Source organism: Nothoprocta perdicaria, unplaced genomic scaffold, assembly GCF_003342845.1.
Source record: "Nothoprocta perdicaria isolate Ctin4 unplaced genomic scaffold, notPer1 scaffold_51, whole genome shotgun sequence".
NCBI lineage: Eukaryota > Metazoa > Chordata > Aves > Tinamiformes > Tinamidae > Nothoprocta > Nothoprocta perdicaria.
In genome coordinates, this window is record NW_020455766.1 from 466,037 (window position 1) to 538,125 (window position 72,089).

A 72,089-nucleotide genomic window follows, 5' to 3' on the forward strand; every position below is an offset into this window, starting at 1 on the left:
GGGCAGCATTGGGCCTCCTGGAGACTTTCACCTCCTCTGGGCATGCAGAATGCTTCCTCAGCCAGCCAAGGGGACGCAGCTTCCCTCTGCATCTGTTCCTTTTCAGAAGCTAGAACTAAGGTATTACTCTTTTGTTTTGATAAAAAAATCCTCTACAAAACAATGAAAGGCAAAATATATTTTCCCCTGGCTACTTCAGTATTTGGTTTAAAAGCAGGCTCGGTAAGATATGGATTTGATTATGTATCTGTCTTCACGTGAGGGATTTGCACTCATAGGACATTCATGGGCACGCACAGAAAGAAAAACCTATTCCTTACGCATGCAAGTCTTTCAGGATYCACATTTGGCAGCACACAAACACAAGCAGCATTGCAGTTTGGCAGACACTTTGAACTACAAGTTGAGCATCTCTGCTACAGCCAAGGACTGGGAAGATGAAAATCCGCTTTCAAACCCTGCTGAGCTGTTCACGACATGATGTTTTTTCCTGCCCTGCAGCCCTGGGCTGGATTTACATTCCTCTGAACTTACAGCTACTTTCTTTGAAAACCAGACTCTTGATAGAAAGAAAACATAAGGTAGGAAAGATGGTCATGTGACTAAGCTGAGCACTTAAAACCTATAAGATATGACAGCTTATTGTGTGACTTCTGCTAAGTCATTTTTGGGTCCATTTCATAAAATTATGTGGTTAYTTGAAGTGCAAGTTCAGCTGGATTCGGGTACATGCCTAAGCAAGTAGTTTTTGCTTCGAGGCCTGTTCATCAACTTTAAATGTAATCACTCATTGCCTAAAATAGGTAAGCAACGTMTCCGCCAGCCCTTCCAGGACACGCTGTTCTTGCTGGTAATTGCTATTGTTTCAGACAGCACCAAAATATCTTCTCACTGTTGGGTTATCAAACTCTGAACAGAGCTGCACATGTGCACATCAACAGTCGTATCTTCCACTTAGCTTTTTATTTTTCAAATCAAAAGCAAATAGGGTTATTTGAATCTGTTCCAATGTTATGTCCCTATGTGCCTATCTATTATAAATGTGATTTCTTTCATATGGGAAAACTTTTTTTTTTCCCAAGCTGAATAGTAGAAAACTATATTCATAGAGAACTGAAAAATATTTATAAGCATTCGAAAGGTGGTTAATGGGTTTTCAAAAACTGCTTCACAGCAATCTCATGGCCTGTTGTTCAACCAATAACAGTTCCTACCGTCACATGGCTGTAACATATTTCACTGGTTAATGGCATCATTGCTGCTTTTCTCAAGAGGGTGATGATGAGGTTTGTTTGAAGGAAGGTGGCAGGTACTTCTGTTACTCATTTAACTGAATTAAAACAAATTAGAACATTCTATCTCTAACTCAAAATATTTGTAACTCATAGATAGTAGGGTTGCAAGGTACACCAAAAGGCTGCTAAGTTAATTACCTGTCAAAAAGCAAGATCAAGCATTCCCATATATTTCTTGACATAGGTTTGTGTAGACTGCTCTTAAATTATCCCATTTCCCAGGACTTCTGTGGGGAAATCTATTCCACTGCTTCCCTATCTTTGACAGTCAAAAATTCTTCCTTTTTTTTTCCTATTTAAGTCACTGTTTGTAAATGGAGGCTGCTGCATTTTGCTCTATCTGTAGCATTCAAAAGCAAGTTTATTCCAAAGCCACTCAGCCTGTTTACATGTTTGAAAACTGTTTTCATAMATCTCTTCAGAGCTTTCTTTGCATTAAAAGATCTCATTTCCTTCAGTCTTATCACAGAGGCCATGCATTTTACATCTGTAATGTCCTTTAGATCGTCTCCAAGTGATTCACATATTTTTTACAAGTGTAATGCCTCAAAATGCCATTGCTTCTTGTCTTCAGTACTACATTTTGGCTTGTACATCCCTGTAAGATGGGCTCTGTTTTCATGACAGATTGATATTATTGACTCATGTTCCGTTTGTGAGAAAACATGCAGATACTTTCCTGCAGACTGATTGTTCCCACTCTTAATTTGGAGTATTTTATTATTTCTAATTGAATGGACTACTTCTCATTTTCCTTTGCTGAGCTGCATATGCTTTTCAGACTGCTTCTTTAATCTGTCATGATTCTAAATTTGCATCCTACCTTTTAACAGGCGTACAACCCTTTGCAATTAAATGCTGAATGTTATTTAATGATAGTTTCTGTTGTGTTATCCAAAATATTAATGGAAGATTTGAATAGTGCGAGACCTGAGGTTGAATCCTCCAGAACCTCGTCTGCAAAATCCTTTCACTCGGCCAGTGCATCATGCACAGCTCTGCATTTCCCAGAGCAGCAGACCAGTCATGTAGGATGTCATCCAGACTCCGCTTCCTTAACCTGCATTTGAAAGGATCATATGAAAGTGTGAAAACTCAAGAATTAGGATATATGGCTTTAAATGTTTCTTTCTTTCTTCCAAGGCCTAAAAGAAATTGCCTGGCTTGCTRTAATTTGCCCTTGATTAATTATTGATCCGTGCCATTTAGTTTCCTTCTCACTTCTAGGTACCTGCTTAGCAATTAATTTAAATGAATAGAAAACAAAGAATAAATAATTGAACATGCCAAAATGTTTATCATTCCTTGGCTCAGTCTTTTTCCCTTCTCCGAAGATGATTATTACCTTTCCCAGTCTTCTGGAGCCTCATCTGTTTTTCAGGATTTCAAACATGTAGTTACTGTAAGATTACAGCATATTTCTCAATTCAAAGCACAGTGGAAATATCTGCCCAGTCTCCCTAGATAAACTGCTCTCCTGTGGAGACATTTCCTGGATATCTCAGGCTTACAGTGTGTGCTGGCATTCAATAAACATCATTATTGCTGTCAAAGAATGGCAGTAAAATATTAGTTAGCTGGGTAAAGTACATTTTCATGTACTTTTCATGTACATTTAGGCAGATAACAGAAATATTGAAGCAGAAGTCTCATTTAGGGAGCTGTATAGACAGAAGGATGAATATCTGCTGCCTGCCCCTGTGGATTTGACAGGCATCATTCAGATATGGAATGCTGTTGTGAACTGCTTTCACAACGGGATAAGGTGGCAAATTCAGATGCCTTAAACCGGGGGCTCCAGAACTGTGGGGTTGGGTATTTATGAACAGAAGACCCTGAATAAGATAATGGAAGAGGCTTTGTGTTTTAAAAAGATCTTAGAACAACAGTTCATCTGGTCTTGACCRAAATGCGTTGGGTGAGTTTTATTAATTTATCTGGAGACTCACTATAGTGTGGTTGTATACCTTGCCTAGGAATTCAAATAAGCTGAATATATCTTTATTTTGAAGCAGGGCTTGCTTAATATTTCTATGAGTTGAGTTTTCAAGCAGCAAGTTTCTTTTTAAAGATGCTGTCACTCTAGTGGAAAAAATTACAGGGGTCTCCAGGTTTTATGYGGTGTTGTAGGAAAGAGGCGACTTCTTTTTTTGGCTTTTGCGTCTTTCAAGTCAATGAGTTGATTTTGTTCATTTGCAATTGAAAGTGAGAATATGTTGCTCAACACAYGAGTAAACACGCTGTGCTCCACGCAGCCCTCAGCCGTCTGCGCCTCTTACGGAACGCTGTCGGATGGCATCTGCCGAAAACACATTGCTTCCCTGCAAGCACACGGCCGGGGCTTGGCAAGGCACGAAGTCTAAATGAAGCCCCACGTTTGTTAGCAAGGAAACTTGCTAAATGCAGTYGGAAAAAGGGGAAGGGCAGAATGAGGCTGTGGCTCTGCACAGATGGGGCTGCAGATGGGRCTGTGGGGCGGGCCGGCGATGGGCAGCGACAGCGGCTGCTCCCACCGCAGCCCTCGGTGCTGGTGTGGAGATACCATTTGCTGGAGGGAAGGAGTCAGCTCCAGGACACCTCCCCTATTTTCGGGTATTTTAACAGACGGGAGCCCACACTGGAGTGTGAGAATTCACAGCGCACTAACTCACGCTCCGTTCTTGCTGGGGATGCTTCMGTGCCAACGGCAAAATAGCCTGCCCTGCTCTCAGAGCAAGATTGCTTTCCCTCAGCAAGGCCCAAAGTGGCCACAGTGGGAATTAGCGCAGCCAAGCTGCAGCGCTTGGGAAATTACACTTTAATTATCACAAATTAACTTTTCCATCTGGGCCAGAACAAATATATGAAGAGTGCTTAGGGGGCTGTCTAGTCTGTTACGTGTTCCTGCACTATGATCCCCTTGCGACAGCTCTGCTTTGTCAGGTCTTTTTTTTCAGTGGAAAACACTTCCAACAGTCCAAATTAGCGGAAACGTGTTCTGATTTTTAATTATCTGGATATTTAAAGTACTTCTTGGAAGGCATATGTATATATGCAATATATATATATATATGTTAGTCATCAATTGATAGATTTTTAACAGTAGTTGTAAATGCCAGTGTAGCTAAAATACCRCCTGAGCTTCCATTTCAAGATGGAGCCAGTTAACTTCACTAGCTTTGCTTACCTGAATAGTTTTGCTTATGTCAAGTGTTCCAGTGGTTACAGAATTAAGCCCTTCATCTGAGAACTGGCAAATAGAAGAGACACTAAAAGCAGAAAGAAAAACATAGCAAATATAATTATACTGCCAATACAGTGTAAGTCTTGTGCTATTGCATCAAAATGTCTGAGCAAGCAGAACTTAATTTAAGAAAGTATTCTCCATGGCTCAGATTTATCTGTGAAAGGACTAGAGATGACTGTATTTCACGAGAACTCATCTTGATGTCTGCATATATTACTACTTTAAAATATCTGTCTTAAGCACTCATGGTCTAGTGAATTAGAGACCAGCTTTTCTCTTGGTGTATTTGTTTCCTCATGGTTGTTTTATGAAATATTTCTGCCAGTAAACTGGTACAGCAATTATCTGCAAAAYGTGAACATGAGAAAGGAACACTGATGGTCAGCTCAGGTTGTGGTACAGTGGTGCCTGTCACCCAAAGGTTCAGAAATCTGCCCCAGCTCTGGTGAATGCGTTTGAATTACAGAGCTCTGCAAATTACTATTAGAGATTTCATGCTCACATCCCACTGCCAAGGATTCATCAGTAACAAAATATTCTATCTGGTCACGAAAGTAAATACTTCAAAAACAAAACAGAGAAACACCTGAATTCTTACTGAAACATAATGTTTGGTGTATATGTGCTCTAAAGCAAGATAGCGCTGCAAAGGTCCACAAAGAAAAACTGCACGGAGTCACTTTGGTTTGGAGAGTTGCTTCAATTGCAATCCAAAGCAAACCCTGATGGCATTTACTAGGAAAAGAAGAGTCTGTTTCTTCTAGGCGCTCTTTCACTTCAGCATATAGCTCTRCAATTTATACGAACATACAGATGGCACCTACCAGCCTGAATCAATTCACTCAGCTGATGTCAGAGCAATTACATTCATGTAAAGAACAGAACTTTGTTTCCCTGTAGAARGCCTAAAAGCACTGAATTGAGGTTGTTTTTGTGTGCAGATCTTGTGAGTCACGGCAGTTTCTCACTGCTTCCCCAACTTTCTGAAGTGGGCATGAATCACCGCTCCCATCCCAGGTAGTGATTAGTTAACAACACATTTAGCTCTTCTCTTTCTCTGGTAATCTCTTCCACTTGTATTTCCTTGATCAACAAGTGCTTCAGCACTAGGAGTGACAAGTAGAAAGCCTCTGAGAAAAAACACAAGATAATTCTGCGTGGAGAGACTGGATGACTAGAGCAGCAACCTGCTACTGCTCAGCCCTCTTGTCTCAGGAATTCAAGTGAAACTGGTTTTCCAAAAGGAAGTGTGTCCTGTCCCTTCTGGTTAGTAACTGGTTAGTATTCTGGTTATTCTGGTTAGTATTCTGGTTAGAACTGTCCCTTCTGGTTAGTATCAGCGGGCAGGTACAAAATCCACAGAACTTGGAAAAATGTAACGCAGAATGACATAGATTTTATATTAACTTACAAAAAATAAGCACAGCAAAGGCAGATCTTTTTTTTTTTCCCTACATCACAGTCACTGCTAGATACTCCTACAGTTACATACAGTATTTTAGGTGGCATTCTGACTATTTAGTAAAGCTCTAGAGCCAAATATTCAGGGATCCAACCTTGCGGCTTAGGTGAATTTCTTCAGACTTTTTCAAGAGAACAGGTAGAAAAAGACACAACCCAAACAAAGAGAATAGTTTTGCATTATAATATGGTCTAGAAGCTCCAATGAGGATTTCAAACCTTTTGTGTCCATTTCCATGTTAGAGATTGGTAAATCTCAAAGAATCGTCTTGCTGGTTCTGCTGCAGACTAGAAATATTTTGCGTGACATTTAAAAACAAGATGGTTAATATAATTAAAGATCTGTATTTAAAACAGGAATGATCTTTCAGTGCTGCCATTCCCAGGAGATTTTTTATTAAACATGTTCCCACTCCTTCATTTCTATCTGCAGCCTCTTTTTCTGTTTTTTTTTTTTTTTTTTTTTTTTTTTTTTGTCCAAATCACAATAGCAGTTCTTCAGTTCTGAGAAGAACTGTCAATTATGCTATAGCTTTTATAAGGCATTTTGGCTGAACTGTATTGAAATCTTAAGCAGTACAGAGTGCTAGAGACAACCCTAACAATTACAAAAAAAAAAAAAAATGTTTTTTGGAGCCAACCCCAACAATCACACACACACAAAAAAATATATATATATATATTGTTTTGCTATATCATGTAGAGTATGTCTCATAGTTACAAAATCTTGGAGGGGCAATTTTTAAAAATATTCAGCTTTTGATGCATAGTAGTTATTAATATGTTACTTATACAATTCCTATTTCGGGGGCAAGGGATTTTTTTCTTCATCAAGCAGAGCTTGGTAAAAGTGGATGCTAATTTAGCGGAGGTGGAGGGCCAGGAGGCAGCAGGATGAGGGTTGTGAGGTGATGGCAGYGAGTCCCTTTGCAGGTCCCTGCAGCTCGAGCTCCTCTGTGTCCACCCAGCCTCTCCTTCCCTTCACATGTTGGATGTATTCACTCCTCACAGAACTGCCTCAAATGTAAAAACACATCTCTGAATAAATACAGCCATAATTTAATGTTTATGATTGATTAGTCAGCACTGTGATATATGCTGACCATATTGAAGCTTGTCATTTACGCTCGCCCGTTCAGGATGACTAAGGCCCTTAATTCGGTTAGAACACATATGTCACTTGGGTGGYGTACTGGAACTGCTCTAAACCCGAGCAAAGGCAGCGAGCCTTGCCTCGCTGCGCCAGATTGCTGTTTTCTGGACAGCAGGCACGAGCACGCAGAGCGAGAGCAGCCTCGGTACCGAGATAACGGAGGTAACGGAGATAAGAACATTTCCTTCAAAACCAGAGAACTGCATCTCCCCCKGCGGAGGGGAGCGTGGCGTTCGGCTTCCCTCTGGCTGCTCTCCTGAGGAAGATGAGCCATGAGGTGTGATCTGCAGTGGGAAGGTGTAACCTGTTCCTGTGGAGAACTGCTCCACAAACCTTGCAGAGAATGGAGAAAGTCCCAAATTCCCTGCTCTCAAATACTCTGCAATTTGTTAGCAAATTATTTCTGACCCCATCAGCGAAAATGTCAGAGCGTGGGACACAACGGTTGCTGAGACTGATCAGGTCAGGGAGCTGCGATCCGAGCTGCAAACCTGCAAGCCCAGTTTTGTTAGTGGCTGTTATGAGCTTGAGTGCAAGGCTGTGTAATCCTGGTGCTGGCTGGCAAGTGCCTGGTGGAAACAAGGTGGCACAGGGCCGTGTTCTTAATAGCTGCATGTTGCTCGTGCATAGAATAAGGAAGACTTCTGCATCTCACGTTAATGTATGCTTTTTGGAGGCACTTTTCAACAATTTCAAGACTTGATGGGTAAAGCCTAAGCAACCTAGGCTGAACTCCGAGCTGCCTCTGCAGGAACCTGGGCTAGAGACGTCCCGAGGTCCTTCCCAAGCTGAACTCTCCTATCATCCTAGGATGATTTCTTATCATAATAGAAATATAGGATAATAAAGKTAGAATTTATTCATCTGGCCCCAAACAAAAGAAGATGGGAACAGTATATTTGTTAACAGTTGGTGAAACACAGTATTTGATCAACTGGCAGTGACATGAGATTATCATCAGTAGGTTTGTGAACTATCATGTTCCCAGTTTCTGAAAATAAGATTTCATCAACTAAATGTCTCTTGCCTTTGTGGCTGCAAAGGTAACCTTTTGAAAATGAACTGATGATAGACTAATGCAGGTATTTCRCATGGAAATTGCAGATAATCTGAAATAATAATGCATAATGATACCAAATGCTTCTAGTCATCTCTGTGGGATATTGGCAGTAAAACCTAACGATGTCAATTTGTATATAAACATTGTTAATTATTTAATATTACTTAAAGTTCACAAAAAGGGAGTAAGTTGTATTATCAATATATTCAATCTAATGTGACAGCTCACTAGTCKGAGGMATGCAATGGCTTTTACTCTAACAASTGTTCAGGAGTATATTAATCTTAAACTATACATTATAGCTATAAGAAATTAATATTAAAATTGCAAATCAGCATGGATGGGGTTGTACAATCTTGTACAACATTTATGATRATTTTAATATAGCTACTGAATCTATTTCCATAACAGGTTTATAGGAACACTGTATGTCAACTGGCTTTGAGAGCTGCCTTTTGCTTGCCAGGTGTACTCCTTTATTATTATTAATCTAGTGACTGAATTTTTATAGTTTTATTTATTTTTTGGTCCCTTCATGGCTGTCCTCACAAGGTAAAAAGCTAAAGTAAAGCCCAGCAAATCCTCCTGTCTGTGCTCTGACCTATGAATATATTCACGGAGCGAAGACTTCAAAATCAGCCCCTCGGTGTGGGTTGTAGCAGCACCACCACATATCTGCTGGTGGTGACCGGGTGTGAAATTATGGTCAGCTGTAGCTTAAAACCTGTGTCTCTGAATCTCCAGCTCCATCAGGATTCGGAAATAGGAGCTTGTTAAGGATCAGAGAAGGAAAGTACATGAACCATTTGCKTTTTGTTTTGATCACTTGGATTTAGCAGACTTCTGTCTGGTCAGAAATTCATCTCCATGTTATTTCCCATTGTCTTTCAGTGATCCTGATGTGCGCAGGAGAGTGAGAACATAATCTGTTCAGGGGATGGATTGGGAATATCCAGTTCCTCAAAAACAACAGARTGACAGATGAGGTGCCAAATCTGAGACGGTGTCGAATGAAATAAGCTGCTAAACCTCAGTACCAAGGATTAGCATCTCGTGAGTTTAAACTGCTGAAACTGGAGCTTGAAGAAGGCTGAGAGCCACCAACAGAATAATGGGAATAAGTATGAGAAATAAGAGATATGTCTCCTTTACATTTCTCTGAATACAATATTGTCAGTTTAGTATCTGAGTATCTTTCGTGTAAAGGAACTTGATAGGAATGCACTTCCTAGTGGAGTGCTGCAGAATCTCTGAGCCTTTTATTTCCAATATAAGGGAAAAAAAAGTGCTTAGGTGTGTGGATACCATTTTGCTTATTATGAGGGAAAAAAAAGCATAAAAAATATGATTTTTAAGCATTTTCTACATGTGGCTGTGTTTGTATTTGCCCAGTGTGCTTACTGTCCATCCCTTTGGGCCACAAGGCAGCACCCGCAGCTCTGAGGCTGCTCSCTCTGGGGCTGCCCTCGGCTTCCTCGTGCAGCCAGAATCAGGGACATCGGCGGGTTTGAGGTTTAGCACCAAGACCTTGGAAGCACATGGGGAGCTAATAGACAGGCTGARGCTCCTGCTGTGTTCACGGAGGCTTAAACGGGTGAGAAAAGGGTCAGGCACATCCATATTATTTTCACCTTTTGCTGCTATTTGCAGTGATTTGGCTCGGTGAGGATAAAGGAATAGCTCCCTGCCAGGAGGTCCCCTACCACAGAAGGTCATAACGAGTGGGTAATGAGATGGAGATAAGGAGACATTTTTAGCAATTACTCTGTGGTCTAGACAAATCCCAGTGATGTGCTTAGCAGAAGGCTAAATCTTTGCACCACCAACCACAACGTAAATATCTCAGGGCACTGAGAACATGCTCAGAGTATAATACAGGCAGGTTGGTGGCAGGACAAATCGTCCTGAGCTCCTCTTGCATCGATTTTTTCCTTGCTGTGTGTCAGAAACTTCTGTTATTAGTCAGTCACTAACAATGATTAATTACTAGGGATACAGCTGATGTGCAATATATATTTGAGATCAATATCAGTAAAGACTATGTGATCTTGGAAGTGTTTGACTGTGGAACCGTCTCCCAGGAAAATGAGAAACCCAATTATTTTGCATGTGAGTTCACTGAAGAGCCCCAGATATTTAGCTGGAACGTAAATGAAGATGAGATGGTGAAGAGCAGGAGACTGTTTACCTTGGAATACACTCCTAAACTGAGCCTTAATGTTTTTTTCCACTTCTATCTTTTATGAAACCTACAGCATATATAGATTTTTATAGATAYACATATATATGTATGTGTGCACATAAATATACAAAACCTCCAGAAGAACAGGTTTTATTTCAGTTTGCCTTAAGGCATCAGCCGTTCTGTGATGCTAAGTGCTAAGGTAGGTAATACATATCCAGGTATTAGAGTAACTGTGACAAAAAATAAATAAAAAAAAAAACTCAAAGACTTAACTCACAGATCTTTTCAGAATGTGTGGCTATGAATAAACCATTTACATTCTCAAGTGTGTGCTCAGATACAAAAGAATTAAAAGGTCAAAAAATTATAATGCATTTGCTGCATCCCTGTGTGAGAGCAAAACTCATTATTATTTGCAGTGTCCTGTCCTTYTTAATTAAATCATCAGATCACAGGTACATTCTGGAGCATCTCAATTATAAAAGGTTACYTCCATCAATTTATTCCTGATTAGTTTATTAATTACAGTCCTTGACACTTGATTCAAGTCATTACTCTTTCCTCAAGATAAAAGTGCTTATTATTTTAATAAGCGCAGCAAATAGACCTTGATTTTAAATAAAAATATATTGTAAACATATATTTTTAAAAGCTTGTGCTAAACTTGGCTTTGATGGAATTATGCTCTCTTATAAAGAAGTCCAATTCCTTGCTGCTGACCATAGGCAAATTTCTGAAGAGTTTCATTAGTGCATCCCCATTCTACTCATAAAATGATAGAAGAAACACTACAAACTGTAATTCTTYTAAGTTTTGAAGCAATATTTTGAAAGTGGAGCTTCCATCCATGGTTTTTGAATATTTTAAAATGAGATCTCTRGTGGTTCTGTGGTATTTTCTCCTTAAAAAAATGTTTGTTGAGACATCTGAGAGACAGACAACTTGTGGTGACCTACCTAACACAGAGTCCCCGCAGCCTCAGTGGCTAAGCTGTGTTTGGGGAGCCAGTGTAAGCCCGGCTTTCTTTTCAGATACGTGTGCCCAGCATCCGGGTCGAGCATCTCCCTTCCCGAGAACTTTGCCAGCCGGGGCACTGGGGCCGTTCTGGGCAAGCGTCCCGTTCAACAGGGCTCCTTTCCACCCCGCACTAGCTCGAGACCTGATCCTAAATAATTAAAARCAAACAAAAACACTCGTGCGGGTGATTTTCATTGCAGGATTCGGCGCGGGCTCCTGTGGGCACCAGCCTCCCTCGGCGCCGCGGGGACATCGTGTCAGCCACGGAGCGGCCGGGGGGCGGCGGCTGCCGCCGTCAGGGGCCGGGCCCGGGCAGGACAGGGCGGCGCGGCGGGGCGGAGCGGGGCCTGCCGCCGCCTCCGGCTCCTCCTCCGCGAGCAGCAGGTGGAAGGAGCGCGGGCGGCCGTTGTGAGCGGAGCCGCTCCGTCCTGTCCCGTCCCGCTGCCGGCTGCGGGGCGTGAGGAGGGGGCGCCGCCTCCCGCCATGGCCTTCACCTTCGCCGCCTTCTGCTACATGCTGTCGCTGGTGCTCTGCGCCGCCCTCATCTTCTTCGCCATCTGGCATGTGAGTGCCCGCGGCGCCGCCGCGCAGCGGCTCGGGGCCGTTGGGAGCCGTTGGAGCCGCGAGGCGGCCGTTGGCGGCCGTTGGCGGCCGTTGGCGGCGGGGCGGGCAGGGCAGGGGTGGCGCCGTGCGCTGCGCCCCGGGGGGAGCCGGGCAGAGCTCGTCCCGGCTCCCCTCTGCTGTTGCTGTTGTGATTTTCTAAAGGAAATTCAGAATTTACAAACGCAAGGGCGGATGAAAACTGTGGCAGTTTATTATTTTACCAAAGTCTTGGCCTTGCGAGCTTCTGGCCTGTGCTGTCCCYCCGAATGCAGTCCCAGGGTTTAAACGCGGAGGGCTTTAAGCTGCTTATATCTTAGTATTAATGGTGCTAATTAACCTGTGAGAACTTAGAGTTGGGAGTAACGGGTTTTGTTGCCCTGGGACAGAGGATGGTGGTGGAAGAGCTGGTGTAGCGCGTGGTGAAGCCATGGGGCAGTTCTGCTTTCGATGTTCACTATGTGAATAACTTCTTAAAAGTCAAAGATTCGTGTGGAACTTTGTCGTCTCTGTCGTGCGTGAGTTAGGTGTTTGTTATCCATGAATTTCACTCAAAAAGTGGGATTGCTTGTTTCCTACCACATTAGGTGTGAGCAAGTAGCCTAAAATCTCAGTATGTTTCAGCAGTGGGACTGTGATCCTTATGTGTGATTGGAAATTCCTTCAAATGCATGAGTATTTGGGAGTTATTTATGGAGTAGGTACTCTGCTGAAATACTGTCATACTAAAAACATTTAGGAAGGAACAAAATAACTTGGAAAAGAGGAAGTATTATGAGCACTTTTGCAGCGCAAATATATCTGATGGAGTGGTATAAAAGAGCTCCTTTGACTAACTGGCAAACAGGGATGTTCYGAGGGGTTCTGCGCTGTTAATGATGGACTTACAAGTTTTTTCATGCTGATGAAACCACTAAAATATTATAGTAATATCCTAGTACTGCAAGGCTTAAAAGGGTTGCTAGCAGTCAACTAGGTACTCTTGTGCTCTGAAATAAAATAAAAAAAGGGGGGGAGGGAAATTCCTCATCTCTTCCCTCCTGATTCCCAGACCATAAGGACTCCAAAAAGCGAGGTTTCTACAACTTCCTTCAAGGGCTGAGAGAGRAAAAGTAAATCTCTCTTCTTAATCTCTTGCTATGTATTAAGGGGTTACTTCCACAGTTACTGTCATCATTTTAATATTTTTGACGTATTTAAAGTGTCTCAGCAGTGATGTTCTTCCTGGCTACATCGCTGTTGTCTGGAGACACAGAGYGCTTCCAGCAAGCGTGCCAAGTTATTCTTGTGTAGATCAGGGTAGTTGCTGCAAGTTTCTTCTTAGTGAAGCAGTTTTCATCTGTCAGTCTGCAAACCCATGGGGGGTGATCCCTTATTCCTAAATGTCTGAAGGAGACACCTGTGAGAGGAAACCTTTTGTCAGCGAGTTTAGGTTTTAATGCACRGTTCTTGTATCTGTTGGAAATTTGTTGCAAATTTAAAATCAAAAGTGACTGAAAACACCATCCTGTTATAATAGGGAACAATTATTTCCCTATTCCTAATTCTAATCTTAATTTAGAAATAGATGATAATTCTGTTAAAATATGTTTTGTGAAGATCATAAAATAACAGWTTTAATGCCCTGCCAAATCAAACATTTACACATAGCCCATATAAACAAAACACAAGAACTTTTATTACCCTCCCTCCTTTTTTTTTTTTTTTCCCCCCCAAGGAAGAAAACCCCTAGTCCTTTCCTGTGACCTGTTTTTTTCTTTTTCTTTTTTTTTTTTTACCCACTGCAATGTATTTTTAAGGGACRGTAGTATTTTAAATAGGCTTTTGGCATGGCAGTAGAGGATTTTATGAATTAAATATTCCTGTAAAACTGTTTTTGTTTTAAGAGCTTTTTTAAGAGCATTTTGGTTTGGTTACTGCTAAGAATAAATTGCTGATTAATCTGATCCCATCGCTTTGAAAAACTCATTAGGTTCAGAGACTGAACCTGCATGTTGTAAATTATTTTGAAGGGACAGAATAATTTCCAGCATTTGGACATCATATGGTTCCATAACTGACTGAGATTTGGGCAATTATCTGGAATTATTTGATAATGACTTAATAAAAATGGCTTAATAAAATCTCATTTTAGCCCTACTGGGATGTTAGGTGGTTTATATAAGAATAATAATTTTCGTTAATATCGATGTAACAGCTGCAATAAAACTATGAAGCYAAAACAACAACAAAAGAAGTGTAAGATGAGGTTTTCTGTTTTGGGAAACTGTATTCTTCTGATGCCTTTCCTGTATGTAATTAAACGTTCTCTAAACCATTATGCCCCATGCAAATTATGGGGGCAGGTAGAATGAAGCTAGAAAGAATTTTTAAAGGAATCATAAAGGAAAAAATGGAAATCTGTTCGAATATCTGGGGCACGTAACATACATTTTTCCTATCTCTGAGTGAAGTGCCGGTCTAGGTTTCTAGTGTTGGCTGGCATGAGAAGTGAACAAATTGGATGATATTAACACAAGCATTTAAGCTATGCACAAGATTAATCTTAATGTATTCTTGCTGGGATTTCACTCATGCATATTCAGTGAATGAAAAGTGCTTGAAAGTCTAATTCACGATGTTTTATATAATGTTAATACTGGTCTCTGAGGTGTRGAAATCTCTTAAGCATTTAGGTTGTTCAATGACCACATTACTGCTGTTTGGAAAGACACAATTCTGAAAGCGCTGTGTAGGAGTGGATGCCTTTGTGCTGTTGTTGTACAAAAGAACTGGAGAACTTAGCAGACAAGGGTGACCTTGGCCTTTCTACTTGGTTTCTTCTAAGGAGGCTGATGGAATTGAGTAAAACCTTGCATTCCCATTATAAAATTGCATAGGCTGTTTCAAAAAAAAAAMCMAAAAAAAACCACAAACAAAAAMTGGTTGCTGTTGAGAGTAAACTCTACAGATCACTGTGAATCAACTCTTTCAAAATTCAATAATGCTTTTTCATGCAAGAACTAAAATATTTCTGAGTTGATGAATTCCTAGCTATATACTTTAGAAAATGTGTCAACATTTGAAGCCACGTTAGCAGAGTTCACTAAATGAGCCTGTCTTGGAATGAAGTTAGCCAACAGCAAAATGTAAGCTAACTTTGACTGAATAGTGTGTGAAAAAACATATTATATAGAGGTAACTTAATACAGTTGTGTCGAGTGTATAGTCTATGTAACTGCAAGATGTGATTGCAGAAATCTGTTGCTTTAGTAGCTAACGGATCATTTAAATGCYTTTTGAGAAAGGGGTCCTCTCACAGCTGACCATGTTCTGGTAGGGTTGTGTGATGTTGCTAACAGCAGATTTTGGTTCATTGACTTCATAATTTTATATTCTGATCTGATTATGCCATGAGCTCGAGAACAATGTATGCACTTGTCCTTCCTGGATATTGCAGAGACATCGTCTCACCTTGCCCAGCTCTTATTGTTCCTTATAAACAACTTGCTAATGTCAGAAACCAGTTTTATTTATCTAAACTAAGGTTTAGCTGCCTAGTAGCGCTTAACTGAACAAGGTCGAATCACCTTGGACTCCCAACAAGATTTCATATGCCACATTACTGTCTGCTTGATTTCAATTAAACTRTGCCTGGATTGAAGTTAATTGAAGATGACCAAATTGTGGTTTATTTTTAGTCACTTAAAATGTGACTTGCCTGTATGAATCCCTGCCAACTTATTACACTCTTTAAAATACATTAGTTTGGGGCAATAAGGATATATATGAAGGAGAGGCTGTTTTTTTTTTGTTGAAAAATTTAAGATCAATTTATCTTCTTTGAGACTTGTTTTAAAGAAAGCTTTAAGAAAAGAGATTTGCGAATGTTCAAGTATATAATACCACTGTAACAACAACCCATAAATATTAAGAACACTACTGTTCTAAAATAACTTTATGCAGTAGACTGKGTCTCTTTGAACTTGCGTCATCACACCTCTGAGTGTATGTTAATGCTTAGTAACCAGCAGTACTAAACTGTTGTATKAGGGTATCATACCAGTGAAAAATTTAGTAGTATTGCACAAGAGTTTATACRAAATGAAGTAAACGCTTGGGGTGTTTTGCTGTAATTGTGAATACACGTGGGTATTGGACAGTTGCCTGGCATGGCAAGAGTACAATGTACTGAAATGGGTGAGTACTGACCCCAGCCTAAGAAAAGCAATGCATCAGTATGAAATTTATTTATGTTCTGTGGTCGTGGTGGTTGTTACTGTTTTTCTTGTTTGTTTTYGGATGTGGGAATAATACTGAACCTCATATACGGCCAGAGTTTGACTTTGCCCAGTACAGTTACAAATTTCCAATTAATATAGCATATAGTGGGAGGCAATGATTAGATACAGTACTGTAGACTAAAGTTGGCCTTTTTTTGGTGTAAATTTAAGGGTTTTTTTAAACACCAGGGTAGAAGTCTTGGGAATCTGTGTTCCGAGCTATTTTKGCATAGGCCTTGTGTATTGTGTTTATGGGACATCTTAAATTCCATATGGATTGCTTTTTCATTTATTAAGCAGAACTTAGCTCCAAGTGCTGTGTGTCATTTTATTCAACGTTTACCTCTAAAATGCCTTTAGCTTCCAACAGAAGCTGCTGTGCCCATACAAGAAGTATGCCAGTTTTGTTATTATTCACTTTTGCCCAGCTGATGTCAACTGTTTCTTATTAATACCCAATTTGTAGCAATTTGGGTAAAGAAATTGAAAGCTGTCCAGTACTTACATGTATGGAATTTGGTGAGTGTCCAGCATCTGATGCACTTAAGTTGGCTTGTGAAATCCCTAGCCTACTGTTTGATAAGTTAGGCTCATTTTTAAACATAAATGAAAAGTACAGGAGAGAGTCAATTAAAGCTTGGTTTGGTAGCGAATTCACGAGTTGCACGTGATCTACTGGAGTATCAGTGTTCTCTGTGTATCAGTGTCTCCCAGTGTCTGTAGCGTTGCTTGGAGCCTAGCTCGCTGTCCCGTCCCAAAATGAGTGCYGAGATTTGTGAGGTTCCTTCAGGAAGCCTTGCCTGAGTAAGGGCTGCCAGTCAGTTCAGTTTAACATCTTTGCCAYGCATTAGGGCCTGCCTTGAAATGAAAGTCATTTCCTTACAGACRTGCGGTTGAGCTTGCGTTTTCTTTCAGTTATTTAAGTGCAGTTCTGTCCTTTAATGAACTGTTAATTCAGTTCTTCGAGAATAATGGGTAATTATGTGATTAAAGATAAGATCAGATTAAGGTTTGAAGAGCAGGAGCACAAAGACTGTTACTATATGTGTTATACCCCTTTTTTGAAGACATTTTTCCCTCCTCTATTGCAGTGGCTGAGCACATTGTCCCCGAAGGTTTCCTAGTCATGACAGCTTAAAGAATGAGCCTGATATTTCCACTCTTTTTAAAGACAGAGCACAACCAAATCGGTCTGAGTGTAACATAGCTTGGCAGTTCCCTTAACTCTTCTGAAAGAAGTTGGTCACATTAATGCTGACAGACAATGCATCAGGCCAGGCAGCCTAGACTATGGGACAAAATATACTTTGTATCCTACTATATAAGTAATGAATAAAATGTATTTAAATTATTGTTTAAGCATGACAGTATTTGGGCGCTCTACTACAGGCTTAGAAATTGGTATTTTTTAATCGGATCTGTCTATATTCTTGAACTGTCATGCTTAAATTTATTTGGGGAAAAGTTTTAAATTATGAGGAGTTGCTGCTGGTTGTAGCTCCAGACGCTTGGAAATGACCGTGACCCGGAGCAGCCTCGTGCCTCCTGCAAAGATGTGCAGAAACTGCTTCAGCATCGCTTGAATGTCACATATACRGTATTTTTCTTTAGGTTAAAGATCTGAGTGCTGCCGAGATTTTTATCTGTACATTGATAAATCATATATTTCTGGGGCTTTTTTAAACTTTGATGGTCGCTAATAAGCGAGTCAATACAGTTTTCAGGTTTTACTSTACTGGTAACACAGCTCTCAGATGGAGTTGTAGGTATGAGTTTAGAGCGCTTGTGAAATATGTTTGTTTCTTCAGCCACTCATAAGACAATGTTTCATCACCCTTAAAACATTAATTTAACCCTTAGACCTCTGACTTTGATTTTATATATATATATATATAATATATATATATAAATATAAAATCATTTTTTTTTTCCCTGAAGACAAAAGTGGCCTTTTATCAAGATAGCTTCCAGAGAGAGGAAGAGTAAGAAGGTGCAGCAGAATTAATCTCTCTCCCTTACAGATATTGGGGCATCTCTTTGACCCAGTTCTCTTCCTCAGTGGCTCTTGCGCATGCAGTTCATTAGTAGCGAGTGTTGCTGCTGACAGCTGGAGTTGACTCTTTAGCAGGCAGTCCAGTGAGGTCTCCCTGAAATCATAACCTCAGGGTAATGAGAGGTTTAACTCCTCCTGAGGTCGATGTTTTTGAAAACGCTTCCACTTTCTGTGGAAGCAAAGTGCCTTTCCCATGTGAGACAGGTCAGCAATATTACTATTATTTCCACCCTGCATTTGTTTAAAGTCAAAGGATAGAGTCAATTGATAAGGTAAAGGCAGAATTAAAAATACTAGGTGATTAATTTGTGCTAGAGTTTCACAATTTCTGTTTAAAAATTGAATTTCCTGGCCGTGATGCTCAGCGAGCAGGTTGCAGTTTTATCAGCAGGCTGGTTCCTGTATTCCTTGGGTATGATAATTACTCCTTCAGAAATGGTGCATTTCTGCTGTGTAGAGTAAGTTGTGGCAACACTGCAAATACTCCTAGGGGCAGCACTAGCTGATTGGTGAGTCTGTCATCCGGGACTGTTACCTTACTGGCATGGAAAGAAATCTTCTCCTTTTACCTCATTATTCCTTTGTAGCAGGTTTTTTTTCTAGTTTATCTCATTTGGTGTATTTTCCCATATGTTTAATAGCTTTTCCCTGAAATTATTCTGCAGAGCATCTTGTTTACTCRAGCTTTGGTATTATCTGCTTTGTACTCCTAACTGATAGAAAAATGCCTCCATTCCTTTTGAGAATAATTTATGAAGATGGAGCTTTGTGGCTTTAATGTTTTTCTGTATTTTTTTTCTGCCATATCTCCTGTGCTGTGGATGTGATGAGAAGAAAAAGGAAAGTGAGGACACTGAACAAGAGCACATTGCATGTAGGAGAGAATAAGTTACAAATGACTTATAATTTGAGAAAAACAGAGGCAGAAGGATGCCTCCTTTCACAGCTATTGTTGGCSAATTGTATTGTCTCCAGCCAGAATTAACCTGCCATCAACGCACCTACTGCCCTTCCTTTTACCCTCCCAATCTGGCCAGTCTGCTGTATTGGCCCTTGCACTGGTTCAGGTCTGGTCTCTAGCAGTCTTSTGTTGGTAGGAAAAGCTAATGTAAAATTTGGTGTCCACAAGCAAAAGATGTGAAAATCTGTGGCTCAGAGATAATGAGCAATGCTTCTCAGTTGTGTCATACCTCAGCGTCCAGAAGCTTTTGGTTTTGTTACCTAAATGGAAAACCCATTTTGCTTTGGGAAGAATCCCTGTGAAACACCCCATTGCGTGTAGGAGGAGGAGAGCACATATCAGGCTCCTATATAAGCATATATAAGTGTTGGTGTCCACGCTTGCCTCCAAAGCCCAAGGAGCCGTGCTGGGGTGTGGGAAATGTCTATTCAGACCCCTTCCCTGCAGAGATTGGCTCTGTATTTCTCATGGGCCCCCAAAGGTGCCCTGGCTTCAGGGTTGTTGSGGAATGCTGAGGTGGGAAACATTCTCAAGCCTTAGTGATAGGGTTCTCTGCTGCGTGAGGGCTTCGTGGATTCRTCAGTGTTGTTCGTTACCTGCTCTTTGGTTTTTATTTTTCCCTCCAATACAGTGAAYAGCTGGTGTGTCCCTTCAGAGATGCTGAGTGTTTGCAGGGGGGTGTTTGGTTCGCAGGGCACTGCTTCCTTCCGAACTCTTTCCTTGGATGACTGGGGTCATGTATAGGTTTTAAAAAAAGAATTGTAACAACGACGTGATGAAATCCTTCAGAGGGAAGAAGATGCCCGGCAGTCTGGACTTACCTTAAAATTCACCTTGAAGACTGTTTTGAAATGTGTTCCAGCCTTTTTAGAAACAGACTCTGTACGGCTGCATTAGCATCAGCGCTTCTCTGCAGCTTGCTTGCTTGTCTTCCAGCTTGCAATAAATGGCAGTTTATCTGTGCACAGCTGATCTTTCCTGGCTGGATTTCAGCTGGTCTGCACTGAGAAACAGTGAGTGGATAACAAGCTGTGATGCAAGCAGAGGTAACTTCTGAACCTCGTATTTTGGGGATATGTGGYTTTCCCCCCTTCTTTATGAAGGAGCTGATTGTCATCTCGCAGTTCAGGAGGTAGCATGAACATATTTCAGTGACTGTGGTCACAAGGTGGAATCTCTGTCCAGAAACCTGCTGTTATCCAGTGAAACTGTCTTTTCTTTGCAGTTGGATGCAGGGATTTTAAACAGCCCCTTCCGTAACAGTTGTAGAAGTCTGTCAATAGAAGCKTTTCAGATCACCCTTCTGGGAACATGGTGTTCTCCACAACATTTTGCAGTGAGGTAGGTCTCGGTGGTCTTGTCAAAACTGGTAACAACGAGCGAATTCTTGCATTCTTCACATCTGATTACCTTTCTCAAATGGTCTGCAGTGTTGCAGTGATAATAACCAGTAGTGCTCTGAGATCCTAACTTTCCATTCAGGGCTGTTCTGGAGGCTCTRGGCAGTGCTGTTGTGCTCCTCAAGACAAATTTCTGTCTATTCATGGGCAATTGAGAAATTACTGCAAGATTTTCATGACTGTCAGTGAAGCTTAAGCTTCTAATTAAAGCTTAGAAAGTTGAAATCATGATCACCTATATGTAATACCCTGTTACAGATAAATAAAAGAATTTCGGTAAAAAGAAGAAAACGAGGTGCTAAGCTTTACATTCGTGCATCTCTGGATGGAGCCAACAAGAGCTTAGTCTGTTTGCATTAGCAATGTGTTTGGATTTCTATGTGGAGAGCTGTTTAATAGTGGCAGCATATGAAATTCATGTTAAGTGGAGCAAGGAAATGCCACACAATTATTAATGTGAAATCTGACAAATAGAACAATTTTCTACCCTTGAGTGATTTGAAACCGTTTGCAGCCTTAATCCAAAAAGGCACCGCTTAAAGCAATGCTCTCTTCTGTGGAGACAAACAACAGTACAGCAGTCGTCTAGAAATGCATAATTTCACATCTCCTATGCTATTAGCCAACTGACAGAATTCTTTGTTTYCCCTAGCATTTTATATGGCGCAGAAATATTTTTTTTTCTCCTGTCATTGATTCTGTAAATAAYTTAACTTCTAAACTTCATTTTCCTTCCGTATGTAAGATAGAAATGATACTCTCCATGAGCTGGTAAAGGATTTCTCTGCCTTGAAGGAAGATTTACAACTGCAAGACATTATTAGCTATTATTGTTTAATTTTGTTGTTATTGTTAATTTTGTTTGTAGTGAATTCATTTCTTTAAATATAGTCTTCAGAAAAGTAAATATACTGCAAAGAGGKAAGGGAAGAAAGGGATGCCTTTCATCTCCCTTCCCTCACCATGCTTTGCTTGGCGGTAATGTTAAGATATTCAGCAAACCCAGCATTTTGAATACACAGCTTTGGGAAGCTGCTTAGTTACATGTGTAGATAGGAGAAAAACTAATTTGGAGCTCTCTTTTTGTAAACAGAAGATATTTAACAAAAGGATATTGGCAAGAAGTAAAATATGGAAAAAAAAGGGTGAAATTCTCTGGCTTTTGAAGCAGGTTCCCCATCCTTTCATGCAATTTTGAATAACTGTTCTGAGGAATGTTGTTTGTTGCTCTCTAATAGAGAGAGAAGCTGCTCTTAATGACAGGAAATTGTGAGGGGTGATTTCCACTAAACTTAAACCTGATGATGCAAAGATGTCTCCACATTATTTTGCTTTATATCCTCTCTTTGCTTCATTGMTCATGTAACTGCGATTTCCAGAGGGATTTAAGACTAGCTTTTAAATATAATTAAGATGCAAATGTGCCTTGATGTGGCAACTTGAAATAYCGGGCAGATTTGTAGTTGAGATTCTAGGGAGACAGGCAGGGAACTGAGTCACATGAGATAATGCTGAGCCATTGACTGCCCGTGTGGCTAGCGGGGAATTGCTGTTCCACACAGCAGAGCTCTCACTGGGTTTGAGAGATAAGCACTTCCAGTCAGACAAAGCAGCAAGGGAAGGAGTGTTTTCAAGGATAGGCAAGGCTTAAAGGTTTATTGTTTGATGCTGTGATAGTGAAGTGCAAGTTTGGGTTGCATATTTCAAATATTAGCATAATATATCCGGGTAAAGCTAGGACACGAGAACAGTAATGTTTAAACTGAATGATTGCTTTGGCTTTCTGACTTTTCCAAGGTAAATGTGTTTAAACATATGCTACAAAAAGACGCAGGTAACGCATYAATTGCGCGGCATTGGGAGCCACAGCTGTACGCTGAAAGGTTCCTGTGGTGTGAACCAGACAGGCAATATTTACTCACCTCTGTTAGTAGGTTCCCTATCTGAAGTACAAACCTGCACAAATACTGTATTTGCCCTACGAGGCTTCCTGACACTGTTTGCCCGAGTGAACTGCTCTCTAAAGAATCATATTTTAGTGTGTCCTTTCAAATAGCGAATATTGAAGCCCGTAAATAACACTGATGCTATCTGCTAAGTGTAAAGCTGCTCTTAATTTCCATTTAGGGCATGCTGTTACTAATTTCCTAATAACTTATTTCATCCTTTACTTCTCGAGGACTCATCATGGTGCTGCCCCATTAGTCATGGCCTGTGTTCCCAAGGACCTTCCCTCCCATCCTTACTCTTAGCTGTGAGGAGTTAATATTGTTGGGATAATTTGATGCATGTAATATAGTATCTAGTCTCCTACAGAAATGTGATGAAAAGAGGTATTAAATTCTTCAGAAAAGGGATCATTAGTAGTTTTTTTTTTTTTTTTGGGTGTCTGGATAAAAATCCCTAGAAACCCAAGAGTTAATTCATTCATTTAAACAACAACAACAAAAAAAAGTAGTAGTGATTTAGTGCCAGCATCCACCGGCTCTGTTATTCCTGTACTGGGGCTTTAATGCACAAGATGTGTGTGCGCGTGGGGACTTGTGCTRGTGTCAGTTAGCGGGAGCTGGGAAGGAGCCTTCTGCTGAACTGAAAACCAGTTGCTTTGGAATCATGCCAGGCTTGATGCACATGTCCACCAAAATAGTACTTTGTAATAAGCAGCTCTTGTAATGAAGCAGTTTTGGCATGATAGATGTGACTCGTGTTATCTCTGAACGGGCTTCAAAGTTAGGGAAAGGTTCCCAGTCTCCACGGAATCTCCCGAAATGGGAGCCGTGAAAGGGCAACTTGCACACCGCCTTCCACTTCTTAAAGTGAGCTGGAGCATTTCCTAATTTACTGTTTAAAGATCATTACCTTTACCATTACATTTATTATTACCTTTATTAAAGATCATTACCTTTACCAGCAAAGATCATCACTTTACCAGAGATTATATGATACAGTGTCTACGGAAGGAGGAGAATGAATTGGACAGCCTAGGCTGTCCTCTGCAGTCCTTCTGCCTGCATTTTGACAATTAAGTGACAATAAATAGATGACATTTGTTGTCACTTCTTCAGTGTAGCACAAAGTACTTCAATCAAGGAAGTAAGATTAAATGCTTCAAACTCTACCAAGCAGTGCATGTTTTCTTTAAAATAAATAGCATATTGTATCTCATAATCTGATCATTAGCAGAGATCCCTTTGGTATGAAACAGCACATTACAGTAGATGGTCCCTGAAAGGTGTGCTTTTTAACTTCTGTGTTTTGGTTAAAATCCAGCCTATTTAATCTGTTGTCTAGTCCTGCACTGTCCAGTCTATTTTCTGATCCTCCAGTCCTGCACTTGGATTGTACTTCTTTGTTTCCTTCTCTAAACTACTTTCAAAGTACTGCTAGTGAGGAGAATGCAGCAGCCGTGCTCTCCACCTCTCTGTTACGAAGTGTTGCAGTTAGTCCATGAATCCCATTCATCTCCAGGGAGCTGGTACTGAAGCCTGAAAGATTTGTTGTGTGTTCTTACCCACGAGCCTGCRTCCTTTCCCTGAGGTGCACTATTTACTGTAACTATTTAAGTAATAGTTATAGGATGCTTATAAGATACATGTTTTGTCTGTATACTCACCCCCCTGTGGATGTTCTCCCCTCGCTGTCCGTCGTGTTCTCATTTGTTGCTCCTTCTCGGGTGGCTGTGGGCCGGGGACAGCAGCTGGGCTGCACAGCAGTGGGCAGCTCTTTGCAGCACGAGCTGAGGTCTGTCCCCCCCGCCCTCAGAGCAGCGAACGCTCTGCTGCGCAGCCCAGTGCCATCAAGAAGCTGTAGCAAGACATGGAGTTATTACAGCACAGTGAGAAACGCCATTTCCCAACAACACCCAACACCATTTCCTCTGAGCTGCCAGCTCTTGATATTTAGGCCTCAAAAGCCCCAGCCCGTGAGGTGCTTGGTAGCGCCTTCCAAGATGGGATGACGAACCATGGGCTCCAGCCCTGGCAAGTAGAAGTTGCTTCCTGTTGTAGTGCAGCCAGCGTTCGGTCCTTCCCTCTGCTTGTGAGCCGGGTAAGCCAAAYTGCCCTCCACGGTATCACAGGTGGATTTTTTTCCCCAGTGATTTTGTTCACATTTTTCTCCTAGACTAATGTCACTTTGTGCAGGTGCCACCTCTCTGCATTTCTCCCATCCTTTGCCATATGAACTCAACTACTTAATGCCCGCTTCCAATCTCTTTGCAGTGCTTCCCAGTTGACCACGTGCCCCACATTTGGTCTCTTGCCACCTCTGATCAACAAAATCCAACAAAACAATTTCCTGGCCTTGTATCAAGCTGGTTCACGCCTCATGAGCTCCCAAAGCAGCTGGTCAATAACACTGAACGTTTGAGGAGACTGGGACCATGTGTCCCTGGCACAGCTGGGGGGCAGGCGACGAGCCGGTGCAAGCGCCACGTGCCCTTCCCGCCGGCCACGGGCACCTGGAGCGAGCGCAGGAGCAGACGTCTCRTCCTGCCTGTCCCAGCCTGGAGCTGCGTCTCGATACCTGTGTGGACAAAGAGCGAGGCTGTGTCTCTATAGATCTATTTACRTAGGTGGGCAGCTTCAGGATGCCACCCAAGCTGAGGGACGGGCCAAGTGTGTTTAAATGAGCCATAAAGATAATTTCTTCAGGACAGAGCTGTAGTACGCTGGCCTTGTCCTGATGTGGAACTGTCTGTGATGTTGCCATTCTCTTTGGTACTTAGTGTGGTTGTAATCAAGTTCTGTTTTATCTTAACTTTTCTGAGATACCAAGAAGTGATGCTACTCCAAAACTTCACATTCTCAAATAAAATACATGTTTTTTTAAGGGCTCTGTAAGAGCTTCTGTAAATGCTCAGTGATTAGGAAAAAATCATACGTCTTCTCTAAAATTGAGAGATCATGATTCATTCCTGCAATTGAGAGGTGAAATTTTCAGCTAGATGTGTCTATAAGCTTAGAAAGAAAACAAAATTCAGGGGCTGTCTTACATGAAGGCTTCGTTATTCAGAGCTGTTATTGYGTGGAGATGTGTGCGCAGAGAGCGGGGGTGATGAAAATGCCTTTTATAGTTATCCTTGCACTGGGTGCCTTCCTGAAACACCTGATGTCGTCCCAGTCTCCTCTGCTCGGTGCAAGTGTTCATCCGGAGCAAGCTCCCTTCTGACCTGCATGTGGAGCAGTGGGATCCCGGGTGGGTGAATTGCCAGAGAAGGCAATCAGTGCAATAACCCTTCAGGTTTATTAGGAGGATGACACCCCCAATAGGGTTATTTCTCTCAACTGGAAAGGTGTAGCTTTGTGGTGGCACTGCAAGCTCCCCACATTGTTCTGCAACATTGACTCGTAAGGAAAATTTTCCAAGAGAGCAGCTGGATGAGTCTCTGTTGCCCATTCCGTCCCTGGCCCCTTCTCTGCAATAGCAATAAACCCGGTCGCGCTGTTGAGCGTCCTGCATACTGGTCTCCAAAGTCCCGGCTCTGTCGGGATGCCAAGCGTGGCAGCTCCCGAGGGGGAAGCGCCCTGAGCTCCTGGAGCGCTGTTCCCAAGCGCCGGGCTCCTCCGGCCCGCAGAGGCACCGCGCGCAGCTGCAGGGCGATGGGTGACGGCGGCGGGGCGCCTTGCAGGGGGGCCAGGGTCCCGTCTCCCGCGGAAGCTGCGCGGGGGTGACGGGCGGTCAGGGCCTTGGCTTCGGCGGGAGAACCAGCCCCRCCGGCCACAGGTGCCCCGAGCTGCCCCACAGGCCTCGTGGTGGCRGCTTCCTGACTGATTCTGCAGCACCGGGCAGTCTTGCTTCAGCGTGAGGTTAGTTTGGATTCTGAGCAGCCACCAATCTGGGGAAGCTGCGGCTTTCCTTCTGTCATTTCTCATCCAAAGTTGTAGAATTAGTCTACCCAAAATCATGAAATTAAAAAACAAACAAAAATCTATGGAAGCTGCCTTGTATTCCCATTAGTTGTGAGCTTGCCCACTATTAAAGCTTTTCGTTGTACTAGAAATGCAAATATGTTTATCATAAATTGGAACAGATCTCTTAATATGATCTCTGGATTTCCGTTCTAGGGAATTTAAGAAAGTATATTACACAATTTAAAATGTTAACAGTCGGGGAGGGTTTATTTCTGCCTGGCCCCTCCCAGACGAGGTCTGTTGCAGAAGAACTTTCCTCCCGTGCTGTGAAGGAACTTCCTCCAACCCTGTGTGCTTGATGCCCGACCACAGGGCTTTTACTGGCACCTTGATGCCGCCTTCGTTCGCAGGTGGCCCACAAGGGGCAGCTGCGAGAAGCTTGTGCTCAGGCTCATTGCTTGCATTAGAGCAGTTGGTCAGAAGTGTCAGATTAATTTCAGTTGGTAAGCAAAGCATAGTGAATGGTATGCCTGCAAACAAAGAATGAGCCTTTTGATTATACAGGAAAGGTTGTTAAAAAAAAAAAAAAAGAAAAAAGAAAAAAGAAAGTTTAGTATATGAAGCTAATCTCTCTCGTATGAACCTGGTTCTTCAAAATCGTTGCAGCCCTATCACCGTTCCTGTTATTCGCTCTTTCAGCTTGGAGCGAATTCACCTCTTTCCCCTTAGTTTGATCCTCTGATACAGATCTACCACTGAACATGTATGGATACAGCATCCTGGAGAGAAATGTTTAACTTAAAATCATGTTCTTTAGTTCCCTTCGCAGGTTTTTCTGACACTGTGGTTTGTCATAGTTGAATAATGAAATCTGCAGTGTGCTGTTAGGAAATTCCACCCTTTTCTGATTTGAAATGTACTTCAGCCTGGTGACTACAGTGTTAGAGTGTAGTACGGAGTAGTGGTTAGATCAGTAGATTGTAGCTCCGGGTCTTATTATCATAGGTTGTTAGGTGAGTCATGAGCAGGTCATTTTGAAGCTTTCTGTTCTTCCATACCTGTAGAATGCATGAGATGTTTAATTATATACCACAAACTCTGTATTGATACACAATTGGTTACTTCCAGAACACCTGGATGAGCAGGAGTGCTGTAGCATCTTGTAGGGTGGTTGTTGCTCTTGTATAGTCAAGGGAGCTGGTTCCCTGTATTCTGTCAGAAGACTGGATTTGTTCTCTGCTTCCCAGCCTGAGGCAGAGAGAGGCTCTGGGAGCTCAGCTGCTGGATATTGAGCCTTCTAGCATCTGAGGTGTGTGAGGGGCACCTTGCAAGAGGCAGCCCGGTTGGGTTCTGGTCTCTGCAAAGATTGAAAGTCTTGGAATGGGAGGGAAGAAATGCATCTGTCTAGAATCTAACTAAACAACCAGAAGTGTTGGAACAAGCATTAATTACAATGTTTGAAAACTCTTTTGCAGATAATCGCCTTTGATGAGTTACGRACAGACTTCAAAAGCCCAATAGATCAGTGCAACCCAGTCCACGCAGTGAGTACGACCGGGAGCCTGATCAGCAGCGACTACTGAAGGGCGAGCGGTGCCCTGAGCTCTCAGTGGGAGTGTGAGCAGGGAAAGGAATGTAGAGGCTGCGGAGAATGKGATTGTGGTTTGCAAACTTGATTTATCAGACCTCTCTGAGGCAGCCAGATGGCAGCTCTTTATAGCTGTCTTTCGTAAGTTAGGAAGGCACTTTGAAAGTTCAAATATTTGTAGGACTTGTGATGTGATCCTTTTTTTTCCCATCATTTCATTTTATGACACCAATTTTTCTTTTAAAAATCATTTGCTTTCTCTGCCTTGAAGCCTRGGATGACCACGTTTCCCCGTGCCATGTGTATTGACCAAGGGCTTGAAGGACTTGAGAAGAGGTGCTCTCCCAGACCTCCCTATCTCATGGCAGGGCTCTAATTTGTGCTGCAATTTTAAGAGTGAATAACGTATTCTGTTGCACAATACACTGTCTTGCCAAAAGGACAGATTTTTGCTTTGAAATGATAAAACTTGGGAAAGGGAGAGAAGTATTTCTTTGCAGAACAAAAATAAAACTCAAAGATTGGAACAATTTTAAAACATTTGAAGAGCACTGCCTTACAGAGCATTTTCTCCTTACACGGGTGCATTCTGTTATCTGTTTAGAAAAGGTAACTGTTGAGAATAGTTAGTCTGGAGGAAAATATTGCTCAGTCATAAGTTTATGTTAAGATTCACAGCTATCAAGTGCTTTGACTTAGCGTAAAACTGCTTTTGGGTTCAAGTGGCCTCACTGCTCCTGAGCACAGAGCACCAGGTCTGTCCTGCGTTAGGGCTCAGGAATGCAAGCGAATCCTGAAAGTCACTACAGCTGACGAGTCTGACTCCAAGGATGCCCTAAGCAAGATTCACAGGAATAAAATACACCAAGACAGATTCTCTTTGACATGACTTTACAGTGATCATGCCACCAAGAAAATCAGATCTGCTCTGCACACATGCCATCACTGGGACCTATGATAAATTCTACTGTTGGTTACACTGTTGGAAAGTAGGGTGGTTTTGCTGCCCTATCTGCTGTCAGACTGCTCAATTACAGTGACTTTCAGCGTTTATGAATGCATTCATTGCCTAAAGTCACATTTCTTGAACTTTACAGATATTCTTTATGAAAAGGTGTACAGAAGAGTCGCAGCCTCCAACTCAAGGCTAACTATATACAGTAACAGATGAATAAATAACCAACATGAAAATATTAAAATGAGTAAGAAGTGAATACTGCTGGGAGAATTAATGAAGGGTGTTGTTTCATTGCACCCAATAATTATATTTTGACCCACTGTAGTGTTAATATGCTGTTTTAATTTATAACAACAGCTAATCCCATCTCTTTTTCCCGCTTCTCTTTGACAGCGAGAGCGACTGAGAAACATTGAGCGTATTTGCTTCCTCCTGCGAAAGGTGAGTGTAAACAGCCCGGGTTTGGAGGGGATTGTGAAAAGCCAAGCAACACTGAGTGGTGCTCTGCACTTATTCTCTTTGCATAATTCTCTCGCCGCGCGGATGAAAGGCTGAGTTGCACTGCAGAAGTGGAAATCATGGTGACTTGGTAAAGACAGAGTAAGACACATTATGTGAGGTTAAAGTAAGCCAGGATTTYTAGGTAAGGACTGAAACTTCCAAACACACATCCCTTTGCTTGGAGCAGGCTTTTCAGAGGTGACAATTTGTTTTACAATTGCAGTTTCATGTGCTTTTATAGCCATGTCATCTGATGCTACCACTGTGATACAGGCATTAGAAATATGCTTTTTTGGACAGTGGCTTACAATTTGATAAGTGAAACATTTTATTAATGACATGTTTAGTATTTGAGTTTTTTTAACTGGTTAAGTAGAAAAGTTGAGGTAATGTTTATTTTGACTTGAGCCAAGAGAGTTGCTAAATGCCTCAGTTTCTGTGGAGTATGAAGGAGCTGGTAAATTGTAGAGTRCTTTCATATGTTGCATCTTTCCTGCATAACTTGAAAGAGAGTTTTCATAAGCACTCTGTCATGTTGACTCTGTGAAGTCAAAATAATCATAATTCCAAACTATTCTACTTTATATATTCATTTTTTATGGATTGCTTTCACCACAAGAGCAATGGAGCCACATAAATTATTCTGCCTTTTCCCTTAAAAGGTCATCATTAAAGTAGAGACTGWAGATTGCAGCTTAATGAAACTAGAAACTAAATTCAAATATGTTTTTCAGTAACTGATTGCCATAACCTGAGATGTTTTGGGAAAGTCAGAGCAAGGCTTGTTGGCTCAGGTTGCTCCAAGGACGTGYTGTGGCCACATCCACATCTGCCAAGCGGGATTCTCATATGGATCAGGATTTGGCACCACTGTGCACAAGTGGCTGTGAAGAAGCTCATTCAAGTACTTACTTAACATGCTTACGACATGAGAGATGTGAAAAGCAGAGAAAATACTTATTAATGATTGCTTTCTGTTTTGTGAAGCTGGCTCCCAGCCAAATTCAAGCGATGTCCCAGTTTCTTTGACATAAAGCAACTGGAGGGTGGTAATGAATTAACGTATGTGAGTCCCATGGGAATGCCTTGCCAGCATCAGTGTTTAATTTCTACTGAGCCTCAGACTTGCTGAACAGTAAAATGGAGCATTTTGGYTCCTTACAGAGCCTGTGCACGTCAAGGACTGGACTGCTTCTGGTTCACTTAAAGAGTCTGCTAATTCAGCCTCACCTGCAAAGTTCTTTGGGACACATTTATTTTAATTGGGAGATGAAGTACCAGAAGAGGATGGTGGAATAACTATGGCCATTCAAATCTGACAATCAGTGACAGTAGCTGTGGCCTACATAGCATAAAGGATACACGCTTTAGGGGAAAAATGTTGGAAAAAGAGTGAAGATATTGAGCCTCTTTTATATAGGCAGAGTAAAATAGCAGTTAGGGTATTTTCAGCAAGCACTAAATATATCCCTTTATAGGGATATATTTATAGGGATATAGAGGTTTATAGGTGGGCTATAAAAATATGTTCAGTTTCGCATAGCCTGGTTTAAAAGCAGGCTGACTAGGTATGGTTTTAGAAGGACCTTCTGCAGCCAAGCACTTTCTTACATTTGATTTGGGAAAAATATTTCTATATCAAGAATGCACCAAGTAAGGCAGCTTGTAACACAGTATGGTGCTGGCATGTGGACAAGTATAGTGCGATAGAATTAGATAAGCCTAACTTTTCTGGTCACTGGAGAATGAGCATATAAAGAAGCTATGAATTTTGAGTAGCTATGGATAAACGTCTTGGATCCTGATGCAAACAGCAGGAAGGAATTGTTTTCTGAAGGCAGCATTATGCCAGGTTCCCTCAGGACACACAGATCTCATTTCACACAGTGGTTTGCTTGGGGCTTTTGGGGATATGTTTGTGAGTGCACGTGTGGCTTGAACTGATGAGCGTTGCACTGTGTGGCYGCTGGTGTGTTACACAGCTGGGACATGGCCCAGGACAGGCACATGGCGCTGCTGACTGCTGTGCCGTTTCTGTCTGCACCATCTCTTCCACTAAATTTTGTCATCAGATTCCTACCTTTCAGCCCTGCAGCTCTGCTGTTTGGGCTAGCATAAGAACAGCATAAAAAACTGCTGCCTAAGTTACCAGCAACTCATCCATAAAAGCACTACCATTCCCAGTAAAAATGACCAGTGTCCAGCAACAGAGGGACCCTTCCAGGAACAAAGAGAAATGTAGACAAAGCCACAGCACTGGCACCGTGGAGGAGCTCCCTGTGTTCCACGGATGTTTCTGTGGCAGGTCGGGATGGGACTGAGTCCTCGTGGCCTCCGCTTGCTCCATGTGCCTCCTCTCCTGCCTTTGCTTCCCCAAGGAGGAGCCACGTGCGTGCAGGAACACGAGCAGGGTGAATTTCCTACTTAACATATGGTCTGTATCCTTAGTCAAGCACTGTAATATTCTTACTTTACCTCTGAGGAAATTTAAATTGAGCTGTGGTTAGGTTGTGACTAAAWGCAACAGCCTCATGATGCTTGAATTAAGTTGGCAAATCCATAGTCTARGGAGGAAAGTTAATTGAACTCGCTTAATTCTCAGCAAACATTTCAGAGTTTAGTTTGCTTATGCCAAGCACTGCTGAAAAGTATAAGTGACCTTTCTCAAAAAACAGCAAATATTTGTTTTTAAACCTCATTAAATTCAAATAAGAGTGATTTCTTAAGAGCAAAACTGGAACTGGCTTACCTGGGAGGGAACGTGGATAAAAAGACTGAGGAGTTTTTTGTTTGTTTAATTTTTTYTTTTTTTYTTTTTTTTTTTTTTGTTTATTTACCTACTACAGTCGAAATATTTTAGTTAAGTTATGCATAAAATTCATAAAACTGCAAGTGTAAAGATAATATTGTGCCCATTTGCTCAACCATTTATCTTGAATTTATTGATTGTTTTGCAAGTCCTGAAGGGATGATTGGAAGAGAATAAATTCAGCAAGAAATCTGACCGCAGGCAAGGTGACATTAACCTCAAAGATGTTCCAGCTGAACTTCATCTATGTCACAAAATATRAAAAATAAGCAAACAACATTCCCCWCCCATAAAACATGTTTTGTGCACCCATAATTACAGCAAGTTTAGCACTCCAGTTATAGCAACAGGGCAAGGTAAATCCAAAAYTGAAGGGTTAAAAATTGTTTTTATCCTTTTCAATGTTTTAACACTCTGGCTGGGAAGTGGGGTTGTCAAGGCTTGCAGGGTTCTCGTAGTTCCGTCACTGAGGCTTCCAGTGAAGCTGTTTGAAGATTTGCTGAGTTTATAATTGCAGATACAGTCTTTAATCTCTGTAGCAACTGTTGAAATTCAGTCCAATAATGACTGAAAACTGCTCCARTCTGACAGAGTTGTTGGGAGTGAAATTATTTGGTGTTGGGTGCTTAAAGGCTTTTATGATCTGTTTTACGAACCTGCTAATGAATRCAGACAATTAGAGAGTTATGAGATCTTAAAGCACTAGAAAAAAATCACCTGTTYCTAAGACTGTTAAATAACAGTTCCAGTATCTATCCTCCTCTTCACTTTTCTTCACTCTTCTGTTAATTGAAATCAGAAATAACTAGTCAGTTCAATATGTTTGTGCTTTGTCATATAATATGGTTAAATAAATTTAAATTTAGCAGATAAGCCACCAGGTTGGCTAAAGTAACCTAATAATTACCAGATCTTTAGAGAATGGGGAAGTCATCCTCAAAAAGGAAAGGAGGAATATGTAGGGCTTAACTTTAGAGGAAGTTAAGTCCTATACACAGGATATTTATTAGCTAGTAGCATTGGTTTGTATGTGCCTTGTGCCAGCACTATATTAAATAAATAATTCAGGATGATTATTTACTGAAGTTAATGAACAGCTATATCCTGCTGTTCCTGTGCAGGTGTTCAAAGCAGGAGTGATTGCAAGGGGAAGAGCTGTGTAACTATTGCAAGCCTAAGAAGGGACAGCTCAAATTTTGTTCAAGGGGGCAGTTTGGTCCTTCCTGCCCCCTTTACTCCAGGGGAGAAGTAAGACTTGGCAGTGCAATATGGGATGGAAATTGAAGCCTTCTTTGAGGGGAGATATTTATCCTTATTCTTAATACTCAAGAGAATATTTATATATAAATCTATATTAGGCTAAACCACTCTAATGATTGAATAAACATTTAAAAGATGGAATTAAAGTGACAAACTAAGTATGTCCCTGTAGTAGACAACCTGCTGGCTTATGATTCTGCTTTGGCCACTACTGTTCTGCAGCATATGCAAACTTATGTGCTCAGAGTGTCAGAATATCACAAGAAACAGTATAATAGGACTGAAGTTGCAGCAGAAATTGCTGCGAATAACTGCTGCCTCTAATGTACTCCTGAGAGAAGAGTTCCAGCTGCCCTGGGTAACAAAATTCACACATCGGCTTCTCAGAGTTATAGTGAAGGTAGGGGCAAAATTTGACTTACTTATTTTACTGCAAATACAACCCATCAGTATTTGCATTGTAATAAAAAATCCTTGGATTAATTTGAATGCTGYTGTTACCTTTAATGTGCTTTTCTTTGTGCATTTAAGTGGAGTCAGCATCCAGCCCTGTGCAGCCTCTCTGCAAAGACAGATAAACAAGACCGTAGTTAAAAAYAGAATGAACTGTTTTTTCACCGTACTTCATGTGTGGATGGAAGCAGTGTTGGGGAGTGAATTTCCTACCTTGTATTTAAATGCTGGTGTTTCCAGTGGCTCTGTTAGAAGRGCAGGACAGGGACCGTGTGTGCTGCGTCTGCTGCGCAGGCATCTTGTCCCTGCTCAAGCTGACAGCCCCACGCTCGGGATGCGGGAGCAGCCCGGCTGTGAACACGCGGCCTCCAGTATTTATGAAGCTGTCAGGCTGGGGCAGGCCCCGGGGAGAAGGCCTGAGGGCCCTTCCTGGGCCGTGCAGATGGCTCAGCTTCATTTTAATGATCACTGAGATTTCTGCACTCGTAGACCTGCCTGTGAAATGAGGTGCYGGTTTTCTGGTTCCTAATGAGCAGCTGGGCCACTAATTGTCATTCTGCCCAAGTCTGGGAGCGTGGCAGGGCTTCAGGGGGCTCCTGATTGACCCAGCGGGCTCTGCTGAGGGCTTTTGCTACCCTCTTTTGTATGAATGTGGTGAAAATTAGAGATTTTTGTCCTTCGAGGTTGCTAAGCCAGCTTCTGTTATTGATTAACATTTTTAATTTCTGAAATTACTTAAAAAACCAAAAACCAACAAAAGTTGTGAAGATATCTCCTGATCCCTGGAGAAGGGAGCAGCTGGCAAAGGAGGTGCACTTGTAACATGAGAGCACACGTGTCTCTAATGGCACGTCTTCATGGACYGGGCAGTCTTGGAATTGAGCTAGTCCTTGCAGGCCTTACAGAGGAGAAGCTTTTTCATATTCCTCTTCGTAATTTGCACTAAGCTCTGTAAAACAGAAGTCTTTGTAGGTAGTCAAGTCATTATGGAATATTKATCAAGATCTTCCTGTCACTCTTGTCAGATATTATTATTATTTGTATTATGATAAGGCTGAAATACTGTAGTCATAAACTAGATTGGTGCAAAAAATTGTATAGATAGATTTTAAAGACTTTCTCTGCCTTTTTATTCCACTAACAACTCTAATGAACTCTTATCGGTTTTAAATGTAATTATCCCCATTTTACAGAGTATAAAAATAGACCATTAAGAGGTAAAATGATAGGCCTAAAGACAGATATTTTGTAATAGGTGGGATGGAAACAGAGTTTAGAAATAGTGCATTTTAATATTAGATCTGCTGCTGTGTTACAGATGGACAGAGACGACTTAGGGAGAATGATAATTAGGTCCTTTGTGTTCCTCATTTCACCGTCAGCTGTCTGGGCTGTGGAATGACTTATGTTCTTATGCACTTGATAGTGCTTGAGCAAACCTCAGTAAAACATTAGAATAATGAAATTCCCTTGACAAAGTGTGGACTTTGTGCTGCTTTGCATTGCAGGCCCGAAAGGGGGAGGTAGAAAATGCAGATGATGCAGACTTGGTTTTTATGTGTGCTCAGCATTTACTCCATGAGACTCAGTCTCCCATGCATTGCAGCGTTGCTCTCCACTGGAAAAAAATGTAAGGCAAGTTATGTGAACTTGACAGGTTCTATGCTATAGAAATACCTTGTGCTACAAGTTGTTCCTTTAATGGCTAGAGATCCGTTTTTTCCATCTACTTACTTTGCAACAAGTCACATATATCTACATAGCAACTTCCTAGTTACTTCTTGATTTTTSGGTTAGCATTGGTGTGGATAATCTAAAATGCCTTAGATATAGATTTGTTTCATAACAAYTTTAGTCATACAACCATACAGTTTCCAGGAAATGACTATAAGCAACTAGAAAACTGCTCCAGAGACCCCAAATTAATATGGAATTTAACAGGATGAGATTGAATTGAAGGTTAAATGAACTTGAACCTGAGAATTTCCACTAAAATGCTTTGGTGCATTTCCGTAAATGGCACTGAGTTTGGCTTTATGGCAGCCATGCAGAGAACGTTTTGGAAGTCACATAACTCCTTTGCCTAAAAAACATGGATTGGAAGGATGCAATGGAAAATGTTAAGTTGGAAGCCTGCTACTTGGGCACCAGCGTTGTGTTCTGGTTACGTTGATGACCTGAGCTAGAATCTCCCCAGTTAAATAATGGATGTTAAAACTTTAAGTGCTAGGGTGTTTAGTGGGTAGACATCCATCATTAAGACCTTTCTTTTCTGCAATTTGTGACAAAGATAAATCATTATTTTGGGAAAGGATATAGTTATGCTATATATCACGTTCTAAAACTGAAGAAAAAGAGGAGTGATAAATAACTGCCATCTGGAATTCAAACTATGTAATCATACTGTGATTTGTCATCCATACAAGTTAAACTTTTGTGGATGCTGAAGGTGAAGAAATAGATACAGAGTAAGAGATGTCCAAATGTGTTTACTGCTCAAATGAAATAGCAAAATATGTTCTGTGTGAGATGGAAAGAGCCCCCAAAAATCAGGAAATTGGACTCCATTATAGCATAGTTGTATAAGAGACACARTACAGCTGCTTTTCGCTGTTTTAGGGCTTGTTTTAACTCTTTGACAGATGAAAATGATAAAATGATTTGAAACTAACCACTCTTTTATTGCCCCGCACTGCGTGCTCCCTGCTCTTAGCTGCACCATATGTCTGGGGATACAACCTGGCTTGTGTGCTGAAAACCTAGCTTAGCAGCTAAACCCACAGAGGTGTTTTAYTGACTTCTGCTCTTTCCCCTGTTTCTTTTTTTCTTTTTAGCTGGTGTTGCCTGAATACTCCATCCACAGCCTTTTCTGCATAATGTTTTTGTGCGCTCAGGAGTGGCTCACGCTGGGGCTAAATGTTCCCCTGCTTTTTTATCACATTTGGAGGTAAGCCCAGCCTGTTCACCTGTATTTGCCAGCTTGGTGCAGATGCAAACTGCTTGAAGTACAAACTGCAATGATAGGAGGGTAGCTCCATATCTTTTGCCTGGAAACTATTTCTATAAACAGCTGAGATTCAACTTGCCACAGAATTCAGGGATGTTTAGGGTAGGGAAAGAAAATGCATAATATATAAACATGGCTTTCAGTTACTAACGTAATTGGATATTCCCAGGAGCTTCAGGATGCAATCAGCATAATCAAGCTGAATGAAAACCTGAAATGAAGTAGTTTGGAAAACAAACTCAGTGAAGTACTAAATACCTCAAACAAGGAGGTGCAAGACATTTGGCGTGCTGAAGACCCTAGATATGTTTGTCCATCCCTGGCAAAGAAGTCTTTCCATTGGAGTTGTGTTTACTGGGCAGGTTGAGGGGATTCTGTTTATCTTCTTTGGTACCTTGTTGCATTTTTGGCAGTATAAAGTAGACTGTTGCTCTATATATCTGTACAGTAGAGAATTTCATTCAGCAAGAGAAGTTTCTGTTGGAGTAAAGATTGTAGAAGCCTGGAAAATTTCACTAGTTTTGCTTTCTCACCACATTTGTAAAAGCACAGATGATTTTTGTCTGTCAGGGTTTTTCTGTGTTACAATGATACATATGGTAGCAGAGAGCTACTTTAAGCAGTGTCTTGAAAGATATTTCTGTAACAAATTCAATACTATTCTGTCATCTCAGCTAGTACCTAGCTACCAAAGAGTGCTAGCTTTTTTTTTTGCACTTTTTTTTTTTCCTGCAGTAGCTCAGAATAATGAAAAGTGATAAGGAACACTGTATTGTCTAGACATTAAAGTAACAGTGTAGTTCTCTGAGAGCTAAATGGAGTGAAATATCAGTGTTCTCCCTGTTGATCTGATGCAGTACAAATTGTAATATTTTAGTACTGTTTTGCTAAGGGCTGGGAACAGTGTTGTGACAAGAATATTGGTCTAAAAATAAAAAGTAAAAATAGTATTATGTATAAGCTGAAAATAGTGAGACTCTAAATGGTTGTATCACCTTTGGAAGGAAGATACTTTGGATCATCTTTGTTTTCATGAGCCTCCATATAGGCTGCTCTGGTTACTCCATAATTRTTGTTGGTTTAACCACAGAGAAGTTTGGGCTCCTTATATGGAGTTTTGCACAAACTCATGGAAAGACACKGAGTAATATTTTCATCCAATGAAGATAATTAAGCAAAGAATTCACTTGTGATCTCTGTGAAAGGATTTGCAATATTATTAGAGAGTGTAGGTGAATGTGACTAATTCATTCACAGAAGAAACGGGGAAGAAACAGGGAAGGCCATTTAGTTTYGAAGTTTACTACTGGTTACTTAAGAGTATGGGATATTTAAGAGTCCAATTCCTGTCTAATTGTTTGTCTAAGTAATCACAGCAATCTTTTAAAAGTTATATTATCACTTTCAAGGAAGAGAAATAACATTACTTCATTTGAGTCATGCAAAAAGCATTTAAAATACTTAAAGTTCTTAAAGCTTTTTGTTAGAATTGATTAGGGATTTTTTTTTTTTTGCTTTTTACTGCAAAATAATTGATAAAAGCTTTTTTGGAAAAAAGGATTAGGATTTTTTAGGATAATAGAATTAGGATTTTTTTCTTCAAAACAAAAGAATAGAATTATGAGAATAATGAGAATTTTCTTCTTCAAAAACAAAAAAAAAATGAAATGTATTTAGATAATTTAGATTATTTTAGAGTAATGCTATAAGTAGAAACCATCTCTCTTTGACTTGCTTGCTTTTATAGTTGGAGAAACTGAGCTATCAGTTGGTTGAGACTTTACTTTTCATCATATCTGAAGTCTGTTGTATTAACATGGTTACAACTTAGGAATCCTAGCTGTATGCTGTGACCACAGACCACCACGTATTGTCACTCATAATGTGTAAGTTATTAGAGACTAAAGCAGAAAGAATGATATGGAAAGGTGGAATGTGTCATTCTGAAGAATTAGTCAAACAGAGAAGGTCTGGTCCATATGCATGAATTGCTTGTGCCTCTAAGAGCAGTTTGCTTAGCCTGGCATCCTGGTTTTAAGCATGTCCAGAAATAAAGACCTGATAGAGAGAGGAAGATTCCTGGTTTAACATGGAAGGAGGTTTTCTTCTGAGCTCAGCTGATAACCGAGTACAGGAGGATATATATCTGCATGTATTTAATATAGAATTCCAGAGCCATTTCAGATGTCTTCTCCTGCTTTTTCAGGTATTTCCATTGCCCAGCAGATAGTTCAGAACTAGCATATGATCCACCTGCAGTCATGAATGCAGATACCTTGAGTTACTGTCAAAAAGAGGCCTGGTGTAAGCTAGCTTTCTATCTCCTTTCCTTCTTCTACTATCTTTACTGGTAAGTCTGGTCTTTCTCCTAAGGAAATGCTGTCTGGTTTTCATCTGACATGTGATACAGTATTTAGAAATGTCTGAAGCAAATAGGCCMATTTGCTTAGCTTTACAAAGCTGCTCCCAAGCTTGAATCGGGGCAGCTTGTGGTTAACTCCCCCGGCAGCTCAGGGCATCCTGCTAAGTGCATGTCCAAGGCCTGGGCCAAACCGAGGAAACGCGTTTGTTGGATCCTCCGTGTAGTCCTTTAGGATGGGCACCACAGCAGGCGTTATATCCCGTGGTGATATATCAGTGAGCTGGCGTGCCTGGGGGTGTGCGATTTGCTGCGTTACGGGCCAGGGTGCTTCCCGCAGGCCTCCMAAGCCCGCCTGAACGGAGCCCCTGAGCACCAGCCCTCCCCGGCACGACCTGCCGCCAAGCGGGGAGCCCGGCCCGCGCTCRCGGGCAGCGTGGGCGCGCTCAGGGTGCCGGGGACGGGCACAGGGTGCACCGTGCCTGTAGCCATTCCTGCAACAGCCTTTCTGCCACAGCATGGACGTGGTTATTGTGGTGGTCCAGAGCTGCACTGTAAGGGCGTTCTTGGAGATCTGCACCCCAGTCAAACCACCCCTCCTTGCTCCTCTACTGCAACCCTGATAGCTGTCACATGTCTTTAATGCACACTCGCACATGTCAGATGCGAGAATATATAGGGATGGAGTCTAAGGCAAGACCTTGTCAAATCCCTGTGCTTTTAGTGGCCTCCATAATTACACCATGAAGCTATTTGACAAGAAAGGCTAACACTTTCATCTTTAAGTTGAAGGGTTTTTATGACACCTTTCTCCTACTCCTTTTCCCATAACATATTTGCATTGACCACGTCTTCCAAGAAGTCTTTCGTGCTGGAWTTTTTTTGTAGAATAGAGTTGTGTGATGGTGGAAGAGGATAAACCTCATTTCTGCTTTAGTCACTGGCCTGTTATTCTGTTGTCAGTCAGCACCTTACCTTGGGAAGTCACTGCTGCAGATTGATGTTTCTCAGGTGTACATTTAAATAACGTTTAGCACGTTTGTTTTTCTGGCCATATATGCACATGCCTGCATTTGCATATGCAGAAGGAGAAAGAAAGAAAAAGAGCACAGAGAAGCAGAGTTTGGTAGATGCTGAACTTGCACTGGGATGGCAGAGGCCAGAGGGCAAAGTGAGAAGCATGGGAGTTTTGCTGGAGCAGCTCTGCTGGTAGAGTAAGGAGGGATCATCACAAGGCATGGGGGGATTTTAGGCATGGGAAGCAACATCTCAGCCCCACATTTCTGTGCTGGGTGACAGAACCTGCTAAGTCACCTGTGCCCTGTGATTTAGTGTTTCAGCTGCAGCGCTGTTGTTGTGCAGCCTCCTCTGTGTCCTTCCCCCTTCATTTCAAAATATAGCYGTAAGCTAAAACCCACTGTCTGGCTCTAAATAAAATAATATAGATCATATTCACTTTTGCCGCACTTTCCTGGATATTGTCAGAAACAGAACTAGAGCAAAATGAGGCAGTGACAATGTACTGAGATTTCCTCACATTTCAGAGTTGCACTTAACATGTATGGATTCCTGCAGTTGATCTCTGTATTTTATATTTCTTCCACTGCATGGAGCTTTTTCCAAAGGAAACCAAACAGTGCAGTTTCATTGGACACCCTGCCTGCCCTGCAGAGATTCGCTAGTTGAAGTTGTAGAGATGAAACACGCTAACGCAGAATGATTTTGTTTCTTCACTTTTCAAATTCAACATCAGACCACACTTTAATAAGCTCAAACACAGCTTGAGGTACAGTAGGATATCGTTAATGAATTTGTTATTTCTTGAGTGGTTTCTCATACCTGTCTTGAATCCACCATAACTAAGATGCTTTAGAGAGATGGGAGGAATATGAAGCAATAGAGCAAAGGAAAGCACAGGCCATTACAGTCAGCCTGAGGAACAGACAGTAAAGGATTATAAAAATCAAAGTGCTCTGCATGCCTCAAAAGGATTCTTTCATATTGTGTCTTTCTTTTACATTCAGCATGATCTACACTTTGGTGAGCTCTTAACGAAAAGATCATCATTAAAGACTGAAAGCAACAAAGGCTGGAGGTGCAAGAAGTCAGCCAAGTGATGCATGATTAAAAAAATGGGCAAGGAGTTGAAAACTTTGAACCCAAGAAGCAAATAGAATAAGTGAAGTAGAGACCCRGCAAGAAGGATGGCTGACTGAAGAAGCAGAATATCATGTGAAGAACTGCTGAATTAATTTTCTCTCTTGTTTCCCAGTGCGTTGCAGTTGGTAACTCTTAAATTCAAACAAAACCAAACTTTGACAAGGTGGGCCGAGTTAAAGAACTATTCCCCTTTTCAGGGGCAATGCTGCTTGGTTGAATGAAATCATTATAATGTCGCCCAGGGAGCAAAGTTGCTTTTCTTAATGACTGTTCTGTCCTGAGGAAGCAGGAGGCAAGATCAGCTTACAAGGAAGGAACAGTTACATAAAACATTCTGAGAATGAGCCCTGAGTGTGGATCAGATGAGAAGTATCACCATTCTCCAGGAATGTTCACGTGACACTAACCAAACAGGGATGTTGGGACCTGTGAAGTCGTTTCAGTGTTTGTTGTCTTCCCCACCCATAGCAACAATAACAAATTTGCAGCTGTAGTGACTGTTCTAATTTCTAATGATATGCTATTTCTGTAGGTGAATATCTGGTATTTTTGTACTTCGTTTGTTATGCACCRATGAGCTATAATGGCATGTATAAATTCATTGAACATGACTTAATCAGATCAAGTACTTATCAGGATAGCATTCCTCTATGTCCAAAAAAAGAAGGTGGGGAAAAGCAATATGTCTTAAGGAAGACTATATCACAGACATGGAATCCACTGAAATGTTGGATATGAACTGCTGGACCAACTGGTCTTGGTCTGTAATTCTACTATACAGCTTTATTTCTGCTGTCTAATGAAACTAATGCACAAAATGTTTTTTATATGAAGTGGGTGATGAAAGATGCTCTTTTATAGGAGTTTTATCTAGTTCACATTTAAAATCATATATGTGGGATTTAAAATCATATATGTGGGCTGTATATCTTCATATATATGTATGTACACATGTATCTACATAAACACTGTCTGTTTATATATTACAGTAATCTATTTGATTTTGACAAATCAAAGCCATCATGTGTCCAGCACTGCTGTTAGATCTGTTTCAGCACAGAACCAAGTGAACTGGGTCTGGTTCCAACAGTCACTAGACTGTTCTAGTGCAACAGCTGCTGGTTTGGGTACCAGGCAGGCTTAAAAGATCCAGAGGGGCACCTGTGCACGTGCAGAGAGCTCTTGGTCTTGCACCTGAGTGAGCTCATAAGCTGTGTTGCTGCCTGTAATGCTGCTGAGCAAAGTACAGAGACAYCCACCCCTAAAGAAGCAATCTGCTATGTCACCAACTTTGGTCTGACTGCTGAAGAATCAGTAGATCGTTGCTTACCAAACTCTGAGGACGTGGTGGTTTGAGCACAGGACTGCAGCAGGAGAGACTACACCGATGGCAAGTCCCTTGTTTTAGATCACAGTGCAGAAGCAATGGCTGAATGGAGCCAGCTTATGTCTGGCATGGTCAAACCAAGCTGAAGTTACTGCCTCAGCTCAGAGACGAGGCTCATTCTGAGCTATTACCGTGAAATTTGCTTACCCTGCAAAGCACAGTAGCTGTGTGCAAACTGGGCTGGCCCCTGCCAGCATCCAAACTGTGTGAGCTTTGGGTGGAAAAGTGCCAGCCGTCCTGGGCAAAGCACATGCTGGGGCTTTTCTAACAGCAGSTAGATGGCCAAGTAATTCTAAGCCCTGGCACTCTTTAATTCAGCGGTGCAGACATAGCATCCTGGCGATCTCCGTATTCTCTAGCATTCCCTGCTTGGGAAGCAAACTACAAGGCTGTCACATCAGGTCCTGGGAGGCTAATTGGAGTCTGAAATGGCTCATGGGTTTGGATTGCACACACTGTAAAGGTGACTTGGTGGCTCCTGAAATCACACTGACCCCAAAAATAGTAAAATGTATTTCCTTGGCTTGTGCTCAAGGTAAGAAGCTCTGCTGCATCATCACAGAGCTAATTCTGACATGGCTCTGCTGATGATTAATGCACAACCYATAAAAAGCTGAAAATTATCTGTAACCGAGTTCCCTCTTCACATCCTAACTGAAGTATCTTGTTCCACAGAAGCACACGAGCTAGATTCACAGGAGCTAAGTGCCAGGCATCATGCTACCTCATAAAACTAACGACACTGAGTAAGTGACTCAATCTTTCCGTGCATTATATAGGAGAGACATTTCCTCGCACTTCACTGGGCTTCACAGCAAGCAGTAAGCTGAGCAGGATGTTAAGAAAGCTGGAGGAAGAGGAAGGCTATTTTTCTCAAAATTAATCAGCAGCTGAAGGCACATCTGTCAAGGTGCATAGGAGGTAGGAAAAAAAAAATTAATTTGGGTTTCCTGTCTTCCAGAAGTGCACCAAAGTTTCACCAAAAAGTATACTCCATTAGAAAGGAAAAAAGTTTACTTGATCCAACATGTGAGTGATAATCCCCTCTAAATTTCACGGCTCTTCTAATGCTGCAGTCTAACTGAGGTGCTGCCTCCAGCACGTTCCTTGCTGACACATGCTGGAGGACACACTCGGGAAACCTTTGTTAAGTGGGGTTACTAACGCTGCCTCCAGGGCTACTTTCCTGAGATTTTCACAAGGCATTTTCACCAGAGCAGTCGTAGTGGTGGATTGAATACCATGTTCATACAGGTATTCAAGTTAGTTGTTTTCTGCTAATTACATGTGTGCCTCCCTAGATTTTTTTTTAAGATTTTTTTTAAAAAAGTCAGATAACTTTGTGGCATAATTATTACTGTATAATCATTACTGTAAAAGCTTGAGAAATTATGCTGGATTCTTCTTTGTTGTGGCTGTGTGGTCTGGTCTCTGACCCACTGTACACACCTGTAGTGGATGTTTCAAGACCAGATTTGTCATTTTCTCTTTCAAACTTGACATCCATTGTAAGACAAGCAGTATGAATAGAGGCAAGGAAAATAGGAGACTAAAAAAATATTGATTCTTCTCCTACTTCTTGGACACGTTCCTGGCTAAACACACTAAGTGTCCTTCGATGCAAGCAAGGGAAGTACTGGGCTGCATTGCCATGGGTGAAGAGCAGAAAAATGCTGTGATTTTCATTCCCAGGTTAGTCTCTTCCTGGTGTCTCCCTTTTAAGAAAGAAACAATCTATATTGTTCGTTTGGCCTTTAGCTTTTCTTGGTTGGTGCAGGCTAAAGGGACACTGTCAATATGTCTTGTCTTTGCCTGCTCACTTTCCATCTATTTTCACGGAAAAGTAAATGTCACTGCTGAGGAGCAGCAGTTTTCTTCTCTCATGCTCTCTGTTGATATAAACACAACTGGCATAAGAAAGCACATCCTGTCCCTTTGGTCTCTCGAGCGGGCCTGCAGTGAGCACGCAGCTAAAGCGTTATTTACTTGCCTTGTTTTCACCATCTGGAAAGTGAGAATGTCAGCTTCTAGCTTTTGAAATATTTCCAAAGATGTACTTGTTTTTCATAGTTGCTGAATATGCCTAAAAGAAAAAAAGGTAAGAGATGGAAGAAAAAAATGTGTGTAGATGAGAGCAGAATGAGATGCTTCCCAAAGGGTTAGGTACCTGGTGTGCTGTCCTGTACCTGCCTGTTTCTGGACGTAGTGAAGAAGATGCCACGTTGGTGAGATGCTATCCGTTGGTTCTGCCTGTGCTGTTTATAGTCTCAGTAAGTGACACACAGTGATTTGGAATAAAATTGTCTCTGTTCCTCCTATCACTGTTTTGGTCTTAGATACAAGAAGTCCATGTTGGTAGCAAAGTGCTTGAACTATAAGTAAAAATGCCCCTAGATTGTCATAAATATCTTTCCATCTGTTTGCTCAGGCCATTTGCTTCCTTTTGCACAAAATTAGTGAAAATGAAGAAAAAGATCGTCAACCTACATCATCTTACAGAAACTACTGAGGTTTCTTGTGATCTGGCACTGCTGTTGGGGTCAGGATTACTCATGTGTTAGTGTCGATATTAGCAGATCTGTCTCTTTGCCATTCTCCCTTGTGTAAAAGCAAGGAACTAGCATGCAGACTTCCAGTCTGCAAGGGTATAATCCCTTTTTTTTTTTCTTTTTTAAGCAGAGCATGGTCCAAAGTCCCTTGAACTTGCAGCAGATTTTTCATTGTTTCCAATGAACTTTGGATAATGACTCTAGAGTTATATGGCAAAGAGATCCACAGAGGAATRTCCTTAGAGATTTGAAAGTAGAGATTCTACCTTTAGGTCTGACATTACATCCATTTAACTGAATTGCCGTAACGCAAAAGAAACTTGCCTTTCAGGGGTAAGTATAACATTGCAGTATTTGCTCGGGCTGCCACACAAAGTTGGGTAAAATCTTGGCTTCGCTGACGTTAATGGAAATTTTGCATTTGACATTCTGAAGTTTCCATTAAGAAGTGAATGGGAATTAAAGCTGGGGAAAAAGCAGCAGTAAGTTTTAACTAACCAAAAATGTTGTTGGCTGTTAGAGAAAGCTTGATTTGCTATAAATAGGACAGGTGATTGAAAGGTTGAAATACAGTAAGATATTTTTACTTAGGAAAGAGCAAGTGTAAGACTTCCATCCATGCGGCACTGAACTTTGCTTCAATGATCTCAGTCTGTATTTCTGATCTGGTGAGTTTTTTGATCATTCCTTACTCATAAAAACTCTGTTCTGATTTATTTTTATTCTGCACAGCAATAGGGCTGCAGGAGTGGGAAAGAGGGGAAATTCTGCTCTAAAATACAGCATTCATGTTTCTACAGTGAGCCTTTCCTTCCGTGAGAAAGCTGTGAGCAGGCTGGAACAAAATTCTAACGGAGTATCTTACCTGAGTGGCACATCTCAGTTAACCTAAGACTGGAGCTGTTGCTGCAGGAGCATGTTGTAATTGAATACATCTCCATCTTAGGAGTATTTTTAAGTATTTTGGGTTATTTTAAAGTGCTACACAGTTAAGGTAGGTTTTGTTTTGTGTTTTTTTTTTCTTGTTGTTCTGTTTTTGTTTTAAATTGCTGTCCAGCTTCTCTTGCAAGAGAAAATATAYGTTTATAGCCTGATTCTGCCCGTTTCTCTGTAGTCAAACTCCCATTGAGAGGAAAATTACTTTTTTTTTCCTCAAGTAATGGGATCCCATATGTTCATGTGTTGTGGAAATGGAGAGAACAGGTTAAAAAGAGTGAACCCCCCTTATTTGTCCACAGCTTGATAGATATTGATCCTTTTCTTGCTTTTTTTTTYCCCCTGCCATATATCTTCGTTCCCCTCCTGGACCAGCTCAAATCTGACCGTGCAGCTGTTACAGTAGTTTGAGTCCTGTTAAGCAGATTTTCAACCACTGTCATGCTATTGAAACATTCAGTGGAAGGAAAGCTCCTGCAAACCATACAGAGATTCATAGAAATGTTATCCTAAGGTATAAAGCTGAGACTCAGTCTTATGGAATAGTTCTCACCTGTGCACAGAAATATATAGCACCAGCCAAACTAGAATTTCTGCTCCATGTGTAATACAATTCTTTTAATACTGTATTTTGCTCGGCATAAAAAGCAATACAAATTACAACATAGAAAATAAATAGGATAGCACAGTTGGTGAAAGTCTGCATTACAAATCAGGAATGTCAAGGCTGTGGCTATTTCTAATCATTTTGAATAATTATTATTTCAGTTACGAACAGCTCAGAGTTCCTTSAGGTACAAGTTGTCTCAAAGCTTTAGAAATACTTACGTTCACTCATTTTGAAATAAGAATTTAAAACCCAATTTTTAAATCCCAAAAACCCGAAGTTACCAAGCCTCCTAAATGATGGAGGAGTCTATTTTTCACAAAATATTGGTATATTTATCCAATAGAGTTGAGGCTAAGAACCAAAAAACCTCTTGGAAGCAAGACAAAATGCTTGTCCCCACAGCCAACGTTTTAGTAAGCAGTAAGCAGATCTTGCTGTTCCTCCCCAGCTCCTTGTGGTGAGACACACACACACACACACACACACACACACACACACACATTTATTCTGCAGCCTTTTTAAGAGAAATGTACAGTTTCACGTTAGTGTGCTCTGGAAGCTAATGCAGAGTAGCTGGTGTATCCCGCGCTCCATCACTGCTTGCTGCTCAGATTCTCTCTCCCTACAGATGAATCATTAGACTCCTACAGAGTTTAGGCACTTTAAATTGCTGCTTGAGAGCAGTGTATGCACACGTGTTAATGCAGGCTACGTACTCTAGTCAGCTAACTAGACAAGATACTAAGGCAAAGCCAGATAATCTGTGTTTAAGAAATGACAATCTCACTGTTTGGGTATCAAGGTGGAAGTGAGAGAATGGGAGCTCTGCTCCTGCCTTTGCCTAGGCTTCCTTGGCCCTCTGGGCAGCAGCACTTAATCTATCAATTCACCATGTATTAAGCAGAGATGGTTGTATTTCCTTTCTCCCTCATTTTGTCTGTCTTGTCAATTTAGATTATGAACTCCTGTGAGATGGAGCTGTTTCTGTCTCTGAGTAATGCCTAGCACTGCTGAGCTGAAATTGGGAATGACATACCTAGATGGTTTTATAGCATAAATAATGAATGCTTTTTCTCATGGGAGGGAGCAACTGCATTCAGTAGGATTAGTCAAAATGTATTTGCTCCACTGTAGCCAAGATCAAGACCTAACCCTGTCTGTTGCTGTGCTTTAGAGCCTACTGGCAAACTGAAGCAAGCTTTGCCCTCCGAATGCATCTAATGCTGTGATGAGATGCAGCCAAAAAAGCAGCAAAATGCACAGACTGACAAAGCAAAAAGGTGTCATTCCTGCATTTTGCAGCCTTCTTGGTTTTAAAGTTTCATCATCATCTTCATTGTGCTGCTGACATCTGTCTTACTGATCTTCCAGGGCTGCATTCAGAGCAAGCCCAGTGCAAGCTCAGACTAAAATGATGGCACCAACGCAGATCCAGACTGTCTGCATGCGGACACTCATTTTGGAATAAATACCTTTAGTTAAAAATAGAAATCAACAAATTGTATAGAAATGATTTTTATTCTGAGCTATGAGTAAAGCCATGTATACCCGCGAAGCTGACATGTAAAGGTGTTTATCAGCATTAGGCAATGCATTTGATGTTGCCCTGCGGTGGGTGAGTCACATTCACAGGGTAACTCCACCGTGGGAGCCGTGCTCAGCACCGAAGGGAAGCTGAACCACCCGGGGAGCGAACAAATGTTTAACCCTCGTTTCTTACACCACTTTATTGCACACTTGGTTTGACCTGTTAATATTTCACTCCTGGATCCTTGAGGTCAGTTCTCAAGTAGGCTGCTTTTTATCTCTCTTTTTTCTTTTTCTTTTCTTTTTTTTTTTTTAAACCAGGCATATGTCTATTTTCTAAGATTGCATGAGATGAACTTTAAAGGGATCTAAGATGTTTCTATCTCCCTTTTATTGTCCATTTACAAGCTTTTAATACTTTGGTATTTTAACTTTATGCTCCTTTCTATGTACATGCCCATGAAAGATATCTGGAAGTGAAATAAATTGTTGCCTATTAATAGAATGGGAAAAAAAAGGAAGTGCAGTTCTATTTTTTTCTGYGCATCTACCACTTACTGCAGGTCAAAGCACTAAAATTACTTAATGGATTACGCTGAACAAGAAGAGGAACCGCTGTTTTTGCACTGCAGTGACTTGCTAACAACTTCGTTTGAAATTTATTTTTGGGAAGCATTGCTGAAGGGCTCTGAGGAGCAGCCGTGCAGTCAGTATAATCCCCATTCTCCCCTGCTGTCGGAGAGTCTTTTTTCCAAGGGATGTTGGAGCGGTGTTCTCAGAAGATGCTCATTCTTTAACTTTTTGGCCCTGAAAGGCTAAATGCAGTTGGCAAGATCTGCAAGAGAAAATTCAAGCTGACCAGTCCTGCCTCTCATTCAGAGCCTTGTCATTCCTAACAGCAGCCAGTGCTTTGAATATCTGTGAGAGAATATATTGTATTTTCTATTATGGGTTTGCCTTACAAGAGCAGACAATCTCCCTTTAAGTTAAGTATTATATAAGGTTGTAAATTATATCTGAGAATACAAATCATTCTTTCCACACCTGTTGGCTTTAAATAGAAACAGTATTTATCCCCCAAAAGCTTCCTGAAGTGGTGGTAGCAGCAGGAGAATTTTAATGGACCTTCTCTCATTCATCATGGGAAGTCTACAGGAACGAGCAATGAATCTTTTCAAACTCCTTTCAGAATGTAATAGCACTTTTATGAGCTTCAAGGAAGATCAATACATATATATATTCTTACAAACTCTCTTATTTTTCCATCTAAGAGTATACAGCTCAATGCTGAGCACTGATTTATCATCAGATTAAGGAAGCATTTTCCCTGTCCTTTTACTGTAAASGAAAACATATATAATAAACATTATGAAGATATTTTGCAGAGAAATACCAAGAGAAGTTGACCAGCCACCAGAATGCTTCTTACGATTACATTTTTACAGTGGGTTTAAGGAATCCCTTGCCCAAGCCTAGGGACAATCTCATTTCCCTGCATGCTGAATGTAATTATGAATTAGCATTTTTTTCCCCATGKGAAAAAATTTGCAGCTTTCTCTCTGCAGCAAATTTTACCACCCATGAAACATGTTTTCTGGTTCCAGCAGAGCAAATTTCTACAGAAACAAATAGTGTTCTCAAACTATTACTTTTGTCCTTTCCTATTTTGTTGTCTTGATTTTGTGCCTCGTCTTGGTGGAGACTGAATGACCTTATGCAAGGAATGAGAACTCAAAGACCTGAAGCTGGAGTTTTGCTTCCTGTCAGTAAAACATTTGCAGTCACCAATGGCCAATTTATGGCCAATATTGTTGGCCATGAAACAACTGACATGTTTTAAAATTTGTGTTGGAACTCCAGTGGTTTACAGAAACCTTAGATATAGTTTCTGGTCTATATTAAGGCATCACTGCAGGGCTGCCTTGTTTCAAGGTTTTCATAAAGRCAGATCAACTGGCCTATAAAATAACTTCCATACTTTGCAATACTTCCATACTTTGCATACTTTTTGCCTTGAAAGAACACAACTTCTTTGCCATGTCCCTGCTGCTGATCAGATGTGTTGGGATCTGGGCAGGTGTCCATCTACCCTGCTGAGTGACTGCTGGAGTGTYTGTTTTGAGAACTGCTACTAGTTGGTGCATAGAGAGATCAGCTTTCTCATTGTGTTGAATGATGGGCTACTCAGGCAGTTGTAGCTGTTGCTTAGTTTCTACAGTGTTGCAGTTGAGCAGTACTTTGAAGTGATTGAGCAATACTGGGGAGGTGGAATAAATAACTGCAAGTTGTTTAAAGGTCTTTTGCTTGTTGCTAAGGAGGCCAGAGGCTCAATATATCTTCTCAGGGTGGACAGATCAAATCTACCCAACCATGGGCAGCAGTGGCTAAACTTCTAGCCCTCCCTCTGTGTTCCTTCTTGGAAAGCTTCCTCCACCACCTCCTGCCAGGTGTTGTCTGAAACTATTGATCTTCACAGAAATGAGATGTCAGATATTCCTGCATAGTTTAGGTAGCAGAATTCCAGGATGCCAGACTGGATCATGTGGCTGTCCTATGTGTTAGCTGTAGACACAGGAGTCTGACCTTGCCCTGCAATGGCTGCTGATCCATAGTCCCCTGAAGCCCGATATTCTTTCTGGGAGCACTAAACAGAGTGCAGGATCCTGCCAGTGGATCCCCAGCAGTGGATCCCCAGCGACTGTCTGTCTCAGTAACCTGCTTCCTACGATGGCCAGGGCCTTAGAGGAAGGTCTTACGGRGTCTTAATAGATGTGCTATAATCTGTCCATCACGTTAAGTCTCATCCTAACCTCTTACGGCAGGAGATCAGTATAAGCATCTGAAGCCTGCAGTTAATATCCCTGAAGCATTAATTATAACTAGACTTTGTTGTATATGCAAGTGTCTAAACTTTCTTAGTCCAAGAAATTTTTGGTTTTATGTGACTATGAGCTCTAGAATTTTATTACATGTTATTCAGGAAAAAATATTTTGCCACCTTGGAATTTATTCTTTGTTTCMTTGAAAATCCCCACAGTCTTCTGTTATGAGACTGACAAAGCAGAAATCCCCGATGTTTCACCTTTTCCCATGTTCCTTATCAAATCATGTCATGACCCCTTTCTCTGTTTTTTTTTTTCAGGGTTCAATACAAGACTTCACTATTTTGTGTGCTATGGTTTCATGTCCCCTTGGTTTCCGAAAGTGGTAGTTTATATATTTTTATTTCAAGTGATTTGAACATTTTTTTTTCTCTTTTATTCTCCATGTTATTCATTGTTCTGATTCTCATCCATTTTAGCAGGTTAAGTTTTTTGTGTTTGTTACAGCTGTCACAAAGCAGAAGTCTTCCCGTAAGGGTCCAACTGATGATGTTCACTTGGACAGATCTGTAGAGTTTGGACTGAAATATCCAATGGGACAGATTTCTTACTTATGTTTGGAGGCTAAATCAGTCTCCTTTTAAACAGAAAGCAAGCTGTGTGCCAACCTTTGCAACAAACCACCGTGTGTCAAACAGGCCTGCAGGTAAAGTGCTGGAGCTCACATTGGAGTCAATAGTGAAAGACACTACACAAAGTCAGAATTCAGTTTTCTGGCATTCAGGGTTTTCTGGCATTTATTAGATTGGGAATGAGAAAAGAGAGTCAGATACAGTCAAAGCTATCTTGGCCTTGGAATCAGATCTTTCTCTGGACTGTATCCAGGGTGTTTGGATAATCCCTTTATCCCTTTATTGCTAGAACTCAAAGTGAACAAGATACAAATTCTGTTCTTCTCGATTTGACTTGAGGAAGTTGATTTATTCTGATAATCAATGGGATGGTTAGATAGTCATCTGAACGGTGCTCCACAAGGCTTCTTGAGGTAGATTTCCTGTCACTGGTGCCTGGTAGTGAAGTAGATGAAATGTGTTCTCACAGGTTCACTGTGTGTTCATAGTCGCAACTATGGCAAATGGCCCAACTTTTCTGCACCCTCATTATTTCCTTACTAAAATGGGGATTAAGAAGGTGCAGTGTTCCACCACAGTGTCATAAATTTTATATATAGCATGCAAAGGATTTGAGTACATGAACACATGTGAGACATTTCACTAGCAAAAGGCATTCTTTTACATTAGAGAGAGGCAGCACAGTTTAAAATCTAAATTGCATGGCAGGGAAGCTTAAGTTTCATTTCTGACTAGTTTAATGACTTACTATTAATGAGACGTCACTTTATTTGCAATAACCTTGATTTTTTCCTCTCTAAAATTGGGTGAATATAAAATAGCCAATTTTGCAAAGAATAAAGAAATTACCAAATGGAAATTGTCAGGGAGGAAAGAACAATATCAATATCAAAGCTCACTACCACAGGATACCTTAAAATTAAGGGATTTTGAATGGCTAATATGTTGCATGTCATATTCTGAAAGTTGCCTTGGCAGTATAAGTCTTTAAAATGATATTGTTGAATTACTTTGGTTTTAAGGAAGGGTAAGTCCTCATTTGCATAATAGACAATCCAACAAGTCCATCAGCTCAGCTCATATTTGTAGGAAGCCTAATGCATTTTGTTAGCGCTCGGAGCAGTTCCCATACCTGTGGATTATGACACACTGCGGAGAAGTGTTTCAGGTCTGACTGCTCTCAGGAAGCTCTTAGTTGACTGACAGTTATCAGAATTATCTAGTGTCATTGAAATTCAGTAAGGGAAAGGGGAGGCAGAGACTATTGTCAAGGCAATCTGGGAAACAGTGCTCTTGTAATTCTCTGATGCAGCCAGAGAAGTTAATTTGCTTGAGAATCTATTTGAGGATGGAAACTTGCGTAACTAATATTCATGTCTGCCAAGTGATCACTCATCTGAATTACTAAAGAGCAATTTTTGCTCTCAGCAGCACAGCAGGTTGAGTTCTTGCTTATAAGAACAATTTGTAATGGTGGATCAAAAACGCATTCATTTTCATTTGCAGTTTTTCATTTATTAGGCAAGTTGGTTGCATAGTGGTATATATTTTTTATTAAAAACTCAGCTCAAGAAATGGCATTTGAAAGCAAAAATATACCTATTTTTTATGATGTATATTAGAAAAGTAGGCTGAAATCTGCCAGTTTTTGTTGTGACAGAAYGCCAAGGGGGAAGAAGAGTGCCGGTTTGGAGAAGGGGAGAGGACCCTCTCTGTGGGGTTGTGGCCAAGGGGCACGTGGGACTGCAGGGTGAGGGAGAGCCTCACTGGGCTGCGAGAGGACAGTATCGCATCGAGTGGAGAAYCTACACCAGGATGTGATGGAATAGATGAGAAGGAGAGAGTTTGGACTGTGAGAGCAGTGGTGAAACTCTGAGTCCCTCTGTACTCAGCTGTGGTGCTGAAGTTCTTCTGCTTTGTGTCCTGTGTCGCGCAGGCTCAGCACAGGTTTAAGGTTCCAGGTAAACCATTAATGGTTTAGGTGCCAGCTGAGGAGCAAACACACAGAAGGGTCCTGTCTGGATGCGTTCTGCTGAAACTACATGAACCAAGGCAATTGCTCTTGGTCTTTTTTCTTTTTCTTTTGGTCTRAGGAGAATATTATCCAGCAGTGAATAAAGCCTAGGCTCTTCTCAGTGTTAGTGACGACAGTGCTGTGCGTATTCCTCAACTGCAAGGCCTCTCGATACCCTGGAGCCACAAGTATTTTATACGTGCTTAAAGAAGGAATGTTTGTTTTGCACAATCATTAAAATATCTCAAGCAAGCCTGACAGCTTGACTTGAAATTTCTTGAGCTAGGAGACTAAGGCTATGGTAAGCTATCATTAAGATCAGATCTGCATTCCTGGAGCATCTGGCAGTACAGATGTGGTCTGGTTAAAGTGTATGTGAAAGGCAATGTTTCCTTCGGATTAGCCGGAGCAGAATATCTTGTATTTTTGCTTGCTTGCATCTTAAATGTTCTGCCTCCAAAGGTGTACRGTTTTCACCATGACAGTAATGCCATTCACAGGTTGCACAAGTTGCAAATGTTCTAATTTGACAGTAGCACTGAAAGTGGGTCTTTTCAGCCAGGAGCCAGCAGTGAAGATACCTGCTGCACATTTCCTGGCCAGCGTGTTCTGCAAATGGTGACAGAAGATGCCCTTAGGAGAGCAGATAGGTCTCGCTGCACTGCTAGCAGCGTCAGTGGGCGGTGAATCTCTGTGAACGACAGTGGAGCTGCCGCTTCAGTGCAGTCTCCTGGTCTGTGCAAATGGTGATGATACTCATAGAAGTATCTGAGAAGTGTCATAGAAGTGCTGAGGCCACCCTTGCCTGAAGAACACAGCCAGTAAAGAGTAACTTACTTTTCTGTGGCCTCTGCCTTGCCAGTTGCTTTGGAGATGGCCAGATTGCAGGAGACATGACAATACTGGAGGGGTGTTTGTTAACAAGAGATGGCCTGACCTGGTGCTTGCATGTGGTGGGCAAATACCTGATTTTCAAGAACAGGTCATCCTCTGTGTCAAAGACGGCCTGTGATTTGGTTACCTATCAGTTTACCTTCCCCATCTGTTACTGTGTCTCGGATTGCACGTTGCACGTGTCGGAGCTGTCCTTTACATCTGCAAGAAGTTGCTTGAGCAGTCGTGGACTTGCACCTCTGGGTAAGCAGTGACCTGCAACCTCTGCTCTGCCGTAGGCAGGCGGGAGCTCCGCGCCGCGCTCAGCAGTATCTGCAACGGGAATCTGCTCTACAGAGAGAGACATTAGCCTGCTTTTCCAAGGTCAGCAGCATCGTTGCACAAAGTACCCTGTGAAGTACTTCCAGCCTGCATACTGCTTATGTCGCCCGGCGGGTTTTAAATAGTACTGTAGTCAATGCTTCTTTAAGGGAAAGATTTTGAAGGAGCTACTAGTTGCATTTATCCTTTTCCAGTTGTAACTAGATCAGATTTGTGCATTTACCTTTTAATTCTCTTCATCAGAGACCTTCTATAAACCTTGGACTAGTACAACCTTGATGCCTTGGGACTTTGAGGGTTTTTCAATAGCCTTGTTAAAAATATTCCATGTAGAAAGTTTAATTGTGCTAGGAATTTGTGCTCATTGAGGGGTGAGAGTGAGCTGTGCCGCTGCTGGTACATGCAGAAAGAGGTAACGCATTCTACTAATATGTCTGCAGATGGTAATAGATGTTTGGAGGAGAATTTTGGGTGGTCCTAATGTAGTTCTGCTGATTGCTCACTTCGACAGCTGAACTTAAAGAATGACTCCTTTTGATGTACTGCAATACAATAAAAATACYTCACTTGGATTTGAAATAGGAGTAATGCTTAAGCTGGAAATATATAACGGGAAAAAAAAGATATATGCATCTTCCCATTGTTAAAGTTGTGAACATTTTAGCTGATTTGATTTTTAGGGAGAGAACTTTTTTAGAGATTTAAATTAGGGGAAATGTTAATATCTCCCAGAGAAATCAAGTAAATGTCACACCATGTAGTATAGCCCATTGTCCAGAACAGATAAATTAWACATTTAGGCAAATCTTAAATTATACAGGGAATCTTGACAAGACAGTAACCTGTCAGGACTGCACCATGCGTTTATTCTTATTTTCAGTGGTCTTCCCTCTGCATTTCTGTTCTTCACTTCAGTGGTCTTAGTGAAAAGCTCTGGCTGGAATCGGAAGCTGCAGCTCTGCTCCCTGCTTCTGCTGGGCCTTTCCTATTGCAGTAGTGTTTGAATGCACAGAAAAACTCATGCCAAGGTAATGTTAGGAGCCAATGTGAAAATAATTGTAATAAGCCCAGATTTAGCTTACATTCTCTCTGTTCTGGATGTTTCTATCTTTTCCACGGATATTATATTGCAAAATACAGAACTGACCTAAGCAGAGCCAGTCTGCCAGAACTAGTGACAGTTACTGGTCTCCAAGGCCTTTAATAGTTGGTTCAAAGCTAATGAGTTACCTCAGTGGTGTGGGCTGAAGTTGCAGGTTACCTCTAGATGCTTCTGACACACGTTTCCTTTCATCTTCTACTGTGGAAACCCTCAGAAGACTTAACAGGGATTGCCTGAATGCAAGATATTTTTAGAAATTTGAACCAAATGTGCATCTGTTCAGAATCTCAGAGTGCAGAAGATCAGATGAAATTCAAAATCCTGGCCAAAAAAATTCAGATGATTTTCTCTTTAATAAAAATGGAGCGAATGAGAGAGATCTCCCACCTTCATACCTTGGAGAAATGGCTGGTAAGTAATCTAATATAGGCAGAAACCAAAATATTCCCTTTTCATTAGCATCTAGAAGAGTTAAAAGAAACTCGTTAGAGAGAGAGAAAAACCTTCATCTCACACCTTCTCTTCTGATTAATAAGATGACAGTACCTTGATATGCTGTGCTTTAAATTAGATGAACAGCACAGTTATAAGTCATTTTAAATAAAGGCAGCTTATACTTGTAGGTTCCCCTTCATATCTTTTCTTTCAAAAATATCTGTAGGGCTTATTTTTAATGTGACATTCAGAGATTGTGCTAGGTTCTCACAAGGAGACTGTCTCTTGACAACAAAACACAGGATAAGATTACATTTTTTTTCTGAATTGGGAGGAAGAGATAAATTTTAATGATTTTGTGGCTTCGGTAATTACCTGATCTTTTAATAAGATACCGTGCACCATCTCATCAGAGCTTTGTGGGGTTAATTACTGCATTGTGCACAAGCTTTCCCTATGAGGTTTCACCTAGCGCAAACTACGCTGATGTGAGAAAGGAAAAACCCTTCCTGTCCTTCTCGCAGAAGCCTTGCAGGAGCTTCTGTGTTGATAGAAAATAAGCAAACAAAAAAAAGAAAAACCTATGGATCRGGTGCATTCTGGAGAAATAGAAGTAATAAGGTATCCTGTTACGCTCTCTGAACTTCCATCTAAGGCAGGTAGTAGGAACAAAAATCCCCGTTTTAATGCATTGGATATAGAACGTATTAAGGACTGAAAAAGATTGCAAGCTTGAAATCTCCTTCAGGGTCTTGATTCAGGAGCTTGGCTCAAATGTGTGGTTCTTAAAAACCTACCGATAACCAGTGGTGTGGTGAATGGCTGGAGGGCTGAGGCACAGAGCAGGGCTGCAGACACCATCGCTCAGCATGGCAGGCCTCAGAGGAGGACCTTTTCACAACAGACACACCACACAACTTGATGCTGCCCAGAAGCAACCTATTAATCATAACCAAACTAGATCGATGTTTCATTAAGCTTAGTGTGTGATCACAGAATCAATGGTGTGTACAAAAAGATGGAGTGATACCTTTTAGAAACAACAGGCGCTCACAGATGTGGRAAACTGAGAGTTTGCATTCATGCTGCTTGGTGAAAATACTTAGGAAAGCTTAAGGAATAAGTTTTGTTGCTATTTTAATCCCGGGTTGTTTTGATATGAATGTTTTGATATTTGATCTTCAAATAACATTCATTTTGAGTTATGTTTTTAAGGGGAGCACTGCAACTGAGAACGGTGGCAAGTGATAAAACACCCTTGTGTTAATATTGTAAAACCTGTTAGAGGACATTTTCAGAAAGGTTAGTTCCTTTTGTATGGTGGTATAAATTAGATCTACCAGGATTAAGTGCTGATGCAAATTGATGACTTAACGGTGAAGATATCCGATGATGAACTTTAAGCAGGACTGTGGAATTATATCTGATGTAAATATGAAACTCCAGGGAGCCTTGAAGGAGTTGTTTGCTGTCAATACTAGCCTAGCCTCGGCCTCAGTAGATTATCAATCTGATTTCCCAAATAAAAGCAAACCAACTCGGCATCTCCTTTATCTTAATCCACGAGTTTTCCATATGGGCACTTAGCTGGCATTGCCCTTGTGCCGACTGCAGGACGAACCAGAGAGGCTGAGTGGTGGAGACACTTAGGGGRGCTAAGAGGTAGGTTGCTTAACTGCCATGTATGCCCCTGAAAATCTCTCATTGGGGTAGAAGGGTCTGGAAGGAAAGGGCAGCTTTGGCCACAGGGATCCATACTTTATTAATACGGAGCCGCTCCGAAAGGAAATAAATAGAATGGCTTGGAAATGGGAGGCCATAACACGCCAGCTCTGTCCTTCATATTAACTTCAGATTACTCTGATATTCACTATCTTCCCTTTTTATTGCTATTCCATGTACTTATATTAATGTAAATGGTTTAATGGATATTGGTGCTGGGAATTAGGATTCTTGGACAGACTTTGTTATCCCTTACAGTAAAAAGCAATTCGCAAAATAAAAACGCTTAAATCTTCCTAAWGAAAACTGACTTCTAGCCTTGCCATGAATAAAGGATTTAACAAACCTAAGCAGGCACCACAAAACGTGTAACACTGGTTCTGTTTCTCAGTGTTGTGCAACTTGTGGATTACAAAGTTCTTTCCTGTGAAGCAAACACTAAGAACAGCAGCACTGCCAGCTGTAAAGTTTGATTTAACAGAATCACCTCACCAGGGAAAATGTGTTTCTTACTCCCAAGWCTCCATTCCAAAGGAATACATTGCACACTGTGGTTCCTTTGAAGTAAGAAACGCCTGCCAGTCCGTAACGGAGAYTCAGAAGTTTTGCATTCTGGAACAAATGTCTGACATTGTTTCCCTTTCTGCGAGATGAGAAGATTTTATTTTTCCTTTCATCTCCCTTGTTTCCTAAGTATGATGGTTGGTTACCACGCTATGAAATCTTTTATCTTTTCTTATCAGAGGAATCCTACAAACACAAGTCTTCAGTGCCCTGCATCTCCCACCCCCGTTCAGCCTGTGCTGTCTTTGACATGCTAAAATACTTTGTAGACCTAAGTTTCACCTCAGAATAATTATTTGAATTATTATCTGATATTTTTAYCAGCTCTGTTAGGAAAAAAAGTAACAATAAATTTGTATTTACAATGATTTGCATGTGGTAATTGTAAACAAGGTTCTAAATGCCAATTTGACATTCACAGGTTCTCCTCACTTGCACGGAGAGAAAACCTACTGTTTTATTATTTACTGCATTGGCAAAATGCAGTATCCATGCAAATCCCAAGAACTGGAATTGTTTATTCTAGTTCCAGTTTACATAAATGCTCTAGAATGGCTTGCCTTCCCTTGGGAACTTGTCCAAATTACTCTGGATCCTTGGACAGACGGTGTGGTGCCCACGTAGCCGCTGGCTGCAGGGCAGCAGTTGTGGTGCGTCCCAAAGCCAAGCGCAAACAAGCGGTACAGTTGGGCTCAGAAAGCTGCAGGCAATGGAGCCAGACAARAGCTTTCCTTCTCCCAAGAGAACTGATTCTTTACACTTGAACATAAACCAGAATTGAAGCACTCTTTAAAATCCTGTGGCAGAGAACATGGATTTAGAGTTGGTTTGGCTTGTTTGTTTTAAAAGCATTTTATTTCTCGTAGGAATTGCAGTTTCCTCCCCATCTCTGTATGTATTAAAAGGAACAGCYGAGCACTTTAAACATTACTGATACTATAGTAAGACTAGAAGTGTTGCTAATTTTTATTAAAATATTAAAATTACTGTCTAAGCCCAAGCTGTGATAGATATTAAACAGTTCAATTTTATATTTATTTTCAAATAGAAAACTATTTGGGCTTCACAGTGAGACCAAACTCCTCACTGGGTTATTTGTAATTTGAGAATATTCCATCAAAGTTCTMATTTGCTTTTCTAATTTCCATATTCATTCTAGTCTTTTGAAAAGACTTATAAATATTCTGTACAGACAAGGGGGTGAGGAGTAAGAAAACATTTTTTTTAAAAATTTGAAAAATACTCCGTTCTTGAACCTGTTTTCTCCACTTTTCTCTGTTGTTTTGGTAGCTTCTTGGGGAAAATATGCAGGTTCATCTTCAGTAATGAGTTAGTTGTTGACTGGGTGGATGCAGCCAGGGGACAGGCCAGATTCCCTGCTGCTGTTATTGCTGCTAAGAAATACCTTGTGCCTTGTTTCAAACTGGTGATATTGCATCTGACCTCATTACAGAAGTAAAGTGTTCACATCTTTGCGCTCTCCCACTGCTCAGAAACGAAACTGTTGAGGGAAGGGCCATTAAAATGCCATTAGAAACAGAAGGGAAGAGCTGTGGACATCTGTGAAGCTGTTCTTTTACCAATGAACAGGAAAGCTAATGTTATACTTTATTTACATTTATTTTTGATTTGATTAACTGATTTGAGTGTTTACTGTTTTCTGGCTCATTTTCAATGGAAGTAGCGTGGGGAGTTTAGACAGAGCTAAGAGCTTTCCCTTTGCATCTTCAAGCTTATTCTGTGTCTGGCGTGGAAGCCAAGCGAGGTTCCCAGCTCGGAGCTTTGTGTGCTCCCCTTCCCACCGTGGTGCCTGATGCGGGCTGAACTGGCGGAGAGCTCAATTTGCTCAAAGCATCTGCTGCCTAAGGGGGTAGGAGCTTTTCTTAGAAAAATGAGAGGGACTCAGGATGTGAGCTTGGCTCTGGTGCCAGTGGCCCGTAACTGGACAAGGTTGCTGGGGACGCTAATCCAAGTCTGCATCAATGACCATGGGGAAGTGGCTTTTAAATGAGGTYGGCAGCAGGTGCCAGAAGGGCTTTCCAGGGATCTGCTTCCTCCCTGATTCCCCTGGGYAGACATCAAGCAGTATTGGTCTGGGCTGAAATAAAAATATATATATTCCTGTAGCTTCTCTTTATGTATCATCAGTGACTAATAAGTTCCCAGATGTTTGACTGACATAAAATAATGTGTCCAGCCATCCTACAGTTTGACTATTTGAGATCAAAGTCATTCAATTGCTCTCTGGTATAACTGATTTTGAAGCTGAAAAGACAGTAAAAGAGCATTTTTGGAAGGCTGTATTTCAAGTGTAACACCCCTTTCTTTATACTTCAGCCATATTATTATTTTTATCGCATAGAGCAATGGATAACTAATAACATCTTGCTCACATAGTGCACATGGCTTCTAAGAATCCAGGGTACTTCAAACTTGTATCAGCAATCTGACAAAGATGTGACACCAGAGCAGAGCTGGCCTGTCTTGCAGTAGGAGTCTGCCAAGCAAACAGCAGTCATCACTCCAGCAGCTCCTGTTAAATTATCTGTTATCCTTGTTCCATAGCTGGAGATCCTGGGAGACAGATGTGGAGCTCAAACAGACTAAACTTCAGAATACATCCCTACAAATAGATTTTAATTCTGCCTTATGGAGTAGATGTTTACTGCCTGCTTGAGGACTGTGGGGACTTGAGATTCAGGTCATTCGTCGCATTAAGTGATGACATTTGACATTCCTTGGATTGAACATCAGGTAATGGAGGCAGTAAGTACAATTATCACTTGACCATGAAGTCATTTTTGATAGTTAATGATTTGGAAGGCATTTGTAGTGGTCAAACCAATTTTTTTAAAGGAGAAAAACGTTTTAAACCATCCTCTCTAAGAGACTTTAAGAGCAACAGAACATTTTGAYAAAATGCTGCTTGTCACATAGCTAACTACTTGCTGTTATATACTTGCTGTCACATAGTTAACTACTTGCTGTTTATAACTGGTAAAGTTATTTTTAATGTAGATCTGTGGTCATAAAGGACACGATTTTTTTCTCATATTTTTAATTTCATCACTTATTGTCCTGTCATTATTAAGCTCTATGTTGCCATGGAGTTTAATTCACATCTCTCTAAAACAGTAAAATCACTCGAGACAAGAGATCAATGCTGCAGTGCACACAGTGAATACTACTGCAGATGCTGCACTTCATATTCCAGATTGAGTGATGAGTCTTCCAGGAGGAGGATGGAAAAGAAATCATTTTAAATGCTGCATGAACGTTACAGCTTTATAATAGTGTAAATCAAAGCAAAGGAAGCATGTTCAACAAAAGAATTAGTTTTATTATTATTATTATTATTATTATTATTATTATTATTATTATTATTATTTAGGAAATATTTATTAGGAAATATGCACCACAAAATAGATTTTAGTTTCTGATCTCTGTTGACTGCCTGTTCAAATGCAGCTCTGCTGGTTCTGTAAATGAGATCTGTCGAGGGAATAACAGTTGTGTGAAAAGGCGACTGGATGGAAACTCCGTGTTCCGAGTACTTCTGCGGGTGGCCCGTCTGTGCACAAGCCAACACCGGTGCAACAGGCTAATGCTTTCTTCTTGGCTTGCAAAATTCCATAGGAAAGGCATGTGAGTAGTGTTACTCTGAGCTGCGACTCTGACTGCTAGTTGCCACAATACCCGAGTATATCCTGTAAGTATTTGTTTGGTCTTCTTGTCACCTCTCTGAATGGGAAAGAGAGTTGATGATAGAGGTAGAAATTCAGGGCCTCTGCTCTGTGATTAGGAGGAAGTAAAAGTGGTGAGAGCAGCATGCTCCTAAAAAATCAAAATGGAAGGAATTCAGTGCTGAGGCAAAGTGAGGGCTCGTTTTCCACAGAGCTGGGCCTGTGCTAGCTCTGAATTACCCGGAGCGTTTCCTTCTTGCTCTCCAGATACGTGGTCTGCGTACCACTTGTGGGAGCGCGTCGCGTGCACGGCGCACGGGCCTGCCTGCAGGGCAGTGACTTGGGTGCGTGTCTGTCCTCTGAGCTGCCTCAGACGCGCAGCGGCCCGCGCAGGACGGCCCAGCTCCTTTGCACACAGCTGCTGCCCGGCTACTTCAGCATTAATTGAAGTTGTGTGAGTTGGGCGATTCTTAGCGACACCAAAGCTGGAATCGTGTTCAGCAATGCAGGATTCGGTTTATTTTAGAAATGTCCACTCTAATTAGTAAGATGACCCAGACATGATTTAACAAAAAAAGAAATTAGCAAGGAAAATTAAATTTAAAAAGTCTATGTTTCTGTGAGATGAGAAATGATGAGAGAAGTGGGACCCTGATCACGTTGTCACAATGAATTCCAGGGGCTTTGCAGCAGAGCTGGTCTGTCATTCATTCCTGGAAGTAGCAAGGTGACTTCTTGCTATTTAACCTTCCTTTCTTTGTCTGCCATATGATTTCAAATGATGAAATCCTTTAAATCTCTACCTATAACTGGCAGTGACAATGTATGCAACATTTCTGCAGTGAAGAATACTTCTAAATAAGGCACAAGGCATTTACTCATCCGATTGCCCAAATCCTTTCTCAGCATTCCATCTAGTTTATTAATAACTTGTAATGACAGATGGTAGAGGGCATTTCCTGACAGTTAATGACTAACTGGAGGAGTTGAGGGCTATATGTGAAAATCTATATGACCACCAATAGGAAAACAATAATGCTGGATTCTCAAAATAAAATCTTTGGCTAACAATGTATTAATTTTCCCCTATTTAGCAATTATATTCTTCAYTGGTTTCTTCTTTCAGTAGCTCTTGGAGTTTGATGGAATGAAAGCTGTATACTTTGTGGTCAGTCAACCAATTTGCTGCTTTTATAATTTTTCTCATAGGGATTAATTTTAGCCATTGTAAAATGTGGATTAGGTTAACATATATTGGAGAAAATGCTTTTCTCTGAAAAAAATCAGTTGCATGTATCACATGTGTTCTTTAAAAAAGAAGAGCAAAAGCCAGGCACCTAGCTGCCTAATTGTTGTGGATATTGTTTTCTTCCTCCCTGGATTTATCAAAAATTAAAACATAAGACTTATCAACTGGGTCTAAAACTGTTAGCCTGAGTTAGTAAAATACTGTGRCAGCAGTGCTTTCTGAAAAAGTTAAAATTAATCTTTCTCTTTTTTTAATACTGTTTGGAGGATCTTCTTTGATTTATTATGTTCCAGACTTGTCTTGCAGAACCTCAGCTATTCCGCTGCATCTGCAGAGCGGGCACATGTCAGCACTTGTGCTTGCACCTTTGGTGAAACTCAAAAGACACAGCAAATCCTGCAGCAGGCAAGGTCATCAGGAGCCCTGTCAGTTTATTTTAAAAGAATTAGAGTTTCTGCATTTAGAACTTAGGGCAAAATGTCAGCTCTCATAAGGTGAAAATTTTAATATGAGGGCAAGTGACATTTGTTTGAAAATCATAAGGGTGGTTTTTTTTTTTTTTTGAAGTGTTGCTGCAGTAAATGATAATTGTTGCCATACCTCTTTCTAACATTTAGGCTGGGTTCCAGCTCCTAGCAGGAGATGGATGATGTGCTGAGCTGACCATAGGGCAGACAATTACAGCCAACTCCCATAGCCTTTCCCGTGCTGTTGATACCTGCGAGCTGAAAGAAACCATAAATCAGTTTCACACTGGAATCAGTGAAATATGACTACGGCATTAATAAAAGAATATTGTTTCATTCGTACAGATGAGCGCAGAGTAATTTGATAAGGGCAGCAATGATCTTTTATCAGAGGCAAACTGATTTGCAGTTGTCATGCAGGCTGCTTACGGTCTTTTAAACTGGAATTGTTGTGCACAATGGCCTGCAACTCATTGTTATTACTTTTGTGTCATATGTTTACTTTGGTTTTACATTTTAAATATATTATCCCTCTTTTAACCTCTTTTGYTCCTCTTGAAATTTATGTGTTTTATCACCATCAAGTCTAAATAAATAATTGTGAGATCTGAGTACATAATGATCTCTGAATAAATATTGCTGTGGAATCAGAGCATGCTGGTGGTACTATTTATGAAGTGAGAATTCTAGAAAGAAAAAGATAAGTTCACTTGGATGAAGAGGGTGTTGAGGCTTTATACAAGTTCTCAGGCTGATTCATGGAATGCATCTTCAAGTGAAGGASACTCTCAGAGAATTCAGTCTCCCGAGAGGAAAGAGCAATAGCTGCTGGAAGAAGTAAGATTAGAATGCCAGCATTGTATTCTAAACCAGGCTTTATATTGAATGTATTGGCTGTTTCCAAACTGTGCGGTGTTCATTTTACTTTACACTTTAAAAAAGGAATTTAGGGTGCTCTGTTGACTTATTTAAGAAGCATGTCATATCCACAAAGAAGTCAAGCTAATGCAGTCCAATTAGTGTCRCTGTAATTAATGAGGAAGCAATTCAGAGTGACCTGATACACGGCACCAGGTTGCAGTAAAGATGGGGAAAGAAGCACTTGAGGAAAACAAAGCCAAAGAAAAAGTCAGTCTGCTGGCATCACGTTTTGCTTTTCAAGATGAGGTTTGCTTTGGAGATAAAGGGGAGGAGTCGTGCAGAAAAGAGACACACTCAGCTGTGGCCAGCAAGGCCTCGGAGGCTGCAGGGAAACTCTCATCTCCAACAGCTTTTCATGAAAATGAATGTACACTGTCTTGCACTGTTCCRTACAGTGATGTTGTTACATTGGCTTTTGAGGAGCAGGAACTGGGCCAAGAACCTGACCCCAATTCCTGCTCTCTGCCAGTGTGGAAGGCAAAGCCAGAGGGAGAACAGAGGCTTTTCCCAGCTGCCCAACAAAGGGTGGCCAGCTACGCCAGTGAGCTTTGCAAGAGCAGCTCAAGCAGCTCAATGAATGTTTTGTGGGCGCCAACGCTTCTTGCTGAAAAGCTGCTATGCTGGCAGGAAGGGCAGCTGGCACTGATCCTGTTGCTGTTTGCATGTTGTCATTCCTCATATCGCTTCCAGGTTACTCTAGACAACTCCAGGGAGCCTGGGATACTCCTCAGTTCTCTGCACGTAACAGGACATTGACAGTCACCCTCTAATGGGGGTCAGTTCAGTAGTGTTTGCAGCATTTTTCTGCCCTTCCTTACTTTTTGATTACTCTCCTGTTTTGGTACTTGCCACTRACTGCTCTGGGAGGCTCTCGTGTGCACAAGTTCTCCCCCAGAAGACAACTTCATGTCTACCAGTAAGATATTTTTTTCAGATGGAAATAAGACCTGTTGTTAAGGCCCTTTGTTATTAAGTGTCTGGAAATGTCAAAAAAACAGATTTTATTTTATTTGCAAGGAAAAACACACATCCTAACCTTCCTGGGAATCTCATGCACAAATGATGGAAAAGGACAGTAGTATTAAAATGGATTAATTTGTTATGAACTAGGTAGTAGTGTAACTTATTTTGAAGGTTTCTTGTAACAACAGATTGTAAGTCTCTGCGCTTGTTAATAATTTAAGTACCTTTTTACTTCTTGGGCAAATTTTTCCATGCTGTATGTCTTCCTCAGACTTCTGGGAACATCTATCCCCAAACAGCTTAGCTTTACTTTTTAAGAACAAGTCTAGGTATGTTGTCTGTTTCTCTTGATAAAAGTGCCGTGCCTCTGACCTCTGCGTCATTCTGCCATGACCAGTCATGGGAATAGGGACTTGAAATCTGACATGGGGACCTAGTTTGGTCCACACCGCTAAGTTTGTTTCATAGTTTCTATCAAAGTGGGTATAAAAATAAACAATAAAAAATGCCAACGCTCATGTGGAACTGAAAGATATGACTGGGAGATGACTCATAACGAGTTTAATGTGGGATTACATTGATGTTGGAATTGCCAATAATTCAGTAGAACTTAACTCAATAGAAGAATCACAGACTATGTGAGCAACTTGGATCAGCTTAAATTTTATGTAGTTAAATTGGTGTAATCTATGAGAATATTCTTGGTTCAATTTAAATATTTGGTTAGGTAAATCAGCTACAACTTTTTTAAGCAGCATGACTAAATTACAAATGTTCCGCTTTTATATAGACCTCCTTTTTAATTTTTGCTGTACATTAGATTACATACTAGCTGGGCCATAATCATTTAGGGAGTTGTGAAAGATTGTTAACAGAGTCATCTCCCAACTTAGACAATTAAATACTTAGTAGTATTTAGTAATGTTTCTGCTGAATTGTTTACATAAAAAAATACTATTAACTTTTTCATTATGGCTTAATATAATTTTCCTTCCTTTTTATATTGTCTTGTCTCTGTAGCTCAGAGTCTGAGAACTGGAGAATGCTTCCTGGCTTTCTCTGGTATTTTGTMCTTGGTATCTAGCATCTCTTGCCTAACACAGGAAAGTGTATGCTAACCTAATTCTAAATTAAATTCTAATTTAACTAAGACACGGCAGTGTTATAGTTTAAACATTTGACTTGACTGAAGTTGCCTAAATCAGACAGTGCTAACATTGACTGGGCACCTTCATTTTTTTCTCTTCAGTAAAAATTTTTCTAATTACCTTGAGCTTTGCATCCCAGAAAGATCCAGGAAAGTATGATTTCTGTTTTTATAAGCTCTTAATCTGTTAATCATGTGTTACTTATTATTGAAAACCTTGGTGTGAGTTCTGAATCACAGTGTACTCTTGTTTGTTTGTCAGCACCTGGAGCCAGCTCCTCTATTGTTAACATCTGGTTCTTCTCTCTSAAGGCCAATTTAAGGTGGGACCTACAAGGAATCCATTACAAGGGTTCCTTTGCATGACTGCAATACAAACAACTCAGTAAAAATCTGTAGCTTTTAGGTAGATCTAGAATATTTTTCTAATTAGCATGTTCTAGTGTTCTCAGTTACACTCAATGATTGCACTTTTTTTTTTTAAGACATCTGGATTTATGGATTAGATGGAGTGGAAAAATATCTTGTCTCTTAAAATTATCCAACCGTTCCTGAATACCCTTGAATGTGTATTGTAAYGTTTTAAGGTCCAAATTGTTTTAGAAACACTTCCTCATATCCTTAGCATGGTACACTGCTTGCTTCAGCAAAGTATGCCTTCATTTTAACTTGTTTTGTTTCATTGGGAGCTTGTTAACCTCAAACCTGCAATAATGCTATTTATCTCAGTACAAAGGGGATCCAAAACTTCCGTGCAAACAGAAACCATCCATAAACCTACAAAATACTGTGTAAATAATCAAATGTGACAATAAAACAGGTAAACAATTCCAAAGCCACATGGAATATTTCTGGTTTCAAGCATTAAACAGATTCATGTAATTATTTCAGCCAGCAAACATAATCTGAACTGCTTCTCAAATTAACTACTAGATTAGCAGTAGTATTTAGAAAAGATTGTTTTCTTTTGGTTGCATTCAAAGGGAATGTGCTTGTGCTTGCAGCCATATAGAATGGGACACAATGACTGAAGCTGTCCTAGCCTAATAGGCTGGTATGGCAAGTCAGAGTTCTCTGCAGTTGTCCTTTTTAAATCCTTCATAAAAATACAAATATCAATAAACAGAAAAATCTGCAGATATCAATTAAGTCATACATATTAATAGYTGGGGGAAGAAAAAAATTGCCGGCATTCTGATTCTATGTAGTCTTGTAACTGTCAAAATTAACTGCAGGTCACTTCAGTGGGGGCTTTGCGTGTAGATCTCCTGGGAATAAATGGGAAAACAGACGAGTCTCCTGCCCGTGTGTAATTATTTTTATATCTTATGAAATACTGTTTCCTCAATATGACACTTGTTACTGAGTCAGACCATATTCATATTAATGTCTTTCAAATTTTCATGTTTTATTTGGGTGCAAGTAGTTCAGATTAACAAATCAAGGATTAGTCACCATCTAAATCTTTAGGAAAGCCTCGTATGGTCAAATCAAGTGTGGATTAGTTCCTTCTGGGCAGACTTTTATTTTCTTTTAGGTTTCCAACAGAATCTGGCAGTTTAGATAAGCTATCCTTGAATTTCTCAAGCACTGTTTCTTTAATTATGAAATAGTGATTAAAGAAGTGCAAGTTGAGGATACGACCTATATATACATTGAGGGCTTTAGAGATTTTAAGCAGATTAATTTCAAGATATTAGGTAGAAATTAAAAAAAAAATTATTAAGTGGCTCTACCTTTTTAAAAAAAATCCCCTTCGGTGGGGGTGTGGTAGCTTGTTATYATTTTACCCCTTTGCTTTACCCGAGCGTCCTCGAGCTCCCCACAGCCTCCGAGCAGCTCGAGGCGTTTGCTGGAGCTGCAGGCAGCTTTGACCCGCGCTCACGGTGGCACCAAGCGAACTTTCGCAAGGCGTAAAGATAAACTCCGTGTTTGCCGCCCAGCCGCAACGGCTCAAGCGGCGGCGCGAGCAACGGTCGCCGCGCGGCCGTTGTCCGTGTGGGGCGGGGCGGGGCGGGGCGGGGCGCGGCCGTTGGCGGTAACGGCCGCTCCGCGGCGCCGCGGGCCGGGCGAGGCGGGCCGGGCTTCCCGAGCCGGCCGCGGGGAGGGAAGCAGCAGCGCGGCCCTGCAGCGTTTAGCTCCGGTGGTGCTGGCGGCAGTGAGATGATTTACCGGGAGAAGAACTATCCCGCGCGGGCTGCTGTAGTGCTGTGTGGGTGGGGGGCTTGGGTCTAGTTGGGGATTGAAGAGGTTGCTGCTTGGAGCTCCCCTCAACACAGATTCTCGTGCACAGTGCTTCTCTGCTGAAACTGCTTAGTTTATAAAATAACACTCCGGGAAGGATAGTACCCTTCTTGTGTAAAGRTAGAGCTGTGACTTCTAGCCCCTGCACACTTTGGGGTTGTCAAAAAAAGTCTTGTTTCCAGATGCTCATAGGATGAACTTCCATGTTTTTTGCGGTGTAATCAGAACCAGGATTRAGCAAACTGCTTTGTGTATACAGATGAAATTTAAGTTGCGTTCATGCTTTACTATCTTGCACTTGGTCTTTGATCCAGTGAGCACAGTAACCTGGCACCGCTGTGGGTGTGACTGAGGAAGATGATGTAGTTTCCAGAAGAGATCTCAGCCACAGGGATGCAACAAGCCTCCTTCCTTCCCTTTCCTAATTTTAAGATCCCGTGCGTGGATGGCTGACTGTGGATCCTAGAGTCACAAGCAGAAACTCGAGTGCAAGGAATTTGTGGGTGAGTTGCCTTACCCTCCTCGACCAGGCAAGGCCGCCACGTTCTCCTGCAGCTTCAGAATCCRGACACCATAGCTGGTGGTTAAGCATCTTACAAGACACAGTCTTTGCCAGTTCATATTTCATCTACTTAGTATGCTTTCTGCTATGAAATGTATAATAGTAACTAAAATGTCAAACAGTTTTTATTCTTCTGTTTGCTCTGTTTAAATCACTGTAAATGCAGTATACAGAATACTATTGTGGTGCTTCTTGAACGTAAKTATTTGGGCTAAGTAATTTGTAAGATCTATAATGGAGTGTAAATAGCATCGTTTGGAGATAGCAGACATTGGGGCCTCATTTTTCACTTTTGGTGACAAGTGAAGTTTTTAATTCTGTAAGGGACATGCTGTAAACTGGTAACATCTGAAATCAAGGCAATGCAGGAATCACGGATCCTGCCAGGCTGTTTTCCTGTTATGTGTTTATTTATTAAGAAGGCCAAATCAATTGAGGAGGAAACTGCTTTTACTTGACCCTTTTCAACAGTTTTTGGTGCAGAGTAGTGACATCTACAGGCAGYGAGTATAGAACAGACTGGCTTTACGCAGTGGGTTAGCATAGGTTGAGCCAGTTTGTAGATACTGGTCTAGATTAATCCATTTTAATTTCAATTTGATAGATATTTGCAGTTGGTAACTAATTGTTTGTGGCTAAGTACAACTCTGGGAGGTAGTGACRCCAGCTAGAGCTGAGGATACTGAGCAGTTCAGCAAGTCAAACATCATTTCTGTGCTTTTGTACTGCTATAAGGCATCGTTCTGAAACCTGTGAGGGAAYGGGGAGAGGAGCTGGCTTAGTATGACATTCAAGTGAGACATGCAAGCCATGAAGACTTGTACTACATCTTCATTTTAAATACTTATTTACTACCTAAAGTCTTCTGAATTAAAAAATCACTATTCTCTTTAAAATAGGTAATTAGGTGGATATTTTTGAACGGTTTTAGAATATGTTAAAAAAAGCATCTTTTAATCTAGTTTTTCAGACTTTGAATATCTACTGTGCATAGTACATAATTCTTAAAAATGTTTTAAAAATACAATTTCTCTTTTAATAGTAAAACTGTACCTTCTCATATCTAAATTACAAGGAATGCAGTAAGTGCATGTTTGTCTTTAGAGTTGTTTTACTCCCTGTCAAAGCAAGTAAATTTGCAATTTGCTCCCTAGAGTGTTCAGTTAACTGTCTTCAATTTGCAGACTGGATGCAGTTCTGGCTTCAGCCCAGCAGAAGCACATACCCCAACACAACCTGGCTGCCAATGACATACACAGATTTCAGCAAGTGTTAAGCATGGATAGACAGTTGTCAGTGCAAATGTTGTTCTCTGATTGTTTTCATGCCACTAGAATGAAAGATCCCTGCCCCAGATGGATGCGCAAAACAAAATGCTGCGAGAAAAATTAATGGCTCGTCTCTGGCTTGACCCGGAGAGGACAGAAGCTCCACACATGGTGACCAACGACAGGAATATTGCGTGTGAACTGGTGGAGGGCAGGGAGAAAGACAGCAGTAAACTGGTAAACTGTCTTAGGCCAGAATGAGTACTAAGGTTTTAATTGCTGTTAATATCCTCCTCGCTATAGTCCTCTTGTACTAAAAATCTGATTTCATTGCTATGATTGTATGTTGTCCTTAACTAGAGTTAAATGTGAAAGTATGTATGTGCCTAATTATTTTCTAAATCAAATGGCAATAGTGCGCCATTATTGGCTTAAATATCCTGAAAAACA

The 72,089-nt window shown here is 41.0% G+C and overlaps 2 protein-coding genes across 2 annotated transcripts in view; both read left to right on the top strand.

Annotated features, from left to right (window-relative positions):
• The first annotated feature begins 11,880 nt into the window (after window positions 1-11,880).
• CNIH3 (cornichon family AMPA receptor auxiliary protein 3) lies at window positions 11,881-42,535 on the top strand. The gene is made up of 6 exons (XM_026048083.1): window positions 11,881-11,961; window positions 28,001-28,069; window positions 29,465-29,512; window positions 36,929-37,041; window positions 39,308-39,451; window positions 41,485-42,535. Exons 1-6 carry the CDS (start codon window positions 11,881-11,883, stop codon window positions 41,510-41,512), a joined length of 483 nt encoding a protein of 160 aa, XP_025903868.1. The 3' UTR covers window positions 41,513-42,535.
• A 27,599-nt stretch (window positions 42,536-70,134) lies between these two features.
• DNAH14 (dynein axonemal heavy chain 14) overlaps window positions 70,135-72,089 on the top strand; it is an 11,191-nt gene continuing 9,236 nt past the window's right edge. Inside the window, exons 1-2 of the mRNA XM_026048091.1 lie at window positions 70,135-70,312; window positions 71,706-71,876. Of these exons, the coding sequence (XP_025903876.1) occupies window positions 71,727-71,876 (150 nt within the window). The 5' untranslated portion in view covers window positions 70,135-70,312; window positions 71,706-71,726. The remainder of the gene's footprint in view (window positions 70,313-71,705; window positions 71,877-72,089) is intronic.